Source organism: Mus musculus, chromosome 2 (assembly GCF_000001635.26).
Source record: "Mus musculus strain C57BL/6J chromosome 2, GRCm38.p6 C57BL/6J".
Classification (NCBI taxonomy): Eukaryota; Metazoa; Chordata; class Mammalia; order Rodentia; family Muridae; genus Mus; species Mus musculus.
Window position 1 is genome coordinate 63,519,098 of NC_000068.7, and position 72,089 is coordinate 63,591,186.

General features: G+C 36.8%; 1 long non-coding RNA gene across 1 annotated transcript; it reads right to left on the minus strand.

The window, feature by feature from the left end:
* Positions 1-6,365: 6,365 nt before the first annotated feature.
* On the minus strand, positions 6,366-56,191 carry Gm8541 (predicted gene 8541). Its single transcript, NR_152174.1, has 6 exons — positions 56,134-56,191; positions 47,976-48,187; positions 42,110-42,177; positions 29,190-29,253; positions 18,763-19,015; positions 6,366-8,970 (listed from the first exon to the last, which is right to left on the minus strand). It is a non-coding gene; the product is annotated as a predicted gene 8541 (long non-coding RNA).
* Between the last annotated feature and the right edge of the window lie 15,898 nt (positions 56,192-72,089).

The following is a 72,089-nucleotide window of genomic DNA, read 5'->3' on the forward strand; positions in this document are numbered from 1 at the left end:
TCTTGACTTTGGGAACTGACTTTCCCTCCCTTTTTTTTTTTTTTTTTTTTTTTTATTTTGTATAGAATAGAGTTTACTTAGGCCATGGGGAGGAGAGTTAAGAGGGGATTAGAGAGGAGCAGAGAAGAGAAGTAGCATCCAGACATGAGCATGTGGAGAAGGGGTGGGGAAGGGAATGAGGAGGCAGAAGGATGAGAGGACAGAGAAGGAGCAAGAAGGCAAGAGCAAGAGGGAGGGAACTGACTTTCAAGGTGAATTTTTAAATTGATAGCAGATGTTTCTTCAGTTATCCTTCCTTAGGACACCATACAATTCAGTAGGCTGAAACAATTATTTATACTTATTGAAAGATCATCAAACCAATGGGAACTAGATATGCTTAGATCCAAAATGTAAGTCAAACCTTGCCTCAATTTCCATTCTGCTTGAAGCAATGCGTTATGAGGCAGCCTCTTCTTATGCAGAGACAGAACGGAAAGAACAACATGCAAGTATGCTCATGCTACATCATCTACCCACCCTTATGCCCAAGTAATTCAAATGACTGAGGTCAAAGTCAGGAGTAAAAAAAAAACATAGGCTCTCTTTCTTGCTGGAATTGTAAAGTCAGATGGAACCATGTCGATTTGAGCAGGCTGAGGGATTTAAATCAATGACTATATGCCACAAGGCTTAGATGAGTGTTTTAGAAATGATAGCCATGTGAAGTTCCTATCCAAGGGCAAGCCAGTGATGTTATATATTTATTTTCTTTACACTTGATTCTAAATTTTTCTTTGACTATCTGTTTATCTGCTGTATTTTTAATAAGCATAATATTGATACTATGTAATCTTTCAAATACATGTACCATAACACTCAGCTTAATAGCATTTTAAAACATTAGTTTTTTTCTGATTTGGCATTTACATGTAAGTGATCATGCATTATTTGGAATAGGAGAACTGTATAATTTCTCAGTAATATCAATAGCCATGTACAACCATGTCTCTCTATGACCTAATATAGCAGAAAGTCCCAGCAAAAGTGTTACCTCTTTGCCAACAGCTCAATGAGAAAATAAAAAGGCAGTCATAGAACCAAATGTCCCTACATCCCATTCCAGTGATGCTTGAAGAATTATAGAATAGCAAGAATTACAGGAAAATTGGAGGGCTGAATTGTTATTGTCATATTTCTTTCAGAACAAATATCACACTGGAATTGTTATGAAAATCCTCATAGTAATAATATTAGCAAACACTAATTTTTGTCCCTTTGCCTCAATTTCTATGCTTGCAGCAGAACTATCTGTTGTTCTGCTTCCGGGAAGAATACTCATAAAAAACAGTGACCCTCCTTGTCTTTAAATCATCAGTAAGATGAATTTCTGGCCAGTTGTGAGTAGAGATGATGAGTCCTGTTTCCACATCAAGATAATTAACAATGTATGTGTTTGGGGTTGCAGACATACAATAGTGGTTAAAAACAAGTGCTAGAGTCAAGAGCTCTGGGGTACTGGTTAGTTCATAATGTTGTTCCACCGATAGGGTTGCAGATCTCTTTAGCTCCTTGGATATTTTCTCTAGCTCCTCCATTGGGGGCCCTGTGATCCATCCAATAGTTGACTGTGAGCATCCACTTCTTTGTTTGCTAGGCCCCGGCCTAGTCTCACAAGGGACAGCTATATGCCTATGTATCAAAAGATAACCTAGTCATCCATCACTGGAAAGAGAGGCCCATTGGTCAGGCAAACTTTATATGCCCCAGTACAGGGGAACGCCAGGGCCAAAAATGGAAATGGGTGGGTAGGGGAGTGGGGGGAGGGGGGGACTTTTGGGATAGCATTGGAAATGTAATTGAAGAAAATACGTAATAATACAAAAAAACAACAAAACAGAACAAAAAACAAAAACAAAAAAACAAGTGCTACTCTGCCAGACGAGCCAATTCAGTTCCCAGCACCCATGTGATATCTCTCAACCATCTATAAGTAAAATTTCATGGGTTCTGGTGCCTTCTTCTGTCCTCCATGGACACATAAGTGGTGCACAGACATACAGGTATCTGTAGACACAGCACAAATAGACATAAAATAAAATGTACCTCCTACACTCTCTCTTTAACCACCAGCCACTCAAAGCAGAAAAGAGCTAAGGCTTAGGAGGTTCTTGAATCACGTGAGGGACGAAGATGCTTTTGTAAAGTAACAGCTCCATTGCCAGCAATACTGCGTTTTGATCTCTGAGAAATACATTTTCTTCAGTCTGCAACTTTAGTAATTTTCAACTTTAGCAAAGTTTTCACCGTAGTTACTAAGAGAGGAAAATCAAGAGTATATGCTAATGCAAAATATCTAAAATATTTATCAAAATGTTTAATGAACAGATGTATTTAATGAAGTGTAGTGCATAATGGGACAGAAAGCTTGAGAGTGTCTTCCACCTAAGCATGCCCTTAAACACGTTTTTCCAGGTTCTGCATCAATTATGAGTAAGTACCAAAACCTGGGCGAGAGGAAAGTAAGAAGTGATACCACAGCAAAGGCTTTGCACCTTCTTTCTTATTTATTTCCTTATGCAGAGAAAATTAAGGTAAGACATTGCATTCACAAGTCACATGAACTCAGAGTCCTTCAGCTACAGAACAAAGTGGATCCTCTCAAACTTCAACCCCTACCACTCCATATCAAGTGACCACAGGGAGGAATATCCTGCTTTTATTTTACAAACAATCTAAGAAACAGGGTAGAGGCAACTATTACAGTACACTACACATCTTGCCCAAGTGATCACCAGCATTTTAAAATGAGCATTTTTAATTAGTTTTATATTTAAGTTAATCTTCATTAAGTTATACTTCAAGTATTGAGTCTATTTGTAACCAGTGGTCTATGTTAAATTTATTTTGCCACACTTATTTTTGTAACATATTATTACTTACTTTAAGGCTTTGTTTTCCATATTTGTTTATTTATGAGCTTTTCCTACCAGTCTAGTGTCTATGAATTGGAGATACAATAATGTAAGATATCACAGGAACATTGGTTATATTATAAAACACCTAATTAATTGAATCTGGGATTCCATTTTTAGATGTATAGGGCACTGTAAGATTCCCCTGGTAATTAGGTAATCTATTTAGGTGGTATCATATATTTAAATGCATAATAATTTCCATTCATGTCTATGGAACACGTCTTCCCCATGAAAAGAGAAGGCAGAATGGGAGGTAGAGTGGTTGTTAAACTGAGATGCTATTGCAGAGTAGCCTGTGGGCATACAAAAATTATTTTTAATAACATATGTTCATTGAATTCACAATTTGGAATGGAACTTGGTGACCATTCTAATGCCTTATCTACTACAACCTCTTCATTATTCAAATAAGAAAACTGAGCCTTAGAGCAGTGAATTAATTTTCCCAACTGCACAAAAGTAGAAAATTGAAAGCTAGTCCTACCAGTCAGATCTGCCATAAAACATTGTTTTTCTACCACAATGAATTTCAGTGCACTAAAGGAAATTATATTTCATAAAACAGAAATTTTAAGTTTTGTGGATCATGGCGTTTACTGAAAGACAATGTAATTTTTTTCTCAGAAAATGTATTTAAAGATACCAATAAAATTTCTAAAGATATTATTTTGGAATCTGAAGCATGATATTAAAAGATTAACTAGATATTTTTACTTAAGAAACTGGAGATAAAGACACATGATAGTATAGTTTAGATCTTACTATAAAATTGCACAATATGACAATATTGGAACAAACTTCAAGTTAATGAGAGAATGAATAGAAAGCACAGAGAGCAAGAGGTTTCCTGGTAAGATCTTCAGGTTTGTTCGTTTTTAAAGATTGATTACTTCTGTAGGAGGAATTGGACCTGCAGACTTGCACTTGCTAGACAAGTGTTCTACAACTAACTCTGTGTCCTTGTTATTACTCTGTGAGACAAGAGCTCACTAAACTGCCCAGGATATCATGGAACTCGTTCTGTAGCCTACAGAGGCTTTGAACATGTAGAGTTTCTGAATTGTTTCTCAGCTCTTTATTTGGCTTATCATTTTATACCACCAAAAATGAGGCTCATTTTTTTTCCACAAGCACATCAGTTAAAAATTTAGTTAACTCATTCTCAGGGCTGTAGTGAAGTGAGAAAAAGAACCTAAGCCCATGTGTAGACCCTTTTATGATTAGAATTAATGTGGATCACAACCTTTAATTTGGTCACTGCTAGAGAAACATTGGTTCCATTGAGCTGAAAAGGTGACTATGTTGCTAAGTATTCATCTCGTTCCCACTTCTACTATATTGATAGATAATATCAGAGTATCTGAATATCTCTTGCCAAACCTCCAAATATATACTAACATAATATGACAGATATTACAAGTCTCCTTTGATTGCATTCCAAGCACCTTCCTGCAACAAAGGCTAGCAACAAAGGTAGAATACAGGAGTGGGGGCTCTATGTAGGCAACATCTCAACATCTTCATGTTCAATGAGTTGAGTAGGTGTTGTCTTCAGCAAAGGAGTTTTGGGTCAGCTTTTGCTGTCAGCAAACTATAGATTTGGCAACAGCCTGTGTTATTTTGGAGGCTCCCATGTGGCACCTTTGGGCAATAAGTCGATGAGATGTATCTCAATAGGTATTAGAAGGTTCATTTGGTGGCAAAAGATGGTAGTTTGTACTCTGCCTCCCCCATTATCCAGCAGTTTCATTTAGAATGCATATACATACACATACACACACACACACACACACACACACACACACACACACACATATGGAAGTTTCTGTTGTATTTGTCCCCCAAATGTCCCTTAATGTCACATGTCTCTCATTGTATTCTCTCCCACCACCCCCTCTCTCCTTACCACTTGATCTTCCCATTCTAGCCATTACCACCCCTTGGCAACCCCATCCATCCATAATTATGGATGCTATTTCCCTTCCAATGATGATGTCCCTCTAATCACTTACTCCATACCTACCATCTGTGGTTCTATAGATCATAACTTAGTTATCATTGACATAATAGCTAATATGCACATACAAGTGAATTCACTGCAACTTTTTAACAGTTTGAAAACATATAGCTTATTAAATCCTTTTATGGAATCTTACAGTTTCCAGAACTTGTACTCATCACTATTTTTGATAAAATTGACATTTTAAAATGGTCAGACCAAGACCCACTTAAATGGATCAATGTGGGAACGATGTTAATTGATTTGTAATAGAATACTATGTAACTGTTAAAAGGAGAATTGAGGGCTAGAAATGTGGCTCCCTAGTTAGAAGCTTTTGCTGTTCTAACAGATGTGCCAGAGTTTGCTCCCAAGGACCATGATGCTTAGCACACAACCACCTGTAACTCCAGTTTCAGAAGGTCTAGACCCTCTTCTGTTTTTCATAGGTAACTGTATATATATCCACTTACAGATAGATGTAAAATATTTAACTAAAATATATAATGAACTCTTTAACATGAGATTTGGAAATAGTGTTAAATATTAAATATCTTAAAATAGTTGAACACTACAGAAATTATTGCCATATCTATAAAATATAAAGTAGCCTCTCTTGTTTGAGTGTACCTTTCAAAGTTCCAGTTTCTGAAACTTTCCCTCTGGTGTAGCAAAGAGATGGAGCATTTAGAAGTGGCTGCAACATGAAATCTCTGCCTGCTTAGCTAGCGTGTTCCTTTAGAAACACAGCATGGGTCCCTAAGGTTCAAGGAGATTAAACTTCATCATTTTGCCAGTACTACAATCTGGGTATTAAGGATGAGCGTTTAATATGAAACTAGTTTTCAGGAAGCAAGCGCTGTTCTCGGCAAGCATCCTGATTCTTCTTTCCTCTTTTATGCCCCACCTGACTCATCCTTAAACAGTAACAGTCTCTATGACTATGGCCCCTGCTATTACTTGCAAATAGACCCACATTGTTTGCCACTGATTCTGACATTTTCTTAACCCCGATTACTGTAATCCTATAGTTTCTCATTACTGCTTATTTTCTGTGTATATCTGAGCAACTTGATCATTTCCTGTTATCTTCAAGCTTCTGTTGAATGTCCCGTTCAAACATCACAAAAGAGATGAAACTCTGACTTGGTCTGCAAGTAGCCACCATTTTTGTGCAGTTCAGTGGAACTCAGATTTCCCTAGGACTGAGCTCCTGCCAATCTTTGCTGACCAGACTATACACAGATGCCTTTATGCTCAGCATGCCTCAACATACCCAGCAAATGTGGTAAAGGTAGCATCAATAACTAAATTAGGAACCTATGAGAGGGAATGAAATAGTGGCAGGCACCTTGATCTGCAGTATCTTCAAGGAAAACCATATTTATGCAGATAGACTCTTTTAATATTGTCTTCCTCTTTATTAGCACATCTTTCACAGTGTTATATTACACATTCATATATTCTTATAAAAATTAGAAATGATACTGTTAAATTTATGTTACATTTTGATAAACAGCTAAAAGAAGACCAGCATCAGATAGAATCCACTTTGAAGTTGTATTAATTTAGAAGTAATTTGAATTTTATGAAACATCTTCAGCTATAATTAATACCTAAGATTCCCCCTAAGAAAAATCCAGTATAGTGATCAAATCTGAGTGACGAAGCTGAATGGTCAAGCAGTTGCTTGAAATAATGTGTTGATTTGGGCATTCTTATCAGTAGGTGGGGAGTCCAGAACTCCAAGGGTACTTCACTTGCCATGGTCTGGAAATGCAGAAAACCAGTCATAGAGCTTATTTGGAATCTTCATTTCTTTTCTTAATCCTTACAGAAATGTAGGCCAGAGACATTGAGTCTGAAAAGATGCATTAGCCAACAACACAGGACGTCAATAAGGCATATATACACTAAAATGGGTTGGGAACCATCTAAGGCCAAGAAAATGACAAGCAGGGAACGTAAAGAGCCATGTGCTCTGTCATCAATAGTTTGAATGCTTGAGAGAGGTCAAGACCCATAAGATTAGCCCCTTCTTCTGTCACACAAAAATTGAAAGGCTAGTTTAAACCATGCTTTTATAATAGCACTATAAAGTCAGGTCATTCTTCCATGTATGCCAATAAGAACATTCACATCTGCAGCAATTTATGCTATGGTAAAGCCATAAAAGCAAAAGAAAGAGCACTCGGTCATATATATTCACGGCGAACTCAAGTTCCCAGAATCAATGAAACACGAAAGTCATTGAGCAAGCAAGGAGACGTCTTTAAAAACTGGCCCTGGCATCAGAACAGTGTTGATTGCATTACTTCTCAATATATACCATTGGGGGTGGCATTTTCACTGAAGAAGACTGGAGACCAATAACATGATTGAAAATAGTAAGTGAGGAAAGGTATCTTGTCCTGTGGCTTAGTGGGTTTTCTCTGTGCAGATGGTGCTTTCTGGCCCGGCTTCATTTAAGAGCAGTGATCCTATAGTCTCTGCTGTTACAGACGCTGCACTTTTATGGGGCTTCATGCCAATTTGAAAAGTAGATATTCATGACAGTCTGCCATCTTCACCCAAATAGATTAAGTCAGCCTCCATGGGCAATACAAACAACTGTGCGTACAGTGCTGGTTCATTCCAAGTTCAATACAAATGAGCTGACTTCTTTTTACATTAATGTGCTTGGATACTTACCAAGATATGTAATGCTCTTTTTTAAATTAGGTTCATTAGAATTATTCCATGTTTGTGACGTGTTTCAGCAGATGTTAATGTTTCAGTTACCTAGTGCTTTTCTAGATCGCATACCTAATTATTTACACATACATGCAGATATAAATTATTGGCATCAAGAGCCATCAAGTGTTCCACAAACTTATGCAAGACATTCAGAGTAAAAAAACTATACTGATAATCTTCGATAATTATCATTGGCTCCAGACAACTAATTGGAAACATCCTCCATATAAAAAAAATAGGGAAACTTGTTTTAGTAAACTGAGTCATTATTAATCTTATTATATTTGGTTGTATTAGAGGAAAGGTGATATTATTAAAGGATGCAAAAGGCAACATTTTCCAGGTTTCCAATTCTTTCCAGATGACTTTATAAAGTGAGTCTGAAGCTTTAATACAATTTTATCTCAAGAGGTATGAAGAACACAAAACCGTGTGAAGTAAGGATTGTTGTCGATAACAAATGATCTCTTTAAAAACTCCAAAACAGTTCTGAATGAATTGTAAAGAAAGGGAAAAATTCTTTCCAGTGACCTGAACAGAGTTGTCCTTCATTGGTTCTGTTTCAAAGAACTCAGGAAACTGGGAGGGGTAACCATGTTACATACTCCACATGTCCCATTGAAGCTTGGTAGATACAGAAATTCTGGGCTCCAATGGCTGGTCATTTATGAATTGTAGTTCAGCTGACTCTACAATTCAAGAGAAGCCATCTTTGGAGCAATGGTAGCTTTTGAGATACAACAAGTTTCTATTCCTGGTTAGGATATGATGCTAAGCACAGTTTGATTTGTATGCTGCAGAGTGAATTCAGACAATTTCTTTTACCCATCAACTGCTAGATTAGTAAAATGTAGAACAGAGGTATATGGCTATGTCAGCCAGCCTACCATAGCTCTCCAATCCACAACTGACCCTTCTCTGCTGTTGAACTGAAAAAACACTACTTCAGAGAGATGAATCTGCCACATTTCAAGGATATGACATCCGTTGAGAACAAAAATATGTGAAAAGAAAACAATTTCATATAGCAGGGAAACACCTTGACAAATATGAAGGCTTTCAATCATGTCAAACTGTTTTAAAAATGCCCACTTTGCCATCCCTCTCCAGATACTTAACGTTTTCTAGCACAAGAATAGAATAAATACAGGAGGGAAATCAATACTCGGTGCATCCAAGTTGCTCAAGCCTGCCACTACGATCAAACTTTCTTCTTCTCTGCAAAGAGCACAGAGGCAGCTTCTCAGTTCAAGGATGCAACATTCTCACCACTTCTTCCTGAAATACAGATAAAGATAACGGGAGCATTAATTTCCTGAGATTTTAGTCAAAGAATTTTTTTTTTTTAGCTCTGTGCTCAGCAGTGGTTTTTCTCTAGCTAGACTGAATGATTCTTTTATAAATGACCTTGTCAGTAAAACCCTTCATAATTGGTAAATTTTAATACTTAGTAATTGGTTTTAAAAAAGAAAGCTCTTTCTCATGATTTAGTTAGAAATAACTTAATGTACACTTTCTTTTTCTCTTTCTTTCTTTCTTTCTTTCTTTGTTTGTTTCTTTCTTTTTTTTAAACAAGAATTATTTCCCTTAAACTCGAATACTCATGGAAGCTGGCAAATTAAGAGCCCCGGAGCCTGGAAACTTCTGTTTAACCCTAAAATCCATGGTACAAGAAAAGCTTCCTTTAGAAGTACGAGAGGGGATAGTGAAAGGTAACAGGCATCAATCTCAGATGACGGACTCTGGAGAGTTTGGAAAATCCAGTTTAATCCGTGGCTGGGAGGTATGTGGAAAAGGAGCACCTCTCCACTGTCAGGACCATCTGTACCTTCATTTCCAACAGAGCTTCTAAGTATTGCCTAACACTTGTCCATTTCTTGTGCTTACTGCACAATTCTTTTGCCTTCATCCTGTCTTTCCAGCCATTCTTCCTTCCCTAAACCTTTGTTTCCCTTGCACTTAAAAATTAGGAAGCTGAGGAGGAGGGTGAACCCTTAGGAAGACCAGCAGTCTCAACTAACCCGAATGCCTGAGATCTCTCAGACACTGAGCCACCAACCAGACGGCATACACCAGCTGATATGAGGCCAGCCGACACACAAACAGCAGAGGACTATTTCATCTGGCCTCAGTGAGAGAAGACACACCTAACTCTGGAAAGACTCAAGGGCCCAGGGAGTGGGCAAGTCTGGGAGGAAGGGGACATTCTTTGGGAGACGGGGGAGGAGGTATGGACTGAGGAATAGTCAAAGGGCAGACCCGGAGAGGGATAACAACTGGACTATTAAAAAAGGCAATAATAAAAATGAAAATAATAATAACAAAATATGATCCATCAAATTCAAGCTGAGTTCTCTTCCTCTGATAACAGCATCTTAGAGTCTTCAACCTGTGATAATCTTGCATCCGTGAGGCTATTCTTCACAGGAATTTTTGTGGATCTCACAGCTGACAACAGAAGCCTGGAAATTCTGGAGACCATATTTATTCTTTATTTTGCATTATCCTTAAATGGACAGCCTCGTACAAATAATTTCTTAACACATATTAATTTTTGACATGATACATGACAAAGAAAATGGTGTGTGTATCATTTTTCGATATATACTTAGTTCTTACAAAGCAGATTTGTAATGATTTGAAGATTCTCAGATTGTAGCTTTGTTGTTGTTTTGTTGCTGTGGTTGTTGTCTTGTTTTGTTTATATGTCAAGCAAAGAACCTCACCTATTCTGAAGAAGTGTTCTATGGCTGAGCTAATCATTTGTTTGCTTTTTGGTGGTTTTTATGTCAGTATTTTTCCATAGTATTTATGACTCTGAATATATTGCTTATAAACTAGCATTTTTGCAAATTATTAATGCAGCAAAAATATATTTAAATTACCACATTATTGAAACAACTCCTTTATTCTGTCTTCAGGTTAAACATGGCATATAAAATCTAGAAGTCATATAGTAATATAATATTCAATTACTGTAGAGAAAGCATAGTACATTGTATTTGTTCACTCTTTTCTCTGTGTTAAAATTTTGATTTAATTTCATTTTAAAGTTTTCTTCAGCAGTAACTCTTTTTCCAACCTAGAAAATATCCTGCACATGGATACTTGTGGCTTCATGAAACTTTTTTGAATGACTCCATTACATGACTATATAGTAAGGTCTCTCTGAGAAAATGAAAACTGAAGAAAAGATTTACTCTGTTGTCTGTTTGTATTCTTCCTGTGCTTTCTGATTTATAGCATAAGGCACAAGAAGAGAAAGATCATTTCTATTCAATTACTCATAATCATAAATTCTTCTCTCAATGGTGTAGTTCCCCCGACTACATGTAGTAAGCTTTTGTATGCAGATTTTCAGAGGAATGGAAATAATAATCATAATTTAAGACCGACAGAAATACATTTATCTTGACAAATATTGAATCATAACTATAGAAAGGTTACACAAACATTAACATTTAGGTTGGCCATTCTCTTCCTAGTTTGACAATTAGCTAAGACATTTTTTCTACAATTTTTATTTTCTCAAGAATTATTTTATACTTAAATGTATAATATTAATTTTCTTTTAACAAGATCATGAAATATCTTCTGGTTTATAAATGAGAAACATAGCTAAAGAATTAGTAGTTCCTGAGTACTGGAACTTTAAGGCACATCATATTAACAGTATTAGAAGATTATGTAAGAATTTTATGTCTGAAATACAATTTTAGAAATGGGACTCCAGAGAATACACAAGGTAGAAATGTCTTACTATAGATAATAATAAAATTAAACTATACTTGTACCTTATAGTAATGATATTAGTAATATCATTTTATGAACATGAACAAGAAATAATGAAAGCCTACACCAATGAACAAGGTTTAAAGAAGGGTTGAATGTTTAGAGACCTTTTAGGCATATCCAATATTTGCTGATAGAAAAGATAAGTCCTGGGTAAATGCAGTCCCTTGAGGTTTTTGCATGAGTGGTTAGGCCAATGATAATGCCATAGAATGAGGTGAGAGAGTAGTTAAGAGGAGCCTTCACTGGTGCAGGGGAAAGGACAGCATTGCATGAGATTTAATCTGTGGCAGTGAGAACTCCACAAAGAAATAGCAAATGAGCTAAAACTTTCTACCTTGAGTGAAAAAGATGTAGTATCAAGTAGTGTTTCATTTAATTACCTACAATAAGAAGCAATCCCGCTAAAATCAGGGACTAGACAAGGCTGCCCATTTTCTCCCTACCTAGTCAACATAGTACTTGAAGTCCTAGCCAGAGCAATTCGACAACAAGAGGAGATCAAGGGGATACAAATTGGAAAATATGAAGTCAACATATTACTTTTTGCAGATGATATGATAGTATATATAAGTGACCCTAAAAATTCCATCAGAGAACTCCTAAGCCTGATAAACAGCTTCGGTGAAGTAGCTGGATATAAAATTAACTCAAACAAGTCAATGGCCTTTCTCTACACAAAGAATAAACAGGCTGAGAAAGAAATTAGGGAAACAACACCCTTCTCAATAGTTACAAATAATATAAAATACCTTGGCTTGCCTCTAACTAAGGAAGTGAAAGATCTGTATGATAAGAACTTCAAGTCTCTGAAGAAAGAAATTAAAGAAGATCTCAGAAGATGAAAAGATCTCCCATGCTCATGGATTGGCAAAATCAACATTGTAAGAATGGCTATCTTGCCAAAAGCAATCTACAGATTCAATGCAATCCCCATCAAAATTCCAACTCAATTCAACAAATTAGAAAGAGCAATCTGCAAATTCATCTGGAATAACAAGAAGCCTAGGATAGCAAAAACTCTTCTCAAGGATAAAAGTACTTCTGGTGGAATCACCATGCCTGACCTAAAGCTTTACTACAGAGCAATTGTGATAAAAAACTGCATGGTACTGGTATAGAGACAGACAAGTAGACCAATGGAATAGAATTGAAGACCCAGAAATGAACCCACACACCTATGGTCACTTGATCTTCCACAAGGGAGCTAAAACCATCCAGTGGAAGAAAGACAGCATCTTCAACAAATGGTGCTGGCACAACTGGTTGTTATCACATAGAAGAATGCGAATCGATCCATTCCTATCTCCTTGTACTAAGGTCAAATCTAAGTGGATCAAGGAACTTCACATAAAACCAGAGACACTGAAACTTATAGAGGAGAAAGTGGGGAAAAGCCTCGAAGATATGGGCACAGGGGAAAATTTCCTGAATAGAACAGCAATGGCTTGTGCTGTAAGATCGCGGATTGACAAATGGGACCTCATGAAACTGCAAAGCTTTTGCAAGGCAAAAGACACCGTCAATAAGACAAAAAGACCACCAACGGATTGGGAAAGGATCTTTACCTATCCTAAATCAGATAGGGGACTAATATCCAATATATATGAAGAACTCAAGAACGTGGACTCCAGAAAATCAAATAACCCCATTAAAAAATGGGGCTCAGAGCTAAACAAAGAATTCTCACCTGAGGAATACCGAATGGCTGAGAAGCACCTGAAAAAATGTTCAACAGCCTTAATCATCAGAGAAATGTGAATCAAAACAACCCTGAGATTCCACCTCACACTAGTCAGAATGGCTAGATCAAAAATTCAGGTGACAGCAAATGCTGGCGAGGATGTGGAGAAAGAGGAACACTCCTCCATTGTTGGTGGGATTGCAAGCTTGTACAACCACTCTGGAAATCAGTCTGGCAGTTCCTCAGAAAATTGGAAATAGTACTACCGGAGGATCCAGCAATACCTCTTCTGGGCATATATCCAGAAGTTGTCCCAACCGATAAGAAGGACACATGCTCCACTATTTTCATAGCTGCCTTATTTATAGTAGCCAGAAGCTGGAAAGAACCCAGATACCCCTCAACAGAGGAATGAATACAAAAAATTGTAGTACATTTACACAATGGAGTACTACTCAGCTATTAAAAAGAATGAATTTATGAAATTCCTAGGCAAATGGTTGGACCTGGAGGGCATCATCCTGAGTGAGGTAACACAATCACAAAAGAACTCAAATGATATGTACTCACTGATAAGTGGATATTAGCCCAGAAACTTAGTATAGCAAGATATAAGATACAATTTGCAAAACACATGAAACTGAAGAAGAACGAAGACCAAAGTGTGGACACTTTGCCCCTTCTTAGAATTGGAAACAATCACCCATGGAAGGAGTTACAACGTTTGGATATGAGAGAAAAGGATAGACCATCTAGCGACTGCCTTATCCAGGGATCCATCCCATAATTAGCCTCCAAACGATGACACCATTGCCTACACTAGCAAGCTTTTACTGCAAGGACCCTGATATAGCTGTCTCTTGTGAGACTATGCCGGGGCCTAGCAAACACAGAAGTGGATGCTCACAGTCAGCTATTGGATGGATCACAGGGCCCCCAATGGAGGAGCTAGAGAAAGTATCCAAGGAGCTAAAGAGATCTGCAACCCTGTAGGTGCAACATTATGAACTAACCAGTACCCCGGAGCTCTTGACTCTAGCTGCATATGCATCAAAAGATGGCCTATTTGGCCATCACTGGAAAGAGAGGCCCATTGGACAGGCAAACTTTATATGCTCCAGTACAGGGGAACGCCAGGGCCAAAAATTGGGAATGGGTAGGTAGGGAATTGGGGGGAGGGTGTGGGGGACTTTTGGGATAGCATTGGAAATGTAATTGAGGAAAATACGTAATAAAAAATATTAAAGGAACAAAACAAAAAATAAAAGAATTTCTTGTTTTTCTACTATGGTGGAGGCACACAGAAATATTTTACAGAGAGCGTAGGATTTGAAAATCACGGGCTGGATTTATTACTACAGCTCCTGTTTCCCAGTGATGGGATTATTTGCTCACTTTTCTTGCTCCCATTACAATGAGCTCTTTAAAGCAGAGTTTGGATTTTCTCAACCTAGAAATTGACAAATAAATAGAAAAAAAATGCAATTAAAAAAATAAGTATTAACTATATTGGATTAGCATATGAATGAGACAAGGAGTTGATCAACCATGTTGTTTCAGGATTAATAGGTGAAATAGGCATATAATTTAGGCAGAAAATTGTTGATAGCAATGCTAGGGTATTTCATTATTTTTTAGGCTTGACATAAAATCTATGAGTATGAAAAAAATTCATGAATGAATGACTTAAATAAGGGGTATGTATTTTAAGATAGTTTTATTTTTCTATTTCTTTGAAGAATGAGATGGGTATTTTGCTGGGATTGCGCTGAATCTGTTACTATCTTTTGGTAAAAATGGTCATTTTCACAACATTGATTCTAGCAATCAATTTACTTCCTTTGTGTCTATTGCAAACTGGGAGGTGCGCAGGATCTCTTTATGTTTGTTGTTGGTATATAGAAATAATATTTATTTATTCAAGTTGATTTTGTATTCTATCATATTGTTGAATTTGTTGATCATTTCTACAATTTTCCAGGTGGAATTTGGAACTTCTTCTGTGTAATATTCTGTCATCAACAAATATGGATACTTTGACTCCTTTTTCCTATTTGTGTCCTTTGAATTTCCTTCTCTTGTCTTATTGCTCCATCTAGTACCATTAAGGCATAAAACCAAATTGCTCATGAGATATACCCATTTTACAGTGTGCCTGTAGTCTATTTCCAGCTATTTTACTGAGCACCTTTGAATGTCTTCTATTACTGATACAGGTTTATAGTTTTCTTTCTTTACCTGGTTTGTGTACTGGAATGATAATGGGTTTGTGACTTCTCCTTCTGTTTTGATTATTTTCAAATAGTTTTAGAAAAATTGACTGGAACTCGTCCTTGCAAGTCTGATATAATTATGCTGTGAAACTTTCTGGCCCTGAATATTTTTTTTTTAAGCTGAAAGTTTTCGTTACTATTTTAGTCTCTTCATTTATTATGGGTCTATTTTTGTTATTGATTTATTCTTGGCTAATTATAGTGGTTTGGTTGAAAATATAAATTTAATCAATTTCTCTTAGGTTTCCCAAAGAAGTGGAGTATAGGCTTTTAAAGTATTCCCTTAACACATTCTGAATATATTTGATATCCGTTGTAATGTTTTCCTGATTATTTTGATTTGGTTAATCTGGCTCTTCTATTCCTTTCTTTTGGTTAAGCCAAAGATTTGTCAATGATGTTAATTATGTCAAAGAACAGGCAGCTCTTAGATTCAATGATTTCTTTTACTTTGTTTTGTTTTCCTTTTACTAAAAATAATCTTTTCAGTAAAGGTCTACTGAAGATAGACTTTTTCCTTCACCTGGTTTATCCTGATTATGGTCTCCTCTCACTCCACTGTCAATTGCTTGCCCCTCTCTAGATCCACAACCATTTTGTCGCTCACTAGTAAGCATACAGAACTCTATAAATAATAATCAAATGAACTAAATAAAATTAAAAATTAAAACATTGAAATAGGACAAAATGAACCAATGGAAGGAAAATCAAACAAAGAAAAGGAACAAGATACAGAAATATATTCTGAGAGAAACTCCTTCATATACCCAGGAATCTCTTGAAACCACTAAACTGGAAGTCACATACATATGGAAAGATTATTTAGGTTAAAAAGAAAGCAATATATACAAATATTCCATACGTATGGAATTATGGAGGCAAGGAACCTGGAAAGATTCTATTGAGTTACGTTCTACTGGTCAGCTACTGCTGAGCCTGTACTTTACCATTAAGAGTTGTTTGTTTTACCCATGAGACTTGCGTGTAGAAAGTTACATTTTCATTTGCAAGTAGTTATCAATTGGAAATAGCATCTGAGTTAGGGATGGGTTTGAGTCCCCTTCTTTCAGGGTTAAGACCCCATTTGCTACAGACCCTTGCAGGCCATATGCACATTTCCTCATTCTCTGTGAGTTCCTATCAATCTGTTGATTTAGAGGGTCTTGTTTTCTTTTTTTTTTTTTTTTTTAATTAATTTTAATTTTATTTCTATTGTGCAATTGGTGCAATTATATTTCTTTTTTTTTTTAAGTTTTTTTTTTTCCATTTTTTATTAGGTATTTAACTCATTTACATTTCCAATGCTATACCAAAAGTCCCCCATATCCACCCACCCCCACTCCCCTGCCCACCCACTCCCCCTTTTTGGCCCTGGTATTCCCCTGTACTGGGGCATATAAAGTTTGCAAGTCCAATGGGCCTCTCTTTCCAGTGATGGCCGACTAGGCCATCTTTTGATATATATGCAGCTAGAGTCAAGAGCTCCGGGGTACTGGTTAGCTCATAATGTTGTTCCACCTATAGGGTTGCAGATCCCTTTAGCTCCTTGGCTACTTTCTCTAGCTCCTCCATTGGGAGCCCTATGATCCATCCATTAGCTGACTGTGAGCATCCTTTATAATAGCCAGAAGCTGGAAAGAACCTAGATGCCCCTCAACAGAGGAATGGATACAGAAAATGTGGTACATCTACACAATGGAGTACTACTCAGCTATTAAAAAGAATGAATTTATGAAATTCCTAGCCAAATGGATGGACCTGGAGGGCATCATCCTGAGTGAGGTAACACATTCACAAAGAAACTCACACAATATGTATTCACTGATAAGTGGATATTAGCCCCAAACCTAGGATACCCAAGATATAAGATATAATTTGCTAAACACATGAAACTCAAGGAGAATGAAGACTGAAGTGTGGACACTATGCCCCTCCTTAGATTTGGGAACAAAACACCCATGGAAGGAGTTACAGAGACGGAGTTTGGAGCTGAGATGAAAGGATGGACCATGTAGAGACTGCCATAGCCAGGGATCCACCCCATAATCAGCATCCAAACGCTGACACCATTGCATACACTAGCAAGATTTTATTGAAAGGACGCAGATGTAGCTGTCTCTTGTGAGACTATGCTGGGGCCCAGCAAACACAGAAGTGGGTCTTGTTTTCTTAATGTCCTCCATGTACTCTGGGTCTTATACTCTTCCTGCCTCCTTATCTACAGAATTAGTTGAGCTTTGATAGGATCAATTTAATAAAGATGACCTCATTTAGAACTGTTTTCCCCATAGTCTTTCAAATTTTCACATCTTGACTATGGATCTTTGGATAATTTTTATTCTGCTGAAGGGGGGATCCTCTATGATGATATCAGAGCAAGACACTAATCTATGATTACAGAAGAATTAAGACACATTATATCACTAGATTTTTTCTTTCAGAATAATAGTACTTGGTTTTACCCTATGTCCCTGGGCTATCTAGTCTGAGGTTCTTTGTCACCTAAGCTTGGTTCAGAACAGATTCCATCTTGTGAAGTGGGCCTTAAGTCCAATTAGATATTGATTGGTTAACCCTATTAGATCCATGCCACCATCGCTCATAGTCACAATTCACTATATATCAAAGAGCTTGTGGCTGGGTTGGTGTTTACATTTATTCTTTGGTATCATTCAAAATACCTTCTTACACCAAAAATGCTAGCTTGAGGGGTGAAGACTAGGTTGGCACCAGCTTAAATTCTCTATGACCGTTGACTTTGTGGGTAATTCTCTTCAGCAGTGGTACTTTGCTCTCCGTGAGAGAAAAGCAACCTATAATCTTGGCAATACTTACATTCTTTGGGGATTTCTGTGTGTCTCCCTTGGCTAATAACTCCCTTAGACATAACTCAATCCTGGTACTAGAAGCTTTGTTTGGTGACAAGAAGTGGCCAGTTGGGGTTTTACCTATTCCATTGTATGATAATTTCATTTGGACTGCCATTATCTGTGTGTATCATGAAGGAAACTTCTATTGCATTAAAATTTCATCCTACGTCTCAAAGAGCCCTTAAATTTAGCTGTCTCTTCCTGTATTCACTTCACTTCCCCACTTGATTCTTCCATTTCAACACCCGTTATCCATCCATAATCATTTATTCTATTTCCTTCTGTTAGAGGATATCTATCTGCCCCCTACCCAACCACCCACTCCCTTACTCTATACCTAATCTTTGTGGTTTTATGGATTATATTTTGGTTATTGTTAACTTAACAATTAATATCCACATAGAAGTGAATACTACCATACTTAGGCAATATTTAAATATTAGAAAATTACCTTGCTCAGGATTATTTTTTAATTTCTGTCCATTTACTTGGGAATTTCATGATTTCACTTGTTAACTGGTTCAGAAACATTCCATTGAGTAAATGTACCTCATTTTCTCCTTCATTTATCTGTTGAGGGACATTTACATTGTTTCTAGTTTCCAGCTATTAAGAATTGAGCAGCAGTCAACATGGCTGAGTAAATGTCTTAGTGGTAGAATAGAGCATCCTTTGGGTATCTTCCCAAGAGTGGATGGCTGCATCTAGGGAAAGATCAATTCACATCTTTGTATTGAACAACCACTGATGTCCACAGTGTCTGTATAAATTTGCACTCCCCCCTTCTTTCACATCCTAGCCAGCACAAGCTGTCATTTGCTTTATTGATCTTAGCCATTCAGCTTTTGTGAAAGATGAAATCTCAAAGTAGTTTTGATTTGCATTTTTCTGATATCTAAGGATGTTGAAGATTTCTGTTTCTGGGCATTTTGAGTTTTTTTTTTTTTCTTTTGAGAATTTTCTATTTAAATATGTATCCCATTTAATTGTTTTGCCTTTGTATACAGTATGTTGACTTCTTGATATAGTTTGGACATTAACTCTTTTTTAAGTGTGTAGTTGGTAAAAATCTTTTCCTATTCTGTAGTTAGCCACTTTTCTGACCAATGGCATCATTTTCCTTGTAGAAACTTTTCAGGTTCATGAGGTCCCATTTATTAAATTTCAATCTTCATACCTGTGCTATGAGTGTCCTTTTCAGAAAATCTTCTCCTGTGCCAATGCATTCAAGGCTACTTCCCATTTTCTGTTTTAGGAGGTTTAGTGTATCTGGTTTTATATTGAGTTCTTTGATTCATTTGGACTTGAGTTTTGTGCAGTTTGGGAAATATTTGTATTCTTCTACATTCAAACCTCCATTTTAACCAGCACTATTTTTAAAAGATGCTATCTTTTTTTCTATCTGTATTTCTGTCTTTTTTTTAAATATAAAAAATCAGGCATACACATGTATGTGGGTTTGTGTCTAGGTGTTCAACAGAACAGCATTGATCTATTGATCAATGTATCTGTTCTTATGCCAATATCATGCAATCTTTATTACTATAACTCTACAGTATAACTTGAAATTGGGAACAGTAAGAACTTCCACAGTTCTTTAATTGTTCAATTTAGACCAGTAGAGATACATTTATGTCTGCTTTTATGCCAATAATATGCATTTTTTATTACTATAGCCCATTGGTATAACTTGAAATTGGGAAAAGTGAGACTTCCAGAACTTCTTTTACTGTGAAATATTGTTTTAGCTATCCTAGATTTTTGTTTGTTTTTCCATTTAAGTTGAGAATTATTCTTTCAAGGAATATGAAGAATTTTCTTGAAATTTGAATGTACATTGTGTTGAATCTGTAGGTTGCTTTTGGTAAGATGGGCATTCTTACAATGCTAATCCCACTAATACAGGTGCATGAGATATAAATTACTTTTATCAATTTATGTATGTGGTGAACCATCTCTACATATTTGGAATGAAGCCTACTTGATCATAGTGGATAATCTTTTTGGTGTGTTGGACATGTTTTATTAAGAACTTTTTTATATTTATGTTCATATGGAAATTGGTCTGTAATTAACTTCCTTTGTTGTTTCTTTATTTGGTTTGGTTTTAGTGTAACTAAGGCCTTGTAAAATGAATTGAGCAATATCCCTTCTACTTCTGTTTTGTGGACTAATTTGAGAAGTATTGATCTTAACTTGTATTTGGTTAAAAATTAAAGTCTGGTAGAATTAAATGTTAAAACCATCTGGTATTTGGATTTCTGTTGATTGTGGTAGAATTTAATTACATCTATTTTTACTACAGAGTTACAGGCCTGTTTAAATTGCTTATCTGATCTTGATTTAATTTTGTAGGTATATGCATCAAGAAAATTCGTGACATGATCCTCCAACAAGGCCACACCTACTAACATTGCCACTCCCTTTGAGTCTATGGCACCATTTTCTCTCATACCACCATATTTCACTTTCGGGCAGCCATAGGCTTGTAGCCATATCATAATGTAAAAAGCTTTCAGTCCAACTTGAAAAGTGGACATCCATAGTCTAACATAGTCTCAAACCTTTGCAAAGTCCAAAGTTCAAGGTTTCTTCTTAGATTCATAATATTTCTTAACTCTAATCCCCTGTAAAATCAAACTTGTAAAGTCAATCACAAACTTGATACATATAATAGCACAAAATATATAATACCATTGTAAGACTCAGAGATCCACCAGCTTCTGCCTCTTAGTGCTGAGATTAAACATATTTAATACCATGCTGTTTTGAAATCTCCACTGCAAGCACAATTAATCCCAAACCCTTCAATTTAGCCTCAGGCACACTTTTCAGACAGAGACAAAGAAGCCACATTCTTTGTCAAGCTATGACAAGATCCATCTCTGAGCCACATACTGATATTCATGTCATGTGAAAACTCTTAAGCTGGACTCTATAGTTAAAATAACCATTAGCACCACTGTCTTCCATGCTCCTACCAGTAGTAAATTAAACTTCACATAGAGGGCTCAACTCTTTTTCTAGTCCAAAATTCCAAATTGTTCCATATCCTTCCAAATGAAGTCCTATCATGGTTTGTCCTATCATAGGACCCCAATCCCTGGTACCAATCTCTGCCTCTGATATGGTATTATTCTTGTGAAGAGAAACCATGACCATGGCTAATCACATGAAGGAAAACAATAGTTGGGGCTGGCATACAGGTTCAGAGGTTTTGCCATTTTTCATCATGGTTAAAAGCCTAGTAGCACACAGGCAGCCTATAGAGCAGAAACTGCACATTCTATATCTGAATTTGTAGGCAGCAAGAAAAGAGAATGACACTGGGAATGGTTTGAAAAGTAGAAACACCAAGTGTCCTACACAAAATACATACATACATTCATACATACATACATACACACACACACACACACACACACACACACACACACACACACTTCCTCCAAAAATGCCATACTTCCAGTAATGCCATTCCCTATTAGTATATGGGAGCTATTTTCATATAAACCAGCAAATGGTATTTGATGGAAAATTCTGTGGCTACCTGTTAAGTCTATTTGGTGTATGATGTTATGAATTCTGATCTTTCTCTGTTTTGTTTGGTTTTGTTCAGATGTCTTATTCATTGGAAAAAATAGGTTATTAAAATCACTTGCCTTTAAAGGCTTGATGTTAATCTCTGTCTTTAAGTTCATTTCACTTACTTTTTAGAAGTGACATACACCACAGTACGTGCTATATATATTTAGGATACTTCAGTCTTCTTGACTAGCTTTTACCTTGATGAGGATAAATATCTCTCATTGTTTCTTCTACTCAGTTTTAATTCTAAGGCTATTTTCACAGATATTAGGATAATGCTTCCTCATCCCAGATGTTTGGGTTACTTTTATCCATCCCTTTACCATAAGCAGTGCCTAACATTAAATCTAAGATATATTTCTTGTAGAAAACTTAGGTTGATTTTCTTGCTATAGAAATCTAGTCACCTGGTATTTTTTGACTGCAGAATTGAGATCATTAATATTTCCTTTATTACTAAATTGTATGTGTTAATTGTGGTCATAGTGTGTTTGACTTTGGGGTGGTATTGTCTGTTTTCTCAGTGTTTGTGTATGTCTCTCTATTTCTTTCCATGGTTTTTCTCTGTTCCTGCTACATCCACTCCAGTGAAGTCTGCTGGACAGGCTGAGAGGCCTGGAAGCACTCACGAGGCAAAGCGTTTCAAGGAAACTCAACCTCCTGCAACCTTGGCATTCCGTATACTCATACCCTATCCCCGGGTTAGTCTGGTGTATGGATCCACGTGCTCTCTTTTAGTATTATTTTATTATAAGTGCCTTTAAAGATTGAATTCTGACATAGGTAAGCCTCCACCAGTGTTCCAATGTCCTAGAAAATTCTTGAAACTGACAGGCTTGGAATTCAGTAGGAATTCAGTAAGAATGTTACCTATTCAGTAACATTCAAATTTACTTCTAGTAGAGAAGGTGAAACTAATTAGGCATTACAAAGAACAGAGCTAGAATAGCTCAGAGCTAGTCTGCAGAGTGATTACTTAGGACTTAGGACAGTAGCCAGTCTCACCCAAAAGAGGGAATACACAATGGCCTAAGGAATAGGTAGGTTTAACATGAAAGAGTTAGGGAATCCCCCTGAGACAGGTTTCTTCACTAGGCCCAAAGAAACAGCATAAATCAGGCATTTACTAAGAACCCCTGGTGGTGGACTTAACAATAGACTAGCATTACACCTGGCTCCCTTTTAAGGGGTAAACAGCAGTGGCCTGATCCCTGCTATCTTTTGGTGTATACATTCCTTATATTTTGTGTCACTATAACTCGGCAGATGTATCTTGCCTGGTTTCTTGTTATTCTTCTGTATAAAAAGTTTGATGCTCGACTTGACAAATTACACTCAGATTCTACACACTCTCTCGTGTTGATTTTGTTTGATATTCACTGAATCCTTGCCCACCTGCAACTAGAGACTCATTCCACACAGATAGGAGACCCAAAAAAGGGGTTAGTCTGCAGCATGTCCCATAGTATATAGGCATGCTACCCTATTGATGCAGGGGCCCACCCACCAATCTTCAATATTTTTGACCAAGAATTGTTCCTGTCTAAAGGAAATGTGGGGACAAAATTGGAGCAGAGACTGAAGAATGGCCATCTAGAGACTGCCCAACTTAGAATCAATCCCATGCACATGGAGCAAACGCTGACAAGATGACTGATGCTATATTGTGCTTACACTCAGGAGCCTGGCATGGCTGTCCTCTGAAAGGCTCTACCAGCAGTTGACTGAGACAAACGAAGATATTTACAGCCAACAATTGGACTGAGGTCAGGGAGACCAATATGAAAGAGGTAGAGGAAGAACTGAAGGAGCTGAAGGGGATTGCAACCCCATAGAAAGAACAACAGTGTCAATTAACCTGGACCCAGAGCTCCCAGAGATTAAGCCAACAACTAAGGAGCATACATCAGCTGGTCCTTGGCCCCCTGAGGCACATGGGTAGCAGAGGATTGCCATGTTTGGCCTCAGCCTGAGAGGATGAGCTTAATCTGTGGAAACTTGATACCCAAGGGAAGAGGGTATCAAGAGGGACAGACTGGTGGGGCAGCACCCTCTCAGAGGCATGGGAGAGGAGATGGGATGAAGAACTCAGAGAGGGTAGACCAGACATGGGGGGGGGGGGCGCACAAATTTTGGAATGTAAATAAATAAAATAATTTAATAAAAAAGTCTTGCAGTATTTTCTTTAGATTTGACTTTTTAGGTATAATTTTTAAGGCTATTTATATAATAGAATGTTTCTCTTTTTTTCTTCAAATATTTTAGTTTTGTTGGATAAATTCGTCCAGATTGGCTGTCATGCTGTTTTGGACTTGATCTCCATTACTCCAGACACTTGTGGTTTTCATAGTTTATATTGATAAATCAGTTGTCATTTTGATGGGTTTTCTTTTATATGTAACTTGTGCTTTTCTCTTGCAGGTTTAAACACACCCTCTTTGTTCTTTATATTTAGTAATATGACTATATTAAAGAGTTTTTTTTTCTGTTCTAGCCTATGTAGTATTCTGTGTGCTTCTTGTATCTATTTCTTCTTTCTTCTTGTATCTCTTCTTGTACATTTTTACTTAGTTTGGTGAAGTTTTCTTCTATGATCTTGTTGAATATTTGTTCTATGCCATTGAATTAGAATTATTCTGTCACCTGCCTCTACCATTCAAAGGTTTTGCCTCTCCATAGCATTCCACATTTCCTGTGTGTGTTTTTTTCCTGTGTTTTAATATTTTTTCACACTCTGGTTATATGGTCTAGATTCTCTTCCTTCTGCTTGATCCATTTTACTTGTAAAGTTGTCTTTCTTTGAGTTTTCTAGTTTGGCCATTAGATTTTTTTATTTTGAGTTCATTTCAGCTTGAGTACTCTTCAGTGTTATTATCTTTCTACTAAATTCCATCCTCAAGTCTTGGATTGGTTCTGTCCATCAGTCATACTGATAAGATTTATAAGTGTACTGTCCTTGTCTGGTATAAAAAGCTCTATCTAGGAGCTTGTGTCCTAGTCCTCAGGATCTTTCATTGTTTTTGCACCTTCTTGTTCAATGTTGCCTGAGCCTTGGGTGTAGGTCTTGCTCTGTAGGTGGACTAATTATGTATCCACAGTTACCTAGGAAGTGGAAATAACCTAATCTAAATGTTCTTTAATTAATGAATGATAAATATGTGTCACATGTACACAATGAGATTCTTCTTTTCTTTTAGCTAAAAAAAAAGAATGAAAGAAAGAAAGAAAGAAAGAAAGGAAGAAAGAAAGAAAGAGAGAACAATGAAATCATGAAATTTGAAGGTAAATAGACCAAACTAGAAAATATTATATTGAGTTAAAATAACACAGATCTAGAAAAGAAGGAATATCATAAAACTGAAAAACATATATTCTCTACTGTTTGTTAATCCTAGCACAAAGGTTTTTTAAATTATTTATTGGATATATTCTTTATTTACATTTCAAATGTTATCCCCTTTTTCATTCCCCCTTCCCCCCAAAACCCCCTATCCCATTTCTCCTCCCCCTGCTTCTATATGGGTATTCTCCCACCCAGCGACCTACTCCTGCCTCCCTGCCCTGGCATTCCCCTAAACTGGGGCCTCAAGCCCTCACAGGACCAAGGGTCTCTCCTCCCACTGATGTCCAACAAGACCATCCTCTGCTACATATGTGGCTGGAGGCATGGATCTCTCTTTGTGTACTCCTTAGTTGGTTTAGTCCCTGGGAACTCTGGGGAATCTGGTTGGTTGATATTGTTGAACTTCCTATGGGGTTGCAAATCCCTTCAGCTCCTTCAGTCCTTTCTCTAACTCCTCCATTGGGGACCCAATGCTCAGTTCAATGGTTGGCTGCAAGCATCTACCTCTGTATTTGTCAGGCTCTGGTAGAGCCTCTCAGGAGATGGCTATATCAAGCTCCTTTCAGATAGAACTTCAAAATACTCACAGGAGCAAATACAGAGACAAAATGTAGAGCAGAAACTGAAGGAAAGGCAATCCAGAGACTACCCCACCGTGGGATGCATCCTGTTTACAGTCATGAAACCCAGACACTTTTTTGTTTGTTTGTTTGTTTGTTTTTAATATATGGCCTAAAGCAAGCACAGAATCCAGAAAAGTAAAAAGAAGTAATTAGGGGATGCAGGGAGGGTATTGAGAGAGGGATAGGTGGATACAGGTATTATGAAAAAAGAAAATGAGGATGGAGAGTTCTGCTGGGGAGAAGGGAGAGAGCATGAGAAGAGAGAAAAACAAGAAGGAGACATAACACTAAGGTTGACTTAAATAGGAATGTGCAAACTTTATTTTATAAGCTTACTTAAAATACAAAATGAATATTTTAATATTCTATCTTAAAGAGTTACATCATACAGTTTAAGGACAAACTTTAACCAAAGTAGACATGGATTAAACAAAAATCCCAATGCCAGACATGAGAAACCTCATTTAAGATTCTGGTTATGAGAGTTAAATTCCCATCTAGCTAGTGTCATTTCCCTTGGTAGACTCCCAGAACTATTGCTAAACCCATCACACACTTTTGACGTAACTTGTAGGAATTAAGCTAGAACTGATCTGGCAACCTCATCCCTGAAAGCTTGGTCTCCTCCTATTAAAAAGTTCTATGGAATCTGCCTCTAGATATGAGCTATCAGTACTCCCACTCATCTATAAAGCCTGTGAGCTCACAAGGTTCATGGCCCACAAGGTATTTTCAAACTTTATTGGGGGCGGGGAAGGGCAATAACTAATTGAACTTAAGGTCTATTCAATAGAGGGAATTCATGCTGGCACTGTGAACCTAGCCAGTTACTTGTGCCAATAGAGGTCACAGACCTTAGAGAACTTACTATTGTCATTGTTCCTAAACCAATATATTTCTAACTCTATTCTAGATACTTATGCTTACATCCATAGGTAAGTATAGCTGTCACCTCTCATCAAAGATGATTCTCTTTTAAATTATGGAGACTATTACAGAGAGACACAACTGGTAAAAAGAAAATATACAGAGAGAAATCTATTCCTCAGTCCTAGTTCTGACCTTGACTGTTGACAGCCATTTCCTTTCTTCTCAATGAAGCAAGTGTGAGCTCCTGGGATGCAGAATTACTTCTGTTCATCACTCTACTTTAAACTGAAATGGTGTTACTTCTGTATAATGACGACATCAAACTTAATTTTCATTAATGTAGGGTTATTATTATTATTATTATTATTATTATTATGTAATGTTAAAAGCTATCCAATGTTTGTGAGAAGAGAATAAGTTGAACCTATCTTTTGGGCCAATCTGATATTTTTTTCCTCATTCTTTACTCATTTTGCATAGTCTATGTCACAGCTGGACTGATCTATAACAGCATGGATGTCAAATTGGAGAATACTCCTAAAGAGTAACTAATACAAAGATCAGATTTAAGCTCTACTTGAAATATCATGGGAATGGTGTGGCTTATCAAGCAACTGGCTATGGAATAAAGTTAGGAGTTTATTTCCTAGTTTTTCAATTTCTCTATTTCTTTGACTAACATGGTCCAGACACTTCTGCATCAAAAATAAAATAAAATAAAAATAATTTACAAACAAAAATAAGTCCTTAAAGCTAATTCACTTCCTATTTTCAGCTAAATGCCATTGAGTGAAACAGGCCTTGCATGGTACATGGAGACATTGGTTTGTTCGAGACACTGATTTATGCATTGATGACCACTGTCACTATTCACATTTTATTTTAACATCAGGGTTTAACTACATAGGACCCTAACCCACAAAAGCATGCTGGGCACTCGGGTCCTTTAAAAAATATGACTTTGCTTCCATTTATTTTAAATGTATCTGGATCAAAAGTACAAGTCAACTTAAGAAAATGAAATATTGAAAAAAATTAAAAGGACAAAAAGACAAGGTCCATCAAAGTCTCTTTAGTGGACAAATTCTATAATTGGTTTTGTAGCTTAAAAAAATAAATGGTCATTTCTCTTATCTTTAATTTTTCCATATTCATGCAACTCTTTTGATGGCCTTTTAAAATCTTTTAAAAATGGAAAAGCTAAAGCCTTTTTAATGACTACCTTTTACAGAATAGAAGACAATCTCTGCCTTGCCCTACTCAGATCCTAAAGTGCTGAGGCAGGCAGAGAAGTAAGGAACTAGCATCCACGGGAGAAGGCACACTACAAAAATAACTTTTGAAACTTGGTTTTTTAAAAAAATGCACTTACTGCTAAGTTTGAATTCTGTAGCTAACTCATCCAGGCTTTAAGAAGGGGTCCTTAGATTCTGAGGACTGTGCTTACACTTAGTCTTGTTTGCAATAATTCCACATGTTTTGTCTTCAATAGGTGGAATAATTTTCCATCCACTTTCTTTAGGTCACAATGTTTAATCTTACATTTATAGATCATTTATGCCACAGTTACTCAGACAATGTTACAGCTGAGACACTACAGTTACTGTCAATAGGTCATGAGAATGGGTGATGGAAAGAAACAAGATACACTACCTATCCAAATGTCGCAATAGGAAAGCATCAGCAATCTGGACTAGCCAGAAGAAGGGACTCAAGCTGAACCAGACTCTTTATGTGTACTGAAACAGTCAGTCGCCTCTGCTCTCAAGTGGTAACATAAGAGATTAGCCAAGAGGACAAATAGGGTTTCAGAGGTGGAAAAGGAAGTGGTTGATTTGGTAGAAATGTCTCTGAAAAATCATGTTGTAATATCAAATTTTGTTTCCAAAAAATTGTGGAAAAACTTGTGTGTGTGTGGTGTGTGTGTGTGTGTGTGTGTGTGTGTGTGTGTGTGTTTCAATATGAATGAAAATGCCCCCTTAAACACAAATATTTGAATGTTTGGTCCTCAAATATGTGAGAAGGGTTAGGAGTATGGCCTTGTTAAAGGGGGTAAGCCACTTGGAGTAGACTTTGAGATTTCAAAAGCTTGTCCCTGGTCTCTGTCTCTGTCTGTCTCTGTCTCTCATGCTTGCAAATCAGATATAAGCCCTCAACTACTACTCCGGAATCATGCCTTCCTGTCTGCTGCTATATTCTTCCCACCCTGGTCACAGAAGCTAATACCCTCTGAAACTTTGAGACCCAAATGAAATGCTTTCTTTTGTAAGTTGCTTTGGCCATGCTATCTCTTTGGAGCAATAGAAAAGTAACTAAGAAAATATGAAAGTGTAAAGTTGAAAGAAAAAATGTTTTTACATGTAAAAATATTTACCTGAAAAGCAAACATATTCACAGTGAAAATTAAAAAAGAATTTCTAACACATTCATTCACTGATTTTCATCTTATCTTACCATAGCTGTATCTTCATTTCCAACAGCGGTTTCTGTTGCAGTAAATCTCCGATCAAAATATGCCCTGGCAATGAAAACAAAACACAGTTAATATGAATACATGCTGTGTGACTAGATTGGGCAGATCTACCGCCACACTACCATCTTCCACATCTCTGAGACCCCTTAGAACTTGTGGTTTCTCCAGGCATGTGCTTCTGCTCTGCTTTTCTTCTTCCTCCTCCTCCTCCTCTTCCATTTTCTCCTTCTTCTCTCTCCCCACCTTCTGCTCCACCTTCCCTTTAACTACCCAATCATCAGCTCTCCTTTATTTTACAAATGAAGGTGGGAAGCTGATTTGAAAGAAATCAACTGAGTGCTGACTCATTCCTTGTTCTCAACCCCTCACAGGAGAACAGAATTAGCATCAAATATAATTAACCCCAGAGCTATCCACAACAGGTTTCTAACAGAGGTACTGAATGAGGACTGAATTAGAGAATAAAGGGAGTAGACTAGATAGAGTCTGGAGAAAAGTAGCCTTTTGATCAGCAAAAATGTTGTATTCTGAAGAACAGGGAATAAGTTACTCTTAACTTGAACATTGGCAGGTAGGGGACTTTCTGACAGAGTAGGATGTGGCTAGTGGAAATGATTTAGTACTTAAGAGCACTGACTGCTCTTCCAGAGGACCTGAGCTTGATTTCCAGCACCCACAGGGCAGCACATGACCACCTATAACTCACATTCTGGAGGATCTAAAAGCCTCTTCTGCCTCCATAGACATTACAAGCCTATGATGTACAGACATACATGTAGACAAAACACTCATATACATAAATCAATAATATTGAAACAAAATTAACTACAGGGTAAACATTTAGAATTTGCTCATGAGTTAGCTCGAGTCAACTGTCATAAAATGTTATAAAATGTCTAGTATAATACATACCCTTGACTTTTATAGCTTAAAATAGTGTGATTATTTTTTTTAATAGAAAGCTAAAATTTCTCTAAACACCAGTGTTCACTTCTCTCTGCTTGCTTACATCAGAAACAATGTGACCAGAAAGCCTATGCTATTGCTAATAAACTTTCTATCACAAAAGCCACCACCATCAAACAAAGTAGAAATTAACCTTTCTGTCCTTAAGTTGCTCTTGCCAAATGTTTTGCAGTTTGGCAAGGTGATGATACTTTGAATTGGAACATTGTTCACACTTAACCAGTCCTTAGCATTGGTTACTAGTGGTACATATATAATCAGACTTCCCCAACCTGAGTTCATAAGATAAATAGCATTGACAGGAACCTGGAATCATGTATATTTTCACATTAGTAACTTTGCATGATTTACACCTGTTAAGTTTTTGTTTGTTTGTTTTTAGCACACATAGCTGCTACAACTGCAGTCCACACAAGTCCTATCCAGGTTGGGAAAAGTGTGTTATATATGAAACTGTTACATTAATCCATTCTTTTAACAAAAGCAAGCCTTATTTCACAGGGCTCTGGACAAGATTCTCACTAAGCTAGATTTTTCTAATTGGTCAGATTGAGCCATATTCTTGACACAAGAGAATATGACAATAGAAAGCAAAATGCCTGAACCATTCTGTCAGGCAAACCACAATGCACATAGAAAAGGAGGACAGGTTGGCCCAAAGGTAACCAGGAAGCAAATCACATAATTATGCCTGCCTGGAATAAAGGATCTCATTGTACAAGTAGAAAAAAGAAAAGAAAAGAAAAGAGGAGGAGAGGAGAGAAGAGAAGAGAAGAGAAGAGAAGAGAAGAGAAGAGAAGAGAAGAGAAAAGAAGAGAGAGGGAGAGGGAGAGGAGAGGAGAGAAGAGAAGAGAAGAGAAGAGAAGAGAAGAGAAGAGAAGAGAAGAGAAAAGAAGAGAAGAAAAGAAAAGGAAGGGTAGAGGGAAGTATAATCTGATTCTGTTAAGGTTTCACTGGGTGCACTGGCATAGCCGCAGGTCCTTGGGGGCTGAGCTGAGGCAGTAAGATCAGTAGAACCCATATGTGCTTGAGATCAACCAGGAAACACATATAACAAGACACTTTCTCAAAATTAACTAGTCTGTTCTTCATATGTGGAAAAAAATAGCTATCTTCTAAAATTAGGTCGATGATTGATTGAGGATTACCTATTTCAATTTCTAACTTTAATAGATTGAAAGGAGCTCTAGTCAGAATAAATTGAATTTCCTTGGGCTTGAGCTAATCTTTTCTTTTTTTTTCTAAGTCTATGTGCTTTATTACCTGGCCAATATGATTCATCACTATATTATAAGTGACACTATATAGTAGCATCTTTGTTCACAAAACACATCTGAGATGCACATTAGTTGAAAGAATAGGACAGATGGTGTGAACAAATTAATTGCTGCTCAGGTGATCTGACATATTAAGGGATTTCTGAAGAAAAATGTGTAATTATTTAAATGTTTTAAATATTTTGCTTAATGTTGTATTTGGTAATGTTTTATTAGAAAAAGGAACTTTCAAGAACATTTATTGTATACGTGATCAATAGTGTTCAAGAAGAATACGAAGAGGGAAACAGTTCCAAAATGGGGGAAAAGTTTTTAAAAATAGCAAAGTACCACTTTTCCATAAACAGCTCATTTAACACTCTATTTTGAGTTAATTTTCCTGAAGGAATGTAAAAAGCTAAGAAGATATATGACTAGAAGGGTTAAAAAGACAGTACACTCCAAGAGATTGAAGCAACATAGATGCATACTGATATTTCCTTAGAGTTTCTCATTAATGAATCTTCTGTTTATAAGTAACAACATCCTAAGGGATTGACCTATAAATCTGACATAAAAATAAGAAACACATACACAAACACAAAATATGTTTATATACATGTTGCTGTAAATCTCCAACCGAAATAAGCCATAGCAATGAAAATATGACTCAATTAATATGAATACATGCTGTGTGCCTAGATTGGGGAGATCTACCACTACACTATGATCTTCCACATCTATGAGACTCATTAGAACTTGTGGTTTCTCCAGGCCATGTGCTTCTGCTCTGCTTTTCTTCTTCCTCCTCCTCTGTGTCCTCTCTCTTTCCCATTGTCTCCTTCTCTCTCTGAACTTTCTTTTCCACCTTCCCTTTATTGGCCCAATCATCAACCTCCCTTTCTTTTACAAATTAAGGTGGGAAGCAGGTTTACAGGAAATCACCTGAGTGCTGACTCATTCCTTGTTCACAACCCCTCACAGGAGAACAGAATTAACATCAAATATAATTAGCTCCAGAGCTATCAGCAACATGTATGCTTGCTCTCAAGGTTGATTAAAAGAATTTTAAAAGATATTTGATTTACATAAAATTTAAACTCACATGCATGGTACAAGTTACTAGCTGCTCAAAACTGTTAGTAATTTTATTTAGTCTGTGTGAGAAGTGTAGGCATGTATGTGTGAGTGTTCACATGAGATGGTAAGAACAATATTTTGAGGAGCTGTTTCTCCCCTTCAAGCATATGGGTCCAGGGATCAATCATAGGTCCTCAGACTTAGCAGCAAGTATCTTTTCTCACTGACCCATGTTACTCACAGTTAACTCTACCTTTTAAGAGAAAAATATTTCATTGAAAAAAGAAGCAGTTGAGGTTCCCTATGAAGATACCATAGAACACCCGGTAAAAATCCATTTTACTAACCAGTAGTTTCAAGAATCAGAGTATATGGCAGATCCATCTAGTTTATATTGCAAGAGAAATCAAGCCTAAAATACCAGTTGGTTAACTTTATTTTTAAAAATGATGCTTTCTACTAATGCTACCTCTCCAGTCCATAGTGCAAAATCTGGTGTGAGGCATTCACAAAACTGCTGAAATGGAAATTATCTTTGGCATTCTTTTAGGATTCCAGAAACAAGGAACTGAGTACATGTTAAACACTCCCCTTATCCCTCTAATTTATCATGCTGTGGTGGTTTGAATATCCTTTACCCAGGGATTGGCACTATTAGGAGGAGTGGTCTTGTTGGAGTAGGCATGGCCTTGTTGTAGGAAATGTGTCACTGTGTAAGCATTGTTTGAGAGCTCCTTAATGCTCAAGCTCTGCCCAGTACAGAAGAGCCATTCTCCTCCTGATTGCCTTCAAATCAAGATGTAGAACGCTCATCTCCTCCAGCCACATGTCCGCCTGCACTCTGTCATGCTTCCTGCCATGATGATTGAACCTCTGAAATTGTCAGCCAGCCCCAAGTGAATGTTTTCCTTTGTAAGAGTTGCCTTGGTCATGGTATCTCTTCACAGCAATGGAAATCAAATTAAGACAAATGCCAAGCATTGTACTTCAGTCTACTTTCTATGTGTCCTTCCCATTCCTTTGTGTGTTTCCTTTATCAGGTACAATTAATATCACAAGTAACAGTAAATCCTAGAGGGCAGGCTCTGGGTCCTATGAAGAGAACCTGACATTTCACCACAGTTTTACAAACAAAATTTCAGTACACATGAGGATAGATAGGCAACACTATATTTTTCAAATGCTCTGTGCCATTTAGAATAGTATTGCCCATTTCCTGATGTCCTGGAAAAGACAACTGTGCATGCCTTTTGCTTCACAGTGACCCCAGTGTTCCTCTCTTCCATTTCTCCACTGATCTCCTAAATCTTGTACCTGCAAATAGCAAAAATTATGACTGAAACATTTGATAACTTTAATCCTTTTGAGGAACTTGACCATTGCTTTCTCTCACTTTGAAATAATTCCTAATCATTCTTATTTATTGAGTCTTTACTAGTCTAAATTCAGACCTTAAAGTATTTTCCCATTCTCTTCAACAAGTCATTCAAGCCCCCTTTTAAACATATCCAAATTTGCTTCCATATTATTTGAAATAATTTGGGCATTTACTAGGATTCAGGTTAATGGTATATATGTTGTCATTTCACATTACTTAATTTATAAAGAGAAAGAAAAATTTGAGCCCACAGTTCGTTATGGCTGGATGCATTGCTTCAGGCCTGTAGTGAAACTGGTGGACAGATCTCAGGGCAGGACAACACTGTTCTCAGTTCATGCCAGAAAGCAAATAAGTGAAGAGAGGGGTGAGGCTTCACAAATTCCATAGGGCATACCCCTAAACCCTACAGACCTCTCACTGGATCCCAACTCTTAAAGGTTCCATCAGATCTCAGTAGTGCCTCTCTTGATGAAGTCCTTACTTAATAAATGGGCCTTTTGTGAACTTTTGAGATCCAAACTGTTGCACTAGATACCTGTGTGCTAGTTTGTATTGCTGTTATTGCTAAATGGCACTTCTTCCAAGAAGAGGGTCTGATCTGACCTGAGTCAGTAATACTTCATACACTTAATGATTTATTGTTCTCCATTGTGCAATGACCAAGTGATACACTCAATCATTAATTAGAATAACAACTCTTTCGAGGTTTTAAAGTGTTAAAATGAGCTATAAAATTTAGCTATATTATTTCAATGAATCAAAAAAGTAAATTAGATTGAAATGAATAAATTTATTTTAGTGGTGATTAAATATTTGAGTTCATTAGAAATTAATATGTCTCTCTTTACAGGAATTTGAATTCTACAACTTGAATCCTGTTTAAGCCAAAAATCTGTACTTCTAAACACTATGAGCATTTTCTCAAAACACATGTACTTGGCAAGCACAGCATTCACATTGAGATTAAATATTGAGAAGCAATAAGATTTTAACAAATGGGGAGAAGCACTATATATTTTGAGCTAAGGAGAAATAAGAAATATCCAAATATATTTGTATTTATTAACATTTATTGCATGGATAACCAACATTTAGTAACAAATTCTTATTATAAACTCTTTATGATCATAATTTCTTGTTGACTTTTGGATCCTTTTAAGAGAATAGTCTAAATATTCAGCTTTTAAAAAGGAAGTAAAAATATGATAATGGGGAAATTGGAAAGCAGTAAGCTAAATTGTAAAAAAAAAAATAAGTTATATAATATATACAGAGACCTTTTATCAAAGGCAGAGGAACCACTCAAGAATTACATTAAGTAACAGGGTTAAGAAGAATAAAGGTTTGAAAAAAAATGAGTATCTTCTAATAACTGTAAGTACATGAGTTTCTAAAATGCCATACATAATATCCATGAAATTATGTTGCATAATGTAATAACACGTTATGCTACCATTAACACATTATAGCTATGTCATTTGGAAGGCTAATTTTTTGTGTGAAACCACTTAACTACATAAAATTGAAAATGATGATTATTGTAACCACTTTCACTTTTCATCCTGAGACGTTCAGGATCACATATTTTCTATGCAGCTATTTTATGACACAGTGTATTTTTATGGAGTGGTCAGAGAGTATTCTAAGTAATAATTGTCTTAAAATTCCCAAACACATAAATCACAAGATCTTTCACATATCATCACTATGAGAAGTCAAGTCATTTATCACATGCTTATGATGAAAATAGGATTTAAAAAGAAAACTGCATATTACAAAGCAAAACTGAGCAATACAGTGTAAAACATATATATGTATATATATCCATCTATATTATATATAATACATGAATATTTAACATATATTTTTATGTATAAAGTCCAACTATCTACTTTAGTCATCTAATATAATTGAGTTTCATTAGAGCTATCTAGTTTTTAAATTATTTATGTTTGTATGTACTCTAAATCACTTTTATCAAGTAATTTATTTGATAGCGGAAAAATCTATATCGATTCTTTTCATTTATTAATTTTAGTTAATATATATATTTATTGGTTTTGGCTTTGGGTTTTTTTGTTTGTTTGTTTTCTGATTTTTGTTTGTTTGGTTTTTTTTTTTTTTTTTTTTTTGGACAGGTTTTCTCTGTGTAGCCCTTGATGTTTTGAAACTTGCTTTGTAGACCAGACTAGCATTTAACTCAGAGATCTGTCTGCCTCTTCTTCCTGAGTACTTAGATTAAAGGTGTGTGCCCGCCAGGCAGTGGTGGCACACGCCTTTAATCCTAGCACTTGGGAGGCAGAGGCAGGCAGATTTCTGAGTTCAAGGCCAGCCTGGTCTACAAAGTGAGTTCCAGGACAGCCAGGGCTACACAAAGAAAACCTGTCTCGAAAAAACAAAACAAAACAAACAAACAAACAAAAAGGTGTGTGCCACCACTACCCAGCACCCAGACGTTTTAGTGAGATTTTCTTAACCATGAACGGTAAAAGGGGGGAACCTAGATACTTTTGGGCCAGACAAAAGTTATATAAACAAATGATCCAAATCTATAGGGAATGAATGCAGTGTTGTATTCTCTATGTTTAAGTATGAAAATCCTAAGGCTCATAGGGGTAACCATTCTTTTTAATAGAACACTTGCTAAGAAACAAGGCAGGTTTCTGCATCACCATGTCCTGAAGCAGTTAACTTTATAAGCACTAATTAGACATCAGCCAGGACCCTAGAGACTGACAATTACAAAGATATTCAAAATACTATCTTTGTTCTTAAGGATGATTTCACATTGTGGCACTGGAGGAGACTATCTGAGAAATCTTCCTACTGTTGCTACTGAAGGAATACCATGTCATAGATAGAAAGGGAAGAAAAGTTTCCATTTGTGGTTTTGGAGGTGTGTTTGCCTGACCACCACAGACATAAGATCGAATCGTTTGACCTTACATCACTGGGACTGGAGGGACATAGGAGCTCCAACTGCAGATAAGGAACTTTTGGCAGTGCACGGCTACAGAGGAAGGAGAGTCTTCTTATTTTTCAGAGTAGCCAATGGTTGGCTGCCATTCTTTATTCTACATGCACACCAGCCATGTGCATATTGGCCAGATGGGATGGACTTGAGCAGCGGGGGTGAGGGGAAGGTAGAATCAGGGTAAGAGGGAGAGGGACAGGTACATGGAAGAGAACAGGGGCAGGGACAGGGACAGGGACAGGGATAGAGATAGTAACTGAGACAGAGAGAGGGAGGGTGAAGGGTGGGATCATGATGTTGTTAGGAGAAGGATGTTAGGGAAGTGTATGAGGAGTTGACATGGATGTTTGTGGTGGGTTGACATGTATGAGATTACTAAAGAACAAAAACAAACTTTGAAAAGAAAATAACTTTTAATGTTAAAAATTGCAATTTCATTTTATCTTTAAAGCTAAGCATCACACATAAGAGTTATAGAAATGGGACCCAGATAAAGGAAGGAAGCCCAACCACAACTCAGCTATATAAAGAGCGCCCTAAAACCTCCTGTTACGTTGAATTCAAATCTCAGCCACAAGTCTTCATATGTCTTTTGTGCTAGGCTTCTTTCAGATACAAAATTTATTGCATATATTTAAGATGTGAAATCATTCCAGATGGCTGGGTGCACTTGCTGTCACATTCAAGGTTATATTATTTATTTGTTAAAATACTAACTACCTTGTAAATCTTTAAGCAGTGTTTTCAATGTCTTCCATTCCTGGATTTATTGTCCGGAGTCATCCTTCTCTATCGCTCTACCCTACTTAACATTTCATTCATATTTTCTCATGTTTCTGGCCACATATAATACCTTCTCATTTTTTCTTTCATTATTTATTCTCTCTCTTTCTTTTCTCATTCTTTCTGATTTTAATTTTGTATTAAAGTTGGCAACATGTCCCAATTATTATCAGCTGCAAATTTAATTAACATGCTGTTTATTTTTTCATCCAGATAATTAATAAAGTTGTTAGAGAAAACTTGGATGCACACCAAGCACCCCAGCAGACAGCTCCCCTAAGTCGGATGCTCTGCTGTTTATAATTACCTTTCTCTTATGGTCCTTAAGCAAATTTTCAGTGCTCATTCCAGAGCCAATTTAAATTAATTTGTAGGGAACTGCTTTAAGAAACACACCAACTGTTTCACAGTCTCTCCTTAGAGCCCAGATTCTGTAAAATATGTATACTTTATTACTCATGCCAAAGTGGTATTAGTGAAATTGAACATTTAAGCACGAAGAGAGCAGAGTCGGGAAGTCCTCACTGAGAGAGCATGGTCTCAATAAACACTGAGGACAAAGCTCTAATTGCATTATTTATGAGCTAAATGAGAACATAAAAGAGGCATTCACATTTCACCTTTTTTGCCACAGACTTCCCTTTTCACTTAACTTAATGAAATTACTAGCTTATTTCAAATTTTATTAATCATTTTGGCATACGTTCAATAGTAATATATTAAAAATTATTAAAATTTTGCCCAAAATTAAGGAATGATTTCAAAAGAGTTTTAAATTTACATCAGTACAAACTCTTACAAATGTATATTTTACCACAAACCCAATTTTAAGTCGTAATTTTAAGTCATAGAGAAATAAATTAAGATTTTAGATACTTACTCTTCATATTAATTTAATAAGTAAATATACTACTATTGACATTGTTACTGTCTTTGAATGCATAGCAAGAAAATTTGAAGCTATAGTTCACCCAAAATAATATGTATTTGAATCCCTCAATTATTGGTTACAAAAAGATATGAAATGGAAGCAACTCATGTTGATTAAGTAAATATCAGCAATAAATCTACTTTGTTTGAATCAAAATTCCATAGATCCATATCTTTCAGAAATTAAGCTCATTGACTTTATGGACATGTTCAATGAAGCAGCCATTCATGAGTATAGGTGTTATGGATCAAATAAATGCTAGACATTTTCCCTGAAGACAAAAATTATAACAAAGAAGATGGTAATGCAAACAAATAGTGTTAAAATAGTTCAACTGATAAAGCGCGCGCGCACACACACACACACACACACACACACACACACACACACACAAAATCGAGACTTCCTGGGATTATAGACTGTTATAGACTGTCTTCTTAATTTCTAGATATGGACAAACATTCCAATCATTATTTCTCAAAGTATAAGGCAAGATAAGTATACTTATTAATAGAGGAAAAGTTGCAGGAACTCTAAAAACAGGGCCTGTAAAAATGATTAAACCCAGGAGCTTCTTCTGTCTAATTTCAATATATAGCCCAGATGTTCTAATTAAGGGTTTGCTATGGGAAATATGGTCATTTGCTGTGACCAAGCAGCTAAAGGTCCTAGATCTTAAAATGCCTGATGAGTTAACTTCGAGAGATACTGTACTCTGTACCAGGAAGGGATCAAGCATCTCCAATGACAACGGTATTTCTAAATATAAACCAGAGAGAAGACCTAGGCTTCCAGGGATGTTTAGGGGAAGGGGGATGTTCTGCCATTGGACCAAAATGTAGGTCCCAAAGAGATAATCAAGGTAATTTTTTTTACCATTGGGAAATGGCTTTGAGGGCCTGATTGGAGGCCCCCACAGCAAAATAAATAAATAAATAATAATAATTTAAAAAATAAAATTTAAAAAAAATGAGCTATTTGCCTCTTGTCATCCAAGAAGCAACAAGCAGACTGAAAAATCTCAGCTAAGTATTGCACATCTAATGCACACTACTGTAGGCAGTGCTCTAGACTGGGCCGTAGAAAAGCATCTTATTCTATTGCCAAAAACTTAATGTTATTAAAAAACCTACTGGAGTTTACAGTCCTTTATCTGCAGGGAAAGTCGGGATGATCTTAGAAAGGAGTTGGTTGACTTCCTAAAGATTCATTGTGCATCCAGAAATTATATATGATGATTTCAAAGGGGAAATTTAAATTATGGCCTATGGGGGGAAAAAAAGAAAGATGCAATTTAATGTAGGTGATAGGATTGCTCAGCTGCTAATGTTTCCTTACATTAAAGGGCAAGTCAGCCACTCCTGTAGATAAAACAGAAGGGTTTTGAAGTTCTGGCAAACAGTTGTTAATAATAAAAGGCCAAAATTAAAATTACAAGTAAATGATATTGAAATAGATTTGGTGGATACAAGAGCTGATTTAACTATCATTTCACAAAAACTTTGAAATTCAGAATAGCTACTTCAAAAAATTTGTACACAGTTTCTAGAAATTGGAAAGTGATCTAGGTTAGGGGGTGGTTTTGTGCACTGTGTATTCAAATATTGGTTTCTGTGCCCAGAGATCTGGTTGCAGTCTGGTCTTGGTCTTGTCATTACTGTGAAACATTTCCTGACTCTGTATTGTGTAAAACATTGAACTCCATCACCTTCGGATTTGTCAATAAAGAGCTGATTAGCCAGAAGAGGAGAAGGCGGGGCTTCTGAGCCCAGAAAGCTAGGGAGATGGTCTCAGGTGTTGGCGCAGGAGAGTCTCCGTGAGGGCATAGATGAAGCACGAGCAGTCAGGGCAAGACTAAAATGCGAGGGCACCCGGCTGGGAGGTAGCCAGAACAAGACTAAAATGTGAGGCTATGGGGCACACAGATGGGAGGTAGCCAGCATAGTTGGGTTAGATAGATATCTGGCCAGCTATAGTGCTTGAAGCTTATTATCAAGTATAAAAGGTCTCCATGTCATTATTTGGGATCAAGAGAGGCAGAGAAAAGCCCATACTATTACAATTGGCGTCCAATGTGTTAGGTATGTAATCCAAACTTAGAAATTCAATCATAGGGCCTGAAAAGGCTGAGAATGGTTTGGACAAGGGAACAGGATCTAAATGTCAGGCATAGGAGCCGTGGTGGAAGTAGGGTAGGGGTAGGAAGTGGGCAGCAGGACAGGAGACAGGACAGTTTCTTAGCAACTACAGGCTGCCAGTAGCTGGGGCAGAGCTGCTGAATTCAGGCCATGTATAAAGCAGCAGCTCGGGCTGTGATCTGCAGGAGCACCTCCTAGTACACATGGTGCTCTAGGAAGCCAGCCTGCTACTTGTCCGGAGGTGTAGCCTATGTAGGAAAAGCTTGCAGAAGACTACAGCAGTGGGTAAAGCCTGCTGTAGGTCAGAGAAGCTTAGCATGAGCTGGAAAACAGTAGCCCAGCCCAGGGTGGCGTGTAGACCCAGACAAATCAGCCGAGGATGCGAGCCTATGGGCACCTACTGCTGCACAATGCGGCTTCTTCCATTGTTGGGTAGTAGACAGAACCCAAGAGCTACAAACGTCAGGCAAAAACCACAGCCCATTTAGGTCTAGTTGCATCCTGGTGGCTGAGGCAACCATGGCACCACCGTCCCAGAGATGGCTGAGGTTAGAGGCAGAGACCCAGCCCAGCATGGCAGGGCATGAGAGCCCAGTACAGGCAGCAAAGCACATGCCAGGCTAGGGACAGGTCCCAAATCATAGAAGCTGTGGTTTCTCCAGTTTAATGGCAGAACCACCCCTTCCCCCTGAGTAGAAGGGCAGAGCCTGGGCTAACCAGAGCTCAGGATGCAGAAGCCACACACAAACAGGAAGAAATCCCAGCACAGTCGAACATCTGATCAGGCATAAGAGGGTAATGGAGGAAGAGTGTATATAAAAATAAAACAGATAGGAATAATTTAAAAATAATAAAATTAAAAGTAATAAGACACACAAGGATAAAACAAAACCAATAAAACAAGACATGTCTTCCCTATATAATATCATATTGGATGGCTTGAAGATAAAGATAGAAAATAATAAGACAAATTACTTAACTGAAAAGGGTACATTAACTGATTATGAGTATTATCACGCTGCTATTTCTTATCTTTGTCTTAATCACCCTAACGGTTTTCTGTGCCTCCTCAAAGGAAAAAAAAAGAGGCTTTAGATATACAAGAAAAAAGAGAAATATGAAAACTGCAGACAAGCCTTAGAAGAAAACATTATTAAAATTTGTAAATAAAAATTAAAAGGATACTAAGATAGAAACGAAGCCTGGAGCTTACTCTGCCATCATAGAATGAAAATCAAGAAAATCAGCCAAAGGTTGTTAGAATATCAACCTTAGCTTATCCAGTTACTATATAACAAGCACCAACAGACAGTGGCCACACCCAATGTTATGAAGAAATTTGATGGCACCCCATAAATGTGCTGGATTTGAAAAAAATTAAAGAAATTTTACCTTCATATGGTATGCATTCACTGTGCATGAAGCAGATATTAAATTCTTGCATGATTCCAAATAGGAGACTGGAAAGATAAGACAAAAGCAGTATTAGAACCTGGTCTTCAGTTATAATGGCAATGATGGTGGAGAGAAGCAGCTAAGGCAATAGATCAGAGAAATAGGAGCAGAGGTATCGATATTTCCCTAGATCAGTTTCTAGGCGAAGGCATATATGCAGAGGCACAGATTAAATTCAATATGATAAGACCACCTTGGCATTATGATTTACAACAGTTTAAGTGCTTAGAACAAGATTGAAGAAACAGGAAAAAGACTTGAACCATTTACTCAGATTATGCTAGGTCTGAAAGACATTCTCTGACTTTTTACAAAGATCGATTTCAGCTGTAGATAGTAAGGTATTAGATCTGCAAGCCATGAGAGCACTGATCGAATCTTTCGTTTTCGAAATGCTAATTCTGAATGCAAGAGGATGATCAAGCCCTTAAAGGCAAGCTCAGCACCAATAGATGAGTGGATTAGAAACCCAGCTGATATTGGTTCTTCTTTATATGATGTGACTTTAATAGGAGAGGTGGTCTCGAACGATTTTGAGAAAATTCTAAAGTGCCAAGTGTCTTAATTGTGGTAAGCAAGGTCATTCCAAAAGAAATTATAAGCAGAGCCTAGCTAATTTCAGAGGAAGGTCTGAGCTTTCTAGAATATGAAGAAGATGTGCAAAGGCTAGTATGAATGTAGATCAGCAAGAGGCAAACAGGGTAATATGCTGTAGGGAAATACCCAAGGACATACCTTAAAGGTATACCTGATATCTGATTCATATCTGCCATTTCAGGTCAGTACAGAGAAGCTTATCCATTGAACAATTAAACAACACTGCTCTGAAGATAGACGTTAAAAACTCAAATATCAAAGTCACAACAGCTTCAATAGATAAAACAAAAAACCCAGAAGGGACCAGAAAAGTACTATTTTAGCAAGCTTCTACAAGTGATCAGAGTCTAACACTAAAGGTGTTTATCAATAGTATTGAAACTAAAGCATGATAGACATTGAGGCAGACATAACATCAATCTCACCAAAATCTTAGCCTTCAGATGTGTTTCAATCTTCTTTAAGGTAGTATATTTGGGGAACTTATTCCTTGAAAGTTGCTATTACAAATTGTTTAGTATAATTAAGAATTACAATTTAGCCTGGCAGTGGTGGTACATGCCTATGTAGTAAATAGCTAGAAACAAGCAATGGTTGCCTATTCAGATATACTACAGATAGATAAATGGTCTTGAAAAACCTCAGAGATCCACAGAATATGGCATTTTAAAGATGTTTTGTTAATAAAAGGCTTTGTGAAAGTGAGTTGTGTCAGGTCCTGGCACACACACACACCCCCCCCCCCCCATTGTACTTCAAAGACTATGATGGGAACTGAAGAACCTCCATATAGAGTTTGCTTTAAATGTGGCAAGGTAGCCATTGGGCAAGGAACTGCCCTTGCCTCAACTGCTGACAGTATGCCATCCAAATTGGACAAGCTGAAAAAAGAAGAGTTTGACTGCCAAGGTTTGCAAGGAAAAGGTAGGCAAGTACTTTGTAACTCCTTCTTCAGAGAAAAGTGTGTCATATACTGGGCCAGCAGGCTGAAGATGATGATATAGTGATAGAGAAAAAAGGTTAGGAAACTGTGCAGGCATCCAAATGTCTCAGTCATTTCTATAGTTTTAGAAGCTGCTTACTCTGCACTTCCTGTTTATTCACGTAATATTTATTCTTCTCAAGTCCTTAATGGGGTTGAAGACTAGATAGTTATAGTCTCCCAATTGAGCCTAAGTTGTTTAAGATTTAAAAACATGTTTTAAACTCTAAAAAGACATGTGTAGGTTGATAAATTCAAATTATGATAGACAGTGAATTAGGCATCTAATCTTTAGCTCATCAAGTTAGGATAGATAATAGAGTACTTTCCCCAAGGTTGCCAAATATATAAGTAATGGATATTGTGAATGTAATTTTTTTTACCTGATAATCTTCATAATGGTTCTTTTTAAAAATTACTTTATTTATTTACATTCCAGTCATTGTTCCCCCTCCCACAATTTCTCATTTCATTCTTCCTATCCTTTGCCTCCAAGAGGATCCCTCTCTGCCATTATGCATCCCCCTTCAGTGAGGCCTTAAGTCTCTCAAGGATTAGTTACATCTTCTCCCACTGAGGCTTGACCAGGCAGTCATCTGCTATATATGTGCAAGGGGCCTCAGGCTGGCTCATATATACTGCCTGATTGGTGGCTCAGTCTCTGGGAGCTCTCAGGGTTACAGGTTAGTTGAGACTGCTGGTCTTCCTATGGGGTTGCCCTCCCCTTCAACTTCTTCAGTCCTTCCTCTAATTCAACCTTAGGGGTCCCTGACTTCAATCCAATGGTTGGGTGCAATTATCTGAGTCTGTCTCAGTCAGCTGCAGGGAGGGTTTCTCAGAGGAGAGCTAGGCTCCTGTCTGTAGGCACATCATAGCATCAATAATAGTGTCAGGCCTTGGTTTTCCCCCCACTCCCATGAGAAGGATCCCAAATTGGGCCAATCGCTGGACTACTTTTCCTTCTGCCTCTTCTTCATTTTAGTCCCTGCAGTTCTTACAGGAACAATTCTGGGTCAGAAATTTTGACTGCAGGTTGGTAACCCCATCCCTCCACTTAAGGCCCTGTTTATCTACTAGAGGTGGACTCTTCAAGTTCCCTCTCCCTCATTAGTCACTTTTTATGGTATATATTTTATTATTGTAAAAGAAAGAACCTTTTATTAGACTCTAGGGGATAGGATTATTGAAGTTGGAGAAGTCAAGGATACTGCAAGAGACCTACAGAATCAACCAACCTGGGCTCATGGGGTTCACAAAGACTGAACCACCCATGAAGCAAAGACCACTCTGTGGCTGGACCTAGAACCCAACACATTTGTAAAAGATGTGCAGTTTGGTCTCCACTTGGGTCCCCTAAACAATTGGAGCAGGGACTGTCTCTAACGCTGTTGCATGCCATTGGATTCCTTTTACCTACACAGACTGCCTGATTGGGCCTCATTTGGAGAGGAGTTACTTAGCCATGCTAGGATAAGATGTCTTAAAGTAGGGTGGTAATGAACCAGGACTTCCCTTTCTCTGAGAAGAAGAGTAGGGTATAATGGGAGGAGGGATTTGTAAGAGTGGTCCTAGGAAGAAAGGAGGGATGGGGCTACAATGTAGAACAAAAAGTAAACTATTGTTAAAAATGAAATCACAAAAATGGAAGATCTTTACAGATTTAAAAGCAGTGAATAGATTAATTTAACAATGGGTCTGTTACAGTCTGGAATTCCTTTCTTCTTTATTACTTAAGGCGTGGCTAATAATAATAACAATAGTAATAAATTTAAGAGACTCCTTTTCTCCTATGCCCTTGCACAAGCAAGATAGAGAACAGTTTACTTTCATAGTACCTACTTATAATAATTATTGACTGGTAAAAAGATATCAGTGAAAAGTTCTTCCACAGGGAAGAAATAATTTGTAGTCTATTTCTTCATTCCATTATTTATCATTACCTGGATGATTCTGACAAAGATAATTTAGAGAAAATTTAAAGAAATATAAAGAGTTGGCATGTTGGTGTTACAGATTGCTCCAGAGAAACTACAGAGAAGAGATTCTATTAACTATTTGAACTATAAAACAAGTCAACAAAAAATTTAACCACAACAGGTACAGATCAGAAAAGATAAGGTGCAAACTCAATGATTTGCAAAGATTAATAGGTGATAATAATTAACTATGATCTACCATTGCACTAACTATTTTAATTAAGTAGTTTGTTTCAAATATTACGAGGAGATTGGCACTTAAACTGTTCAAGATGGTTAGCAGCTGATGCAGAGAGAAAGTTAATTCTGGTAGAACAGAGACTTCAAGATGCAGTTGTGGACCACATAGATCCCAAACTTGATTGCATTTTGGTAATTTCCTATTGGGCTCATTGTGCAGAAGGAAGATAGTATAATGAGATGAATTTTCTTAGCACACAAAGTAATAAATTAAGACTTCCATAGAAAAGGCTTCTGATTTAATCATAAAAGATGATGTCAATTGTCAGGAATAGACTAGGAAGAAGTCTTAGTACCTGACACTAATGCTGAGATTATGTCATTATGGGTAACCAATGAAGAATAGGGGAAAGCTTGTAGTAAAAACTATGGGAGAAATTAACAGCAAATATCCTAAAAGCAAGCATCTTCAGTTTATAAAAATAACTAATTGGATTACGCCATGTATTATAAAAGGAACACCAATTCTTGAGGCAGCTACATTTTGCACTGATGCAAATAAGTTGGGAATGGCAGGCTATGAATTAGACAAGGGGAAAAAAATGGAATGCAATCCAAAGCCCATATACTTTAGTATAAAATTCGGAATTGTATGCAATTCTTATTGTATTATATTCTCCTGAATCTTTAATATAATTACTGATTCGCAATATTCAGAACAAGTTATTTTGCACGTGGAAAATGCTGAACTTATATAGAAGTTACGTTTTTATTTGTGAAACTGCAACTGGTTATCATATATGGCAAACTATCCATTATATATCACCCACATTCACCCTCACACAGGCATGCTATGTCCATTAGCATGAAGAACTGAAGAAGTGGAACAATTATTAATAGGAAATATGTTAGAAGTCTCAAATTTTCATGAAAAACACTGTGCTAAGAGCAAAGGTTTAAAAAACAAAAATCCTATTACCTAGCAAAAGGAATTATCAAGAAAAGTTCTACTTGTTCTTTGCATAACCAAACTCCATTACCCACAGAATGGGGATAACAAAAGAAATGAAACCTGAGAGATGGATATGTTTCATTTTTCAGAATTGGAAAACTAAAGTTTGTACACCATACCATTGATACAGATCCAGGGTTTCAGGACTTTGAGTTCTAAAATGGCTGATTTTGTGATTACACATTTACTGGAAGTAACGGCTATTTGGAGGACACCTGTACAAATTAAGACTGACAGTGCCCCTGCATATGTCACCAGTAATATGAAATAATTCTTTCCATATTATAAGACACATTACAGGTATACCACACAATTCTTCTGGACAAGCAACTGTAAAAAGGTCTAATCATACCTTAAAATAAATGTGTATGAAGAAAGAGGAAGAATAAAGACACCCAGAAATAAAACAAAATAGTGCCTTGTTAACTTTAAATTTTCTGAATGTTAATGAGAGAAAGGAACAACAGTAGCCATGAGACACTGAGTTATAGACTAAAAAACTGGAATTAAATCATCGCATATACTATAAGAAAGTGTCAACATCAGAATGGATGGCTTTGAAAGTTTTGTGTTGGAGACATGGATTTGTTTATATTTCCACAGGAAATGAAAAGCTGTGGATACCATCAAAACTTATAAAGATTAAACTGAGCAGGAGAAGTCTGCTGGAAACCTTGACTACTGATCTGAAAAGCACATATTTCATTGAAAATATGTCTTTTTACAATTTCCCCTTACACACAGCACAATTAATAGCTTAAAACAGAAGGAAGGAAATTAATTATAATTTTGGAGTTTTGGCTTCTTTTAAAAATACAGAAAAATCATGGGAATATGTTTTTGTTTTAATCCCAGGTATGGGCTTTTCAGACTGTCCACAGCAGCTGACTATGGTTTACCTTGTGCTCTAGCAGGGACATAATTTTGCCAGCAGGAGATAGTTTTTGTTATGTGTCACATTTTGAATTTTAGGCAGTGTCTTAGGATTTTACTGCTGTAAAGAGACACCATGACCAAGGCAACTCTTATAAGGACATTTCATTGGGGCTGACTTACAGGTTCAGATGTTCATTCCATTAGCACCAAGGCAGGAGCATGTCACCATCCAGGCAGGTATGATATTCTGAGCTCCTCCAAAGGGTTTGGGTCACATCTCTAGCTCGGCCCTCTGTAGCACTCTAGGCTCTGGTTGACGACTCCATTGCTGCCTTGGCTTCCCTCATTGATGAATGCAATGGAAATCTAGTGCAGTGGAAACTTCCTGGAACCTAAGAGGTTGACCAAGTAAGGTTGAACTACTAGCAGTACTTTATGGTCTATGCTCTAAACCCTGCCTCCAGGTTCTCTCTCTGGTTGAGTTATGGTCTTGGTTTCTCTCAATGATGAAATATAATCTGTACATGTGAGTAAAATAAATCCTTTCATTTTGAGGTGGTTTTGTGTTTGTCTTTACTGTGGTAATTAAAGGCAACTATCAATAGGTACAAACATCAATAAAGATGCAGTTATAAATTATACTGATTTTAAAATAGTAATAGTAGGTCCTACTATGGGGTCCATGACTTCAGGATCCACAGGTCCATGGTTTAGTGGTATACTTTCAGGCATGAATTACTTCCCATCAAGCAGGCCTTACATCCAATCAGACAACTGTTGGTTGCCTTTTTTTGGATATTGCCATGCTTGTCATCATTATGGTTCTTATGCATTAAAGCTAAGTAGAAGGTAGCAATTTGCATAGAACCTTCCAATACTATGAAAGCTAGTTCTTAGAGGAGGATTTTTGGTCAATTTCAGCATGATTCCTCCAATTTCCATGCTGAAATGTGCAGTGTTTTGGGGAATATGGTCTAACATTCAAGTTAAGAACATATTATTGGAGTTAAAAGCAGTGGCAATCGTTTATACTGATCTGTGGTTCTCTTGGACACTGCTGGCCTAAAATTTGAAGGAAGTTTGTTTTATTTTTGCTACTGGAATTTTAGTAGATAGTATATGGCAATTTGGGGAAGTATTGTCTACATAAGTGGAATAACTTCTTTTTAAATATATAAGTAGATATAGATATAGTTTTATATATTTTTAAAAATATACACTATATACATATTTAGATAAACAAAAATGATGTTTCCATATGGCTTTTTTATACATTCTTATTCTTATTTATTCCTTCTTACACTATCTTTATTTCTTTACCTCAACATCTGTGGGACCATGAAAAGCAGCCTGTTTTCTGGTTGAGCTAGGTTTAAACCCTGGAGACCCAGCAGGTGTTCCTGCAAGGAATGGAAGGCATTTGTCACACTCCCAGACACTAGGCTCCTGACACAAAGCCTCAGCTTTCCATAATTCTGTGGCCAACAGTCATGTAAGGCAACACCCCAAGCTCCTCCACAGGTAGAGGATGTGACTACAGATCACAGGGGAGATCTCCATGTTAATGAGGTACCTAAAGGCCTGGAGGCTTAGACAATTAAGCTCTCCTTCCCAGACAATCCTCTCTGCAAAAGGTGTTTAACCTCAGACCTACCCTGAGAAAGTAGGGTTAAGGTTTCACTCATCACAACTCTCCACCATGACAATAAACACCTTAAAACCATAGACTGCCTCTTCTCATCAGGACCACGGTGGGGAACAATGGAGCAGGTTTTCCTCTAAAGAAAAATACAAGATATGGCCTTGTATCTTAGTCTTCTGATATTTTTATGTATTCTTTGGGCGTTTGGGACAAAATGTTTGACCATGTTTCTTCTGTTCCTGAAACTTCAACCAGGTTCTCTGTCCCAACTTTATGTCCTGTCTCTCTATTAAAAACAAAAGCAACAGTCAAAACTTAAGTTTTCAAGAAAATCAGAAAACAAAACAAAACTCATGTAGTCCCATTTGGGCTGGCAAACTACTCTTGAGTCCAAAGTACTGTTTATATATTCAGTGCTTTTCCATTGAAGGAATTTTCTTTCCTCTCAGAGGACTTATCAGTTTCTAATAGTGTTTTGGCTCAGGGTAGGACTTTTCGTCATCACTTCTCTTCCACTCAGCTGGGGGATTTGTCTGGTTTGAATTGTGCTGATATTGTATATAATGTCACTGTCACAATCTCTTCAAAGTCATATGTGAATCACACCTGTTGTTTATAAATGTTGCTTCCTTGAGGTTGTTTACTACATCTGACTTTTAAAATCTGTCTGGCCTCTTTTCTGCAAAGATCACTAAGATTTGAGTAGATGGATGTGATAAAGATATCTTATTTAGGGACTAGTTCTCCATAGCCTTTCACTCTCTTCACACTCCTCAGTTGTGGGTGTATAGATTAATTACTATCTACTCCAAGAAGAGACTTTTTTGATAAAGTTTGAATGATGCATTGATTTGGGAGTATAGAAATTTCTCATAAGAAATCATTATAGCACTAACATCATTCAACAGAAAAATACTAGGTTTTCCCCTAAAGTCCATGACCTATCTAGCCTCGGGTTCATAGTCTCAATAATAGCATAAGGTATAATAGGTTCTGTCTCACAGAGTGTCTAATACATTAAAAAATAAGATGGATGGTTACTCCCATAACATTTGTGCCACTATTACAACAGTGAGACTATCTTGCAGTCAGGTCACATCTTGGTAAGAATAATGATTAATTTTTTCCTCCTCCAGTAGGATATATAGCATCTTCTAGCACCAAGCAAGAATGGTAGCCAGTAGGGGTGAAGCTTCCATATGTGAACCAGGAAGACATTGCCATGTTCCATGTTATAAATATATGGTGTCTTCAGCAATAGTGACATATTGTCATGTTGTAAGGGTTAGTCAATGACATTGACAATAGCCTATGCCTAAAATGTGCCTATGGGTCTATCGGAACAATTTGGCCAATGTCTTCAAAAGATGTGACCTGTTCTTGGTACTGGTGAGTTTCTTCTGTAACATAAAATGTCTGATTGGATTACTGTTTCTTCCATTTTATAGTATTTTGGTTTAAATAAAACATACACACACACACTGAATAATGTCTACGAAAGTAAGTTTTATTTGGCTTTTCAAAGGCCTTTAGTGTAAGTTATCCCTTTTCATATCCATTCTCTACCCTTCCCTGTTATTCCTCACCTCCTTTAACCCCCCTTCTAAGTTAGTCCTTATCCCTTTATGTCCCTGATCCAGTTCTTTCTTCAAGTCCTTTACAAGTTACCTCAGTCCCAGAATAGTTTCCTATTCTAAAGGAAACACATGTACTAAAAGCTTAAATGTTAACACTCAAGTATATATATGGAAGTCACACAATGTTTACTTTTCTCAGTCTGGGGGATTGTTCATGGCTCCATCCATTTACCTTCAATTTTTATTTTTAATAGCTGAATGATGCTCTATTCTGTGAACGTACTGCCTTTTTTGTTATCTATTTATCGGTAGACATCTAGGCTGTTTCCAACTTCTGGCTATTATGAATAGAGCTGCAATGAACATGAACAAGCACGTGTCTCTGTGGGAAGGTACACAGTCTTTGGGGCATATACTCAAGAGTAGTATAGAAGAATCTCATAGTAGACTTATTTTTAGCTTTATGTGGAATCTTTATACTGATTTCCACAGTGGCTTTACCAGTTTGCACTCCCACCAGCAATGAATAAAAGTTACCCTTTTCCAGCATCCTTGCCATTGTCTTCTGTCATGTTTTATTAATCTTCTCCATTCTGACTGGAGTAAGATGAATTCGAAAAGTAGTTTTAATTTGCATTTCCCTGATGGTTAAGGATGCTGAATGCTTTTTTAAGTGTTTTTCAACCATTTGTCACATCATACTATTGCTGGCTGGAATAATGCTCTCTAAAATGGACAAGCCATAATACTAAGATATAGAAAAATATCAGAGCTTGTAATAGAATTCATTTTAATGTACTAACCAGAAAGAAGTTATGCTTTAGGAAGATTCATGGAATAGGCTGTCATTGCTATGGATCCCAGGAGAGCCATGCTCATAGAAGAATTGTGTGTCACAGTGCTGTTGACAGAGATGGCCTCACACAGTTGTTTGTCTTCAGCATATGTAACCAACTACAGTGCTCTGACTATAAAATTTAAACCAAAAGGGCAACTTCTATAAAGCCAATGAGCTTGAAAAATAGATTCTTTGAAATTAAAAAATTCTATTTAGTGCACAAAGTACTTAAAAATACATAATTTTTGTTTTATATAAAAACAAGATAGTAATTTAACTTGTATTTAATATTTTTCATTTATTTGTTGACAAATTCACAAAATATATTTTGTTGTATGCCTTTCTTTACCTCAACTTCTCTCAGATCCTCATCCATACAACTCCATCATAGTTAAATTAAACAGAACATTACATGTGCTTGGATAAGAAGCTCAGGTTAAGTGCTAAGCCTTCAGTGCTGAGACTACAGCTCAGTGGGAAGAGTGTTTGTCTAGCCTGCAGCAGGTTAAGCTTGATCTCCAGACGACAAATAAAAAAGAGAGATTAAATTTGACATTAAAGCAAACTGAGATAAAATCTTAGACTACATAGGACTAAGACTATATAATATCTACTGAACCTGGGTCTTCAGCTCATATTAATAAAGGGGAATTTCCATGCTGTTTCAAGATCATATCTTAGCATGGAAGCACTATTTTCTAAAAGTGCATTTAAAGCTTTTATATCTATGTGATCTATACATGTATACCAGGTATATTTAATTAGCCATGGAGGTCAGAAGGAGGCATTAAGTTCCCCAAAGCTATTATTACAGGTAGCTGTGAGCAACAGACATAGCCTTCGGAACCAAATTGGATCTTCTGGAAGGGCTGCAGAGCCCTTAAGCCACCACCCCATCCTAAAGAAGTACTCTTAAATTGAAGACATATTTTGCTATTAGGTGAAAATAAACAAGTAGACTTTTTCTTTAACCTTTTAGTGTCTTGGAACCCTGCCCACAGCCTTATACAGACATTACCACTTTCAAAAGAACAGCTGTGATTTTCCATAGGAGACTCTAGAGGATTGGGCCTTTTGCCACTTCCTCATAGAAACAAGTGGTGTGAAGGACCATTAGACTCTACCAAAGATCTCAGCCACTGTCCCTCACCTACCCTAGTTGCATGTTACTGTGTCCCACCTACAAATGGCCATGGGAGGTGTTGTAATCTACAGAGGAAGGTTAACCAACGAAAAGAGTAGTCATCTATGTGACCTTCCAGAGACTTTGCCATGCAGAGTTGGGACATCGTGGCTATGCAGCTATTGTGACACTATCCGCATTGCTGTAATTAATCCCTCACTGATGTTCATACAGACAACAGTAATGAACTCATTGGCTCACCAAGCCAGCGTTAGCTGAAATCATCTTTGGTCAGTTATTGGTGCCATATTTTTGGTGAGTAACTCTTTGCTAGCATTTTCTCCAGAAGAGCTCAAGCAAAATTTATCCCTATTGCTAGTTGGGTTCAGAACTTTGGCCAGGAGGCTATGTGCATGCTATGTGAATGATTTGTTTATTGTGTTAGTTAATTTTTCTCTCTGCTTAGAATGTTGGTTTCCTGAATGTAAACATTTTTCACATTTTTTGTAGCACTCAGTAGAGATGAAGTTTGCTTGAAAAGCTGCACTGATGGATGGACATTTCCCACTGACTTTTAGCAAAGCGTTTACCACACAAAATTATGGAAATCTGGAATACAACTTTGAGAATATAAAGTTATGCTGAGGACAAATTTCACATCTAAACTACCATCGAACAATCGTTAACTGGCATGAGTGGTTGTATTACCTTTGTCTTGTCTTTTCTTGAGAAAAAAAATCAAGAAAACCAAAATGAAAACCAAATCCAAACTAACAAACCGCACTGCTTGTATACATCTCTTCTTAGATTAGCAGTCAGGAAACACTACCTTCAACCCTCTCTCCAAAGGGTCAGAATTAGGTTCAGAATTCAAGCTCTCCTGGTACATTCCATCCCAAAATGGTTTGCTGGAACTGAAAGGCAGGTAGATGCTCCCTAGTTTTAGCTGTGTTAGTAAAGTCAGGCTAATACCTATCTCACAGGGGTATCCAGAGGATTAAAAACGAGATTTTTATAAAGCTCTTTGGAGATCCTTGGATAAAAGGGGTTGTGGAGGCCCAGTGCATTCTTATCTTCCCAGTTGCCACGGAGCTGACGATTTCCCATGGTATGCTGTATCAACCCGAGGAAATGCAAGGGTGAGCTGTGGAAAATAGGAACACTGGCAACTGGAAGGAGCAGATAGCAATAGCGCATGTGAACTGCACAGGCGGCCTCCTGGGAGGCCAGCAGATAGTCAGGATTGTAATTAATGGATGGAGATGTTGATTCTCTTTGGAGGATGGCTGTGGCATTGCAAATTGGTAAAATTACACAGTTTGTATTCTGTAATTTTGTTTGACGAAAAAACATTAACTAGTGAAATTGCCTCTAGGAAAACTCAAAAGAAGCATAACATCAAAATGTGTAATGTGAACAGCTTAGCATTGAACTTGAAAGGTATCCTGCAGTTAACTATTTCATTCATAGGCAAGGAATTTCTACAAACCAAGTTAAGTAAGCGTTCTCTATAGGGATCCTGCTGGGGTTTGCCTATGGGTAAAGATGTTGAACAAGGCATTGCTAGGGGGTGAAGGCCTTTAACTTATGCCAGCTACATTGTTTTAAACCTCAGGATGCATGCCACATATTGAATTCCTTTCATTTAAATAAGCCACGTGTTGGCTTTTTAGAAGTTATTCATTTTAACAGCCTCATTTTGTAAATATCCCCTCCAAAAGCCACATACTTACTTCTTTTCCCCACATAAAAATTAATTAGGTATTCCTTATTGCTATGATATGACATAATGGCATTAATCTTGCATTTGTGGGTGACAGAATAAGATGATAGAGTAATTTTTAGCTCTTTCTTTTCCCCAATGGCGTGAGAAATCACCAAAAGAAAATAAAATGCAGAGGCTAAGGAAAAATATGGGGATAGCGAGGGAAAATCAATAAATACCTAAATTATTTAAAGAAAAGCTACTGTTGAGTGTCTTCCTGTCATCCATCATACCCTGGTTCTAAAAGCAGCCTGGTGAATTGTCTCCAGCCTGCATTGGCTTGGGCACTCTCTCCAGCCTGCTCATTAGCTGCTCCAAGTCCAGGCTCCCTGTTAGAAAGGCAGGGATCACAGCAGGGAAGTTCTTTCCTGATTCTCACATTCCTGCTCTATCTTAGCAAAGCTTTACAAAGCCTTCTCTGGCAGCTCATTAGTAGGTGCACCGATGCATAAGAGACAGTCATTAGAAGTGTTTTTCAACATTGGCTTTTGATCAGGTGACTAGTAGCATCGTGAAGACATTTACTTACATTGTTTTCCATAAGAGATTCTGTTACTATATTGAGAATGACATACATAAAAATGTTGAAAACGAGCTTGACCTTTCTATGACAAAAGGGGAGAAGAAAGAGAAACACCATCAGTTCCCTGGATCTTGCCTTTATATTATCAATTATGACGTAATAGATGTGTGGACTAACCTCCCAGCCACTGCTCTCTTTTAGCTTTCATAATATAAGCCAAGTTCAAACCTATAATTTGATTTAGGGTTATGACAAGGGGACATTAGTGAGAACAAATGTAAACAAAATGCCAAAGCTTTATGCTATCTAATTCTGGGCTTTTATTTTTTTGCCAAAAAAGGCAGATTTTCCAAATAAGGGAGAGACTCATTCCCCACAGCCATAGAAGGGATTTTTAAAAGTTAGAATGCAAAATTAGAAAGGTGAAAATTATTAAAAAGAGTTTCAATGGTAAAAATTCGTTATGGCTGTAGAAAGATTGAATATATTATACATAATATAATATATTTAAAGCAAAAGACATTATACCTACCAGAAGCATACTCCCCATAAGAAATTGCCATAATGAGATAAGACTGGACTCATCCCTTATCCCTTATGTATACTTTGCTCAAAAATACAGACAGTTTCTTTAACATGTTTTTTTTTTTCCTCCATGAGCTACTTATCTTTTTAATTCTTGATGGTTAACATCCTTTCCTCCCTCCCCCAATTGTTGGCCACGTCTAGCCCTAGTTTAATGAAGATTGCTATTTCTTCTCACAGAATACATATTTAGCCCGTGCTCTTTATGAGAAGAAGGAAACCATGCTATGCACCTAGGCTGACATGTAACGCACAAGAATGGGAAGACGTCTTTGTCAAACTTACTGAAACAAAGTGCATCAACTTAATCAGGTCTGTTCTTGGCAGTGCAGGAGCAGGGCATGCCAATTACAGAAACTTTCAAGGAAGTGAAGACTCCTGCTGACTAATTCAGTGTTCATTGTTTTCTGCTGCTTGGCTTTGAGTGCTTGCTTGTTAAGACCTAAGGGGAGGCGGGGGGGTGAGAAATATAGGGAGAAAGAAGGGATGGAAAGAGGGGGCAAAACCTATAGGACTTATCTCCTTCCACCAAACCCTCTTATGATTGCCAGCAATTAGTTAAGATTCTTGGCGGTAAAATGACGAGATGGAACTTGACCAAATACAATGTGTAGAGCTCACAGGCATCTGCCCCAGCTGAAAGACATTACAATGTTTGTTAACCTTCCGGGTCATTCCTGATTCACTTCTGCAGACAGAAAACAAGATTTATATAACACAGATCAATACTGCCCTAAGACTTTCGCCATTGAGGATGCTAGATTGAGGCACTTCTCTTTATCAGTTTACCATGACACTAATGTATTTTGCCTGTTTTGCCTGGGCAGTGATGAATCTGTTGGCAAGAGAAAACAAATAAGTTTTGTTGTTGAGAGACATGTTGTCCATGATTTGTCTCAGCAGACATGCCAACTTGCCGGCCAATTCATTTCCTATTTAATTTAAGTGGCATATCTGTCTTCCCCTTTCAGGTATGTCTTTTGTCTACTGCACAACCACACTGGCAGTGCTCTGAGAGACTTCGCAGTAGATCTCAGCAGGAGATTGACACAGCAGAGCCAGGAACCAAATCTGCTATAATTTCCACAGGAGTGTCTTTGAAAAACACAGACACTATCAAAACTGGTGTCTGGCGTGGGGGTTCTTTTAGGAAAAATTCAGCAACATTTTAAAATTTATTGATGAACTAGATATATTTCCCAATTATAAGTATATTGGAAATGTCCTGTGACAGAGTTTGTTCTCTGAATGAAACAGTGAATTATTTACTCTGAGATCAAGCAAATATTATTTAATTCTGAAAAGTCTGTGGCATTGTATGAGGATATTTTGTTACAATGTGCTGCCAAACGAAATTTCCTAATTTTTTCATTATCTAAATAAAATTGTCCTGACCTTTAACACATCAGATAGCAGTTAAGTAGCAGAGTCATAGTATTTAAGTTGGTTTATTTTAATTCAATGTGCATACCATTTAATTTTATATGATACTTCTTTATAAAAGGAAGATGTTTGTCCTATCAGCAAGCATCCATGAAACCTAACTAAATATTAATGGAAAAGCCAGGGAAGAGATGACTTTACATTTCAAGTGATAACAAAACTGACTTTTCAGTAAACTGTGTCTTGTGTTGAAACCCTAAGACAGTAGCTCCTCCAACACGACAGGCCTTAAGCAATGGAACAGTTAACAGGGACCAGCACAGTCTATAAATGTGCTGGCTAAATCCCTGTGTCAGAACACATTAATTATACCAGTCAGTTTACCTTCCTCCTTCATAACATTTTTGATTAAAATTTCACACATTACAATGATATGTGTCTTTTCTACAAGCTGTGAAATTTACTCAGCCATCAATGGGTTTGGATTTTATTCCTAAGAAGCTTGTAGTACATAAAAAGTTGACTTATGATCTCTGAATAGTGAAATCGAAGACAGTTTCCTTTGGCTAGATTTAGAATTTTATACCAGTGAAGATGCTGGAGAGCAAAACATTCATTAGTAATATTGTACCCCAAAAAGCAATAACTTCTCTCTTAATATGTTGCTTCAAAATTTATAACTGTAAGGCTTAATTAAGCTGTAGATTATGGTTTGAAAGGTATATTCAATGTAATGAATCCCCAAAGATAAAAAATAAACAATAAAAGATAATCAAAACATTTATCTATGTAATGGATTTATAAAGTTGTGTTGTAAACGTTATTTAACAGATGTGCAAATATTAATAAAACAATGCCCTGATAATTGTGAACACTGTAAAACCCTTTCTGAAATAACATGCAGTCGTCTCTCATGTTAGCTCACACAAGGATGAAAGTTCATAAATCTAACCATTTGAAATCCTATTTTGTTTTAAAGACGAAGCAGTAGAATTTATGGTTCTATATTTATCTGATAGACTGCATAATATAAAAAGATGTTCTACTCTTTAAAAAGTCAAGGAATAAAATTGAATAAAATAAGCTCACACCAGGATCCCTCCAGCTTCTCACCATTTATTAAAAATTCATCTGTATCAATCATGTCTGGAACTTCTCTTCTGGAAGGCAGCGATCATTTAGAAATTTAAGGCATGGACACAGATGCATACACGCCTAACTACACTTCTATTAGCCCAACTCCAAGGTCATAATTGTTAATCTATAGCTGACTTATTTCAGATTAGTTTATTTTTTCACTTCTTTGTCCTTGAAGAGGACGAAATCCTAGATACAGGCCTTTGCAAAGTTTATGGAATGTCTTCTCCAGCCTCAGTCTTTCCTTCTCAAATAAAGTAAACACGGCTAAGAATAACAAAACCATGATTTCCATTGGCTGTCACTGCAATGGGGTGAGGGAAGTGTATGTACCCCCAGAGCACCAGAGGGTATTAAGCCTCTTGCTGGGACAATCGAGTAAGGTATCATTTCACTGGTCCCCTCTATACTGTGTTACGACCCGTGGGCAACTGGGTGTCCTTTCCCATGTCTCATGCATAACTTTGGATGTGTCCTTATCCTGGCACTTGGTTTTACAGTCAGGAAATTAAACTAGGTCTAGTTTCCCAATGTCCTGTTTACAAAAATCCTCATCATTTCCTTCAATTGACCTGATGTCTGACGTTTGAAAAATGTAACTCACGTACCTTAAGGAGAGAGGGGAGGGAAAGCACCAATACAATGGAAGCCCAACAGGTTTTAAGAGACTTTCATTACACTGGAATATCATCAGTATCCCAGAGACTGAATTCTTTTGAAAAATTTAATATAAGTAAACTGGACTATAGAAGGACATGGGCATATTAAAATGCTATCAGAAAAAAACAGGACCAAGGACTGACTTAGTCCACACTAAGTAGAGAAAACTCCTTCACCTGGATCACATAAAGAAAAAGACACATTGATGATCCTATCTACTTGTCATCTAACTTTGTGTGTGTGTGTGTGTGTGTGTGTGTGTGTGTGTGTGTGTGTGTGTGTGTGTCATGACTCGTAGAGACTGCAGCTGGGTCAGGGGACAATGCAAATTGCCTTACGATGATGCTCTCTCCGCAAGTCTGGAGCAGTGTTCATCCACCCATCCATGTTACTTGGAATCCATCTTGTTCTTTCACCTATGCAACTGAACTCAAATATGTGTATCTACCTGTGACTTGGGAGCCTGTAGCATGACTTGCTATGACTTCTCCAGCAGAGCTCAGTTACTTTAATTATCTGATCCCCACAAACACAACTTTGCTTTTTTAAAAAGAGTGTTCTAGCTTTTGTCCCTCTTCCAGGCCTCTTTGAAATATTATGCCTTTTACCAAAATTATGTTGCACACATGCACACCCCCACACACAAACACGCACTCAGAGAGAGACAGAGAAACAGAGAGAGAACTACTATGCTATCTGACAGTTAATGTTTCTAATTAAGATCAGAGTGGTGTTTTCCATTATAACATTGAAGCTGTACATATGAACTCACAGAGGCTGCTGTAGCATACACAAAACCTGTGCAAGATCAAAGCTCATAAACTTCACCAGAGAAGAGAGAAGGTGGTCCTGAATTCATAACTCTAACTGTGGGGTTGTTGGGTGAGAGACAGCAGGTTTTCTTCAAAGATGTGTCATCTGAGAGGCTATGCAATGTCATGTAGAGACTGAAAGCACTATGTGGACTAAGTGTACTAAAATAGTATTTAACCTTATACCCACAATATAATATAATATAATGATAGCTCTTGTGCCTCATGCAAGAAGTTTCTTTTTGAGTAGACAGAGGCTACTACAAAGATCTACAGCTTGTAAAACTACATAAAATAAGCTAATTGTGTGGTTATCCAACCACAATAATAATTACATCGTTAAGTAAGTCTCGAGGAACATAGTGAATAAAGAAGCTAGAATGATTGTAAGATCCAGAGGACCAGAACCTGTGTTTCGAGATAGCATCTTCTAGATGTGACATCAAAGCTATATGAAAAATTCACAGCATGGTGACCTCAACAAAACCTGCATAATGAACACATCAAGAGGCTTGCCAATGTGGAGAGAAAATTTTCATACAGCCCCATCCCTAGATGAAGAACCACATAGAATCAATTGCTGCTGAGGAAAGAGAATCAGCCTTGCGAATGTAGCTGGTCATTGATAGGTACTCCATTCCAAAGTGGTCAGCTCTAAGTATTTGTTGACAACAGCAATACTGGTGATCACAATAAGTTTGTATGTGTGTCTGAGTGTGTGTGTGTTACAAGAATATTATAGAAGAGCCAATAACTTAATATGCTGTAAGAGGGACATGGAAGAGTTTGAGGGGGAGTGATTTGGAAATGGTGTAAATACAGTATTCATGTATGAAATTCTCAAACATTAAAAAAGTTATTCAGAAAAGAATTACAATTGAATATGAAAATGTCTTAATTTTCAAAAGCAAAATGAACCTATGTTTTCCTGTACCATGGCTGTTCAGGAAAGCAAGACTATCCAGCAAATTATTTCCATTGCTATGCTGTACCTTGTGACTTTATTGGAATTTACCAAATTCTGGCTTTTGGGAAAGACAAAGGAACAGCTAATGTCAAGACACCTTGAAAATTTATCTCTATTAAGTCAGACTTTGTTACCTTTTATTCTTTACAAATACGTGTTTGAATGTAAGAGCTGTATAGTGGAAATTTAGTTTTAAGATAACATTATTATTTTTTTCATGGGACCCGCTCCTTTCCCCAGTTTAGCCATGTGCTTTTCTCTAGGTTGCTGTGAAGGAATGTACAACTATGAATCAGCATCTCCCACACTAGTGCACCCAGGAAAATCTCAAATTTCCTTGCTTCTCAAAATATTGATTTATCCAACTGAGCACAAGAGCTGTAGATCATTATTTAAACTGCCATGGATTTTTACTAAGCACTTTTCATATCTGCATAAATACGACACGTAAAATTGTTGAAAAATTATTGAGTTGTTAATTTTGGGGGTATTTAATATGGTAAATCAAATTAAGTTTCACTTTATCACTCTATTATTGAGTCGTGTGTGTGTGTGTGTGTGTGTGTGTGTGTGTGTGTGTGTGTATGCATGTAAAACCTTCCTGTGAGATCAGGATTAGTTTAAGTAATACTAAACATTGGTGTGATTTGATTTAGGTCTAACAAATAGACTCAGTGACAAGAATTGGACTGTGAATATTTGGAATGTCAACCAGGAAACTCAGAAAAGCATTGGAAAGTGAGACAGAGACAAGCAGGGTGCAGACCAGCAGTCTACAATCTAGGCATTAGTTCTTCAAGGAAACATCATGTTTTGTTTTGGTTTTTGCTTTAATTTAATCAGTAAGAAAACATTTGTATGCTATATCACATAAATACCATTTTTTGGTCATGACCGATTTTTAGGAGTTCATAGCCACTTAGATAATATTACTTTTGAAAAAAAATAACAGCGTGCTTTGCCTGCCAAGTTTTGCATCAAAGCTGAGCAGACTGCTCTTAGTCTGGAATTTTAAACAAACGCCTAATTAAATCTACAAAGAATCCTGGACAGGGTTAGACTGATTCCTCAACACACATTGCTCAGCTGCTCTCCCATAAGAGTACTCTGCCTGGTTTTCAGCTGACTTTTTCTCCCGGCTGGCCCTTGATCACTCCTAACATTCCTCAGCTGTATTAGTTCCCTGCCTGCTTTAACCCCAATTGGCCTGGCCTCACATCTCAGTAGTGTCTGGAGGACAAATGAAGCCAAGCTTCTTTGGCACAGTCGCAGATAATAGGTGGGAAGGAACATTTGAATCATCTTTTGCTCATATGTGTGCTGAGAAAATTAGTAATTTGTATATTTAAAATAAAAGGGTAAAGGATAATCGTCTGGTGTCCTGTCAATCTGAGCACCATGATATTTCCATCATCTCTCTCATCCTCTGTGTTATTTGAAGATACTTAGAAACCTGGAGGGCTGGAGAAGTGTCGCTTGCTGAAAGGGTGTCCTAGGCTAGTCAGAATTGGCCTCTAATGGGCAACAGCCTTTGAAGCTACCTATGTCTAATACTTATCTTTCTCTAGGATCTTTACAAGACTTACAGAAAACATGAAGTCCAATCTATCATCAAGAAGTCACACACTGGGAATAAAGGTTGTCAACAAAGTAAGTTAGTTATACTTGGTTATCATCTCATTAGCAGATATGAAACAAATGCAAACATAAACTATCAATAAATAATAGTCATACACATTCCGATATACATATTTAGGTAATGCCATTCCACCACCCTATGTGTATCAAAATATTAGGCTCATACATTCACTGAGATACACTCTCCAATATAGAGTCACATTGAAAATTGTTATTAACGCCAAAAGTTTTTCTTAAATTACAACAGAAAGAAAACACAGGTGGACTTTGACATGTCCCCTGTTTCAAACGATGGTTTTAATTTGCCAGCAGACTCCTGAGCAACATAATCGTCTGCCTTCCAAATCAGTTCCTTCATGATTCACATTTGCCCCAGTATTAGAGAGGTGAGGAAAGATAAATTTGAATATGTTGATGTATCATCCATTATCTTTTCTGAGAATGTTTTCAGTGTGAATAACTGACATATATAATAAGCATATCTTACTCTTTTAAAAATGTGTAAGAAAAGGTTTTCTTCCTCTAGACAAATGAAGATAATTTGCCAAAATAAAGTTGTATGTCTATCTATTAACTTCAAGTTTCACTTACATTTATGTTTTCATACTATGTACATATAACTGCATGTGCATTTATACATGGCTTTGTGTGCAATTGTTACTATGATATATTCTGAGAGTTTAAAATTGTAGGATATAAACAAACACATGAAGTAAATAATTGGATTTTTTTTAATGCTTGGCTCCAGGTTTCCAGATAGATCTTTTACTATCCTCTTAAAATAAAAATTTAGTGGTATCACCTCAGAAGAGCACTTAGAGATGAATACACACAGATTTTATAGTACATTCTAAACTTATTGTTGTTACTTACAGTGAAAGGTATACTCAAGCTAATCATGGAGATGAATGCATGCATTCCAAACACATGGGAGGTGGGAGTGGGACCACCAGAAGTTCAAATTACCCGAGGTTTTGTTTTGAGGTTGAGGTTAGCTTAGGAGGTTGTCTTGACACCCCACCAAACAAAGGCAAAACAAAACCAGGAATAGCAGGCATTGGTACCACATAGAGGTTTAATCCCTCTGCTGTCTTTCCTGCAGAAACGAGTTTTGATTCATGTATTCATGCTTTGACGTGAGTTCTGAGCTCTGATATTTATACCATGAAACTCTCTTGACAACTGAACTGAGCTGATCACCTGACGTTCCTGCCTAAAAGGCTAACAGAAAGTGATGGCCCATGCCTTTAATCCCAGCACTTGGGAGACAGAGGCAGGCAGATTTCTGAGTTCGAGGTTATCCTGGTCTACAGAGTGAGTTCCAGGACAGCCAGGGCTATATAGAGAAACCCTGTCTCAAAAACAAACAAACAAACAAAGTCCCTATATCATATCTGTGTAAGATCCCAATTGGCTTCTCTGCCAAAGATTATCCTGTCAACAAAGCTTTCTAAGATCATTGAGGAATGACTGGGTTTGGTGGTATGGTAGTAGCAGCAAGGTCTTATTTTATACTTGTGCCCATGTAAATCAGATGTGCAATGCAAAGCAATTTAGGATTTTGAAATGCAAAGGACTTGTAAATGTAAGAGTTATTCATTTACCGTATGTCTGGGAAGGCCAGCGTCTGAACTTGACTTGCTGAAAGGATTTTGCAGCAAATGGAACAGAGTGCTCTTCATTCAGGTCTGCTGGGGATAATGTGTCCAAAGTAAATACCCAGAAGGCCTTCCTTCTCCTAAGTTCACCACCTGAATTATCCTCTCTCTGTGAAGGATTAATTTTCTAAATGCCTATGAATTTAAAACTAGAAATTGCCTGGTACAGATTAATAAAGAGTTTAGCTGTAGGGCAATCAGCTGTACTTTTTCTAATCAAGCTCAATATACGCAAAGTACTCTTTTAAGATTCTAATAGTTCACTGAATGTATTCGAAGTCATGTGGGCATGCCATCATACAAATAGCTTTATCAGGAAAAGTTTCTGAATTAAAATAATCTAAATCTTCTCTCCCCAGAATGTGTGTAAGGAACTTAGGAGGACTGAGGACCTGCAGTGACTGTGCTCAAAGCACAGAACACATTTTGTACCACATTTTCCATCTAAACACAAAGATGTCAGCAGACAAGTTAAGCAAATTCCCCTTATCTTTGTCTTAAACACTGAAGCCAGAAATGGCATTTCCTAAGCATTTCCACAGTACAGAATTCACATGTGGCTTGCACCTTTTTCTCTTCCTCCATTTGCCTTTTCTTTTCCCCTGCTTTGTTTTCTTTCTTTTATAACCTCAGGTGAAAAGGAGTGAGTTAAACTCTTCAGGTCATGACACATTATCATCTTCCATCCCTGCAGGCTAAGTCTGTCTTGTTTTGTCTTTTCTCCTTCCTATTCTGTTTTTCTTTCCTGTTTTCCTACTAGGTATGCACACAAATATGAAAAGATTCTTTCATAGACTGTTTGGGGTATATTGGTTTTGTTTTGTTTTATTTTGTTTTGTTTTGTTTTGTTTTGCATTAGATAGCATCTATTACAAGATAGTTGTAGACAGTAGGTTTGCTGATATGTGTGTGTGTTTCCTTCAAGCGAAGCTTAATGGTTTTTTCTTTCTGTATGCACTCTAGTCTCTTTTTACTGTTTCATGGTATCTAATCACACCATGTATATAGTGGCTTGCCTCCACTACTGAGAGAGATATATATTTCCTTATGCATGTAACTAAGAATTTGTTTGAAGAAGTTAAATAAGAGAAGAACCATAGACTTGAAGTAAGAAGGATTTGCATCACACGATTTATACAAAATATTTATAAAGTTATTTATTATTAATGTATTTTACTCATACAGATAAATTTAAACCAGAGTCACTCATTAAAATAAATTATACTAAAATACATCTGTATAAAATTAATACTGGCTGATATCACATATGTTATTCTATTTTTATATTCACTGGTACCAACCAATTCCTTATATTTTATTTTTCTAGTTCATATTCTATACTCTGTTTATAAATTTATAAATTGTTGCAGTTTTTATTTCATATCAAATATAGCCCTATTTTGTGTTTTTGGAGAAATATGTAAGAAGTTCTTCATGTCTCTTTTGGTCATAATAGGACTGCATTTTTGTATGTGTTTCTATGTTTATTTGTTTTTGTGAAGGAGGGTCTTACCATGTAGTCCTGGCTGCCTGCAAATGACATAGATATCAGTGCTGAGTTTAAAGGCATACCCCACCATGTCCCACTTTAATGACACTTCTAATATATACATAGACATTTCTAGAATAATATGCTAGTTATCCTTGTTTGAGTAGTCTTAGACATTTGAAATGTCATTTTTTAAATTTTGTTTTGTATCTTCTATTATTCCAGCTATTCCTGTGGAGGCTTTTATTCTAACACTAACCAGTGACGCTTAACAACTAAACAACAAATACTAATAAGTAAGGGTAATTAATTTGCTAGCAAATAAAATCTTGATTGGACATCTGTACCTAAATTATATATACTATTTATCATTATATTGTTGGTTATGTTCCTGTTACATTTTAAAAAAATACTAGGTTCTTAAAAATATCACAATTTGCCAGGCGTGGTGGCACACGCCTTTAATCCCAGCACTCGGGAGGCAGAGGCAGGCGGATTTCTGAGTTCGAGGCCAGCCTGGTCTACAAAGTGAGCTCCAGGGCAGCCAGGGTTATACAGAGAAACCCTGTCTCGAAAAAACAAAAAAACAAAGCAAACAAACAAACAAAAATATATATCACAATTTTCAGGTGAAAGTGATGGCTCAGCATTTGTGCTTATTTGTTCTTGCAATGGAATGTGTCCAATTCTCAGGACTCACAGGGTGGCTCACAACCATGTTGAACAGTTCTATGGGATCCAACCACCTCTCTGAGTTACTCAGACACTAGTTATACATGTGGCACACATTCATTCATGCAGACAAAACACTCATATGCATACAAATAAGTGTAAGAACTGCTGTACTTTATATTATGTCTTAGACATGAGAAGAAATTAAGTGCTGCAAACAAGCATAATTTCATAAATGACTATGCAAAACTGAAAAGAAAATAATCCTTACAACTATATTTAGCAATTTCTCTTAGTCAGAGAAATTCTCTAATCTTTATTAGGAATTAATATTAAGAAACTCAAAATCTATTCATAAAAATGAGGAGAGTAGAGTTTGTACAATGAAATTATCACAGGTGTAACAAAACGACAGATTGTGGCAAGTGGTTTTCTCTCTAGGCTGAAGAGACTCTTACTGCCCTCGTGCGCAGGCTAGAGGAAGCTGGGCAAGGTCTGTGAACATTTGGATTTGCTTTGATCCTCACAAGCACCATCAAGTGCATCTCTCCTGAGCAACAACATCTGTGAACTAGGAAGGCGCTTGTGATGTGGAGTGTGCTCCTTAACCCTGGAAAACAACAAAGAGAATAGGTCCACTCAGTCGTGAACTTGTTACCTTGAGTTCATTAGCCATGTGTTCCCAACACAATCATCTCCAGTTATATATATATGCAAGGAAATGTTTCCTGCTGAACTTCAGTGCCATTGTTCAGTCAGAACTCAACTGCAGAAATTAGCCAGACAGTCTCACCAGAGAGCACACAAGTACAACAAAGCAAGTGATCATCCTCAAAGACTTCAGTACATGGATTTGATACAGACTAGATACTAGTCCTTCTCCAAGTTTATAAAGTCATGTGTGCTTTGGGAGTCACTACTTAAAAGAGTTGATAATTTCAGATTTAATTTTACATCTGAAGTGTAGATGAAAACACATCAAGAAGGAAGTTTTCAAACATATTCAGGGATTTATTTTATTTGTATTGCTATAAGCTGCTTCAAAGCCTACAAAGAGCCAATGGCTAACAATTAGAAAATTTTAATTATAGTTTTACATTATAGAAACATAATATAAAGCAATTTAGATATATCTCTTAAAATACAATATTTTGCTATTAATGTCCTTTTAATAAATGAAATTTATTCAAATCACATTATACAAATCACAATAGAATTCATTTTTCTAAAACTAGTTTTGAAAATATCACAGTATGCTGTAGAAGAGAATAATGGAGAATAATTGTACCTTCATTACAATCTATACTATTATAGTGACTTAAAGTCAGTGTTAGTTAAAGATAAAAATATATAAACAGTACATTTTCAAAGTTACAGTAAATATCTGGATTCAAGATCATAGAAAACCTATGAGATTTGGAAGTTTATTCAAGGTATTGTAATACTGTAATCAACTAGAATACGTAGGAACGGGAAACATAAATCAGTCCAGAAAAAATTATGTTTAAGCTATGTTCAATAACCATTTGTGTAGTATAAATATACAAATATTACAGAGTTCACGTAACTTGTGGAACAATTTGTTTTGAGTTTTGTTGGCTTTTATTCATTTTATTGTTTGCAGAAACAGTAATTCAAATCCCTTTGCCCATATGCCTTTCCTCTGTGAAATTAAAGATAATGGAGTCAATACCATTTCATATAAAAGTGTGTTTGTAAATTGATACCAAACGTAACAGACCGTTTCATGTATTCAAATCAAGACAAAAATGAAAAGACATCTCAATGAGCTTCTCTAAAAATATTTAATCATTGTGGTATCCATGAGCAAATTAAACATGTTCATAAGATTATCACCACTAGACTAAAGTCATAGCTATAGAGAAGATGTTTTATTATTTACAAAACTGATTATTAGCTCATGAGTTTATGTATAGTGTATGTCTGAAACCCTGTCAATCAGGGTAGACACATGAAAGTGGGTTTGGAGTAGATCAGTTTCAAAATGGAGTATTTTCTTGTATTTTCAGAACTGTTTTCTTCCAAATACTTTTTCCTGTTTGTTTGTTGTGGTTGAGGCTCTGAAGTTTGAGGCAAGAAAGATCATGAAATTGAGGTGTGAAAATTCAAATAGCAGTTAATTAGTTTAGTTAGACTGTTAACAGGAATGTAATGGGTTTTCAGCTTTTTCTTTCTTTCTTTCTTTTTTATTCGCTGGCTTTAGGCAATTATACACAAGCTCTTCTTGGGGAAGTTATTGTGCTCAATTTCTGAAAATGAAATGCTTGCACACTTAAGCCCAATCTAATTAATTCAATTTATTGAAATTGTTTATTCATCTTAAATTCAATTGAGCCTACTGTGACCATCATCCAGCTCATTCATTCAGCAATGTCTTTGATGCTGAATTAATTCATCTTTCTTTCCATTGGTTATTGAAGGAAAAAGATCTGTTGAACGTTACAAAATTTAAAAAAAAACACTAAGTTTAGCAAGGAAAGATATATTCATTAATATTTATCTGCAATATAGAAATTTTATGTTTTAAAACTTTTATTTCTAACATTTATGATTTATAGTTTTCTTGTACTTAATACATTGGAGGAGTATAAATCAGAAACTGAGTAATACATTTTTGTTTTGTTTTAGTTTTCAGTTTAGTTATGATGTGAATTTCCAGAGATAATCTCTATTCTCTTCTACTATGAAAATATTAACAAAAGCCTCCTCGGCTCATCATAAGGGACTTCTTGGCTCTTAGGAACTAGTATTCATAGCCCTTTCATTTGTGTTATTGTTTTACTAAATTCTTCCCCTTCAAACTTGGTTACAACCAAAGGGATAAAACGTGCACTTTGATGGATGAATATGAAACAGATTTTAAAATGTTGGGGGAAATACAGGTATTCACAACATTGCAGGATCCTTGCCATTCCTACATGCAAGTTTATGCAAGTTATCTAGTAAATATTACATTTGGTTTTAGAAAATTGGAAATTGTGTGAAATGCTCATAGTATATACAAAAATAGTATACCTTAACTAGGGAGTGATACAAATGTCAAAATGTCATCATTGCTGCAATTGTGGGTTCAGAATATGGCAGTCCAACCTCTAGTTTCTCAGTCAATGCCAGGAAATTCTGTAAAGGTTGGAACCAGTCAGAGATGCACATATAATCCTGAAGGAAAAAAAAAAAAAAAACATGGCCAGCAATGACTTTTCAATAGAGTTGGACTTTCCCTTTGTCTTCAGTCTTCTAGAAATCCTATAATAGTTCCAAGATGTGAAATAAACAAACTATAGTTGATTCCAATACATCAACGTATCATGACTTGTCTAGTAGATGAATTCTGTGTCTTGCTTTAGAAGAAAAAGGGTGTAAACAAGACAAGAGGCACTACAACAGGACAAAGTATTTGTCGAATTCAAAGAAAAACTAAAACAACTGCACACAGCTGCTCCCAGAACATCCACTATGTAGCACTCACTGCTAAGCCTGTCTGTTTTTGATGATTTCTAACTCAATGCCTTCTCTTCCTTTCTACCTGAGATTCGGATACTGGCCCAAAGCCCAAGAATGCTTTCCTTGAATTTCTGGATTCTCATAGTATTTCGCTGAAGTCTGTCACCCTCCTCAGCTGCCAGTCTTTACAGCTGCTCACCAGACTCAGGTACTGAACTTGCTGGCTTTTGTGACAGTAACTCCATCAGGATGGCGTTTTGTCTTTTCACTTTTCTCCTCTTGGCTGTGGCTATGATTTAGTTGCCTGCCCTGTTGGTTTTGTTTTCTTTTCCTAATTTTAACAAAATTGACCTCAAGCGTCATTTATAGTCCATTTTTAAATTCCTTTATTAATGAGGCCACACACCTACAAATAAGAACACCTTATTCTCTTAGTAACACTTGTTACACTAGATCAACTTCCTAAATTAACACATGCTATATACACTCTTCAAAGACAATTAGAAATCTCTCAATTTTCAGGAAAAAAGAATATCAGAAAGTAAACAGTTATGGAACTCGGAGATGTACCTAGGGAAAATAAAGAAAATAACTAGAAACTGTTAAATTTCATTTGTATCCTTAAATTTCTCTTTCCTTATTTTATTTGATGACAATCATTTGAGTACAGACCATTCAAGTTAAGCTTTGATATAATATCTATGAATGCACTTCACATTGCAAAAACAGAAAATGTCTTGTTTTTACTTAGGTTAGTGTTGGTTGAATTCAGGCTCATGATATTAGCCCTAATCAGAGATGTCCATCAGAAAGGACTGACATTTAAAGGTTTGGTCTAGCTGCTCCTAGGTGACGAGGGGACAGATGCAGTAAGACACACAATAAGATATGTCTGTCCTCACTCTTCCTGCTCCTTGCCTCTGTTTTAAGGCATCTCCTAGATTAACTTCATAGCAACGATTAAAACATTTATCAAAACATTCTTTTGAAAGATAGTTCTTTTTTAGGAAAAACATACTCTCCTAAAATACTTGACTTATATGAAAAGCCCTTGCCCACACCCATATTCTTGAAAGCTAGGGAAAGATACAATTTGGAAGAGTGTTGATAGTGACAAATTCAGTTATCTCCAAGACATATACAGGCTGCCCAGGTCTTGCAATCTATTACCACATAGCATAATGCTGTCTACATAGACTGGGCCAGAAATACTTCATTTCACTAGATCACAATCTTATAAGACAGCCTTGTCATTTTAATTTGTCACTCTTTGTCTCTTATATCTCATCCAAGTCTCATCTCCTCAGCCAAGTGCCATAGGCTACTTCTTTAGGAAAAAAAAAAAAAATCCTATCACACTGAATAGAAAAGGGAAAGTCACGAAGAGAAACTTTGTGTCTAAAGACACTCCCAGAGATTCCATTCCCACGGGCATAGCAGGTGGTATAAATACAATTTAAACTGAGACAGAAAAATGAATTGTTGCTTCTATTCCCTGTCTTCAGCGTCTCTGGGAATGTTATATCTGCTGCTTCTACACAGCTATTGATTTGGTATCCCTTATCATCCACAGAACAAAAAGAAAGAGACAAAAGGAAATAGAATATAGAAAGGCCAGTGTCTGGTGTGTGGTCTGAGTCTGAAAGAAACAAAGCAATTATGAATTAATAAGGACATAGAGGCTCCCTCTTTCAGAACCCTTTCCTGTTGACTAAGGAAACAAGATCCTGGGTTTTGTTGTTGTTGTTGTTGTTGTTGTTGTTTTATTTTTTTTTGTCGTTTTCTTTTTCTAAGAACACTTTCAGCCTGCTTCAAAATATGCTGTAGAAATCCAAACCATTTTTATTAGTATATTTAAGTCTCCGTAACTTCAAACATTTCTAGCACTTAATAAATGTGATACAGGTACCATACTCTGGTTCCATTTTGGTGTATTTCTTTATTGTGGTTTGTTTATCACTAAGGAAAGAGTTTATATTTTTAGCTTATAGTGACAGACCTCCTTTCCAGGTTAGATGAGAGCAGCAAGCATGGATGCTGGAGAAGTTACCTCTAAATAAGCTGGTTTCACTACTTAAGATTAGAAACAACAATATATGCTTAATGTATGTTTAACGTAAGTTTCCTTTATGACAATTCTATTGGGCACTACTTGAAGGAACTTGGTGGACATCAGATAGGAAATCAGTTTCCATCAGCACTTGCCATTTTCATCTCTATTGGAAAGGAAGATCACAGAACAAGTAGTCCTTAGTCTCTAAGCTTTCCTTTTGCCCTCTTCCCTTATGTGACTCATTGCTTAGCTAGTGAACTGAGTGCAGACTGAAACAGTAGCTTTTCCATGCTATTGGGACATCCAG